Source organism: Dendrobates tinctorius, unplaced genomic scaffold (genome assembly GCF_039654945.1).
Source record: "Dendrobates tinctorius isolate UK_male_01 unplaced genomic scaffold, ASM3965494v1 ptg000017l, whole genome shotgun sequence".
Lineage (NCBI taxonomy): Eukaryota > Metazoa > Chordata > Amphibia > Anura > Dendrobatidae > Dendrobates > Dendrobates tinctorius.
In genome coordinates this window covers 18805278-18877366 of record NW_027361685.1, presented here as the reverse complement: position 1 = coordinate 18877366, position 72089 = coordinate 18805278, and the positions used below count along the sequence as shown (strand labels likewise).

Sequence of the window (72089 nt, the reverse complement as noted above, 5' to 3'; positions counted from 1 at the left end):
AATAATTATCCGGAGTTAACACCCCTGCTCCATAAGGTGCGAAGACTGTGCTCGCACATCCGCCGGTCACCCGTACACTCCAGTCGTATGCAGAAGCTGCAGCGATTGCTCCACCTTCCCAAGCACCGCCTAATTATCGATGTTGCAACAAGGTGGAACTCCACCCTGCACATGGTTCAGAGGCTGTGCGAACAGAGGCAGGCTGTAATTCATTTGTGGGAGCATACACGGGCAGGCAGTTTGCAGGCAGACATGGAGTTGTCTGGTGTGCAGTGGTCAAAGCTGAAAGACCTCTGTAAAGTCCTTCAGTGTTTTGAGGAATGCACACAGCTGGTAAGCGGAAACGACGCCATCATAAGCATGAGCATCCCACTTATGTGTCTGCTCATGCAAACTTTGACGCACATTAAGGTGCAGGCGTCTGCAGCCGAGGAGGAAGAGGAGGAGCGAAGCCTTGATGACAGTCAGACATTTTCTGGTCAGGGAAGTCTCGTGGACGAGGTGGAGGAAGAGGAGGATGATGGGGATGATTATTTTGGGGAGGATGCTTCTCAGAGGGCAAGAAAAACTGTTGGCGTGGCAAGGTCAGGTACAGGGTTTGTGCGTGACTGGAGGGATGTGGATTTGCCAGAAAGTGCTCCTCCACCCAGCACTCGCAGTGCATCATTGACACCTGGAACATTGGCCCACATGTCTGATTATGCCTTGTAGATCCTAAAAAGGGACCCCCGCATTGCCAAAATGATGAACGATGACGACTACTGATTGGCCAGCATCCTGGATCCACGCTATAAAGGCAAATTCCAAAACCTCATGCCACAGGAGAACCTAGAGCTAATATTGGCTAGCAAACAAGCAACTCTGGTAAACCGTTTGTTTGAGGCATTCCCAGCACACAGCGGCAGTGATGTTTTTCCAACAAGCCGTAGGGGGCAACATGGAAGAGGTGTTTGTGGTGCATACATCCGAAGTGGCATTGGACACAGGAGTTTCATGACTATGTTGTGGACTGATTTTTCAAGTACTGCTCACACGATTGGTAATACTGCATCGAGTGAAAGTGACAGGAGACAGCAGTTGTCATCTATGGTTACAAACTACTTCTCCTCCCATATCGATGTTCTCCCTCACCGGTCTTACCCCTTTGACTATTGGGCCAGTAAACTTGACACCTGTCCTGAATTGGCGCAATATGCCTTACAGGCGCTCGCTTGCCCTGCTGCTAGTGTGTTATCTGAATGAGTCTTCAGTGCTGCTGGATCAATCCTGACAGAAAAAAGGACCCATCTGTCAACCCAAAATGTTGATGATCTAACCTTCATTAAAATGAACCATGCATGGGTTTCAAAGGATTTTGTCCCACCCTCCCCTGCTGACACGTAGGTTGACAGAAAAATGGCTTGCTTTTGTCCTCCACTTCCGCAGACTTCTACAATTACTCCATTTGCAGCTGCTGAATGTCCAACATCAACATATGCCAATTTTTCCACCTCCCTAACTGGGCTGCCTCCCCCCACAGGGCCGGGGTCACCACATGGCACACGCACCCGTGCGAGTGCCATTGCCCTGGACAGGTGGGTGGGCACACTCTTTGGCACTAACACAAGGTCCCACATAGTAGAATCAAGTGTCTCTGACGGTGGGGGGATGTCATCGCCAATGAGTGGGCCCCCCCTACTTGCTCAGGATCACAGCAATTGCAAAGTTGAAATACCTCTCCCTGCTCCACCGCCGTGACGTCTTCCACGTTTCCTGACAGTGAAATTCTGGTCAGAGAGCGCGATGACATCACGTCTGTACGCCTTCTGCCTAAACATGAATTGTGGCATGTGTTAAGGGGGTTTCACACATAGCAAGATCGCTAGCGATATCGCTCGAGCGTCACCGATATTGTGACGCAACAGCGATATCGCTAGCGATCTCGTTAAGTGTGAAAGGTAGCGGCGACCGGACCCCCCGCTGCCTATCGCTGATCGAGCTAGAATGAGCAGGTCCATTTTTCCATCGTTGGCGTCCCGCTGGCCAGCACTCATCACTGTGTTTGAAGCTTAAAAACGACGAGCGACGTCGTTAGCGATGCAGAGCTCAGCGATACAGGTCTGAATCGGTTACAATTAAGTTGTGTGAAAGGTACTCAACGACCAACGTGGTCGTTATGCAGATCGCTGATCTGTCTTGCATCGTTGATGAGATTGGACTGTTTGAAAGCTATCTAGCGATCATGTAACGATGCACCAGCGATCTTTGCCAGGTCGGATCGCTATCGTTATCGCTGGTGCGTCGCTATGTGTGAATGGGCCTTTAAAGGAGCCCATTGACACTCTTTGGCCCTGGGCCCACGAAAATCTGGAGCCAGCACTACCCCCCCACAACTTTAGCCAAATAACCCCCAGTTTTCAATGCCTAACTATTATTATAAAGTAAATTAAGGTTGACAAGCTTAAGGAATAAGAATTGATGTTTTTGGCATTAAAATGGGCACTGTAGGTGTGTTTCCTGTCCTCCACTCACTGCCGACTTTTCTTCCCCATTGACTTGCATTGGGTTTCGTGTTTCAGTCGGCCTTCGACTTTTCACGATAATCGGCCGATTTCGTTTGACCCGACTTTTGAGAAAGTCAGGTTTCATGAAACCCGACTCGACCCGATAAAAGGCAAAGTCGCTCATCTATACTCCTGAGCAGAGAGGTCATACGACTCGTTAGACGACATCTGTAGGGCAGCAACCTGGTCCTATCCTTCTACCTTCTATATGCACTTTAGATAGGATATGGGTGATTCCTCCAACCTCACCATTGGGCAGGGGTGCTCCAGGTGGCAGTCCCACCTTAGATTATTATATTTCTCTGTGAATCTTTCATTGTGCTGTCATGGGTGATTGATAAAGTCTTAGTTACTTACCAGTAACGTGATTTTTCGGAACCCATGAAAGCACCCTTATATTCCCTGCCATTACATGTGGGTGAGCACTGCTTTCGCTAGCGTTGTGTTTCCACACCTTTAGTTTATTAGTTGGTAACATAGTTATTAAGGTTGAAGGAATACTTTAAGTCCATCTAGTTCGACCCATATCGTAACCTAATATGCCCTAACATGTTGATCCAGAGGAAGGCAAAGAAAAACCCATGTGGCAAACAGTAAGCTTCATTTTGGGGAAGAAAATTCCTTTTCGACTCCACATATGGCAATCAGACTAGTTCCCTGGACCAGCGCAATATCAAGAAAACTAATGTATATAAACTGTAACATTATACTTTTCGAGAAAGGCATCCAGTCCCCTCTTAAATTTTAGAAGGGAATCACTCATTACAACACCATACGGCAGAGAGTTCCATAGTCTCACTGCTCTTACAGTAAAGAATCCGCGTCTGTGATTATGCTTAAACCTTCTTTCCCTCAGATGTAGAGGATGCCCCTTTCTCCCCGTCTCAGGTCTATGAGTAAAAAGGTCATTAGAAAGGTCTTTGTACTGCCCCCTCATATATTTATACATTGTAATAAGGTCACCCGTTAGCCTTCGTTTTTCCAAACTATATAACCCCAAGTGTAATAACCAGTCTTGGTTTTGTAGACCCCCCAGTGCTCTAATAACCTTGGTCGCTCTTTGCACCCGCTCCAGTTCAGCTATGTCTTTCTTATACACCGGAGACCAGAACTGTACACAGTATTCCAAGTGTGGCCGCACTAGCAACTTATATAGAGGTAAAATTATGTTCTCCTCATTAGCATCTATGCCTCTTTTACTTGATCCCATGGTGTTAGTTGTTTTATGATGTTTTTATTAATAACCATTGGAGGTCTTCTCATGCTGTGTAATCCAACTTATGCGAGGGAGAGGTGCCACCTCTTTAGCCTGTAGGTTTCATATGCTTGGTGGGCAGATCCCCTCTCTCATGGTGCTGTCATGGGTTTAGAAAAATCCTGTTACCCGTAAGTAACTAATTCTTTTGAGTCCCCACTCATGGAACAAGGACCTGAGTGGGGACTTATTTTTTTTTTGCGAGATGAGTACCAGATTTTATTGGTGTTATTTTCACCTACATAAGATTGTTTAGTGGCTGTTTATTCCAATATTTGGGAGGCAGAATGAGCAAACATTTGAACACCAGGCTCCACTGGTTCATCCTATGAGGTTTTCTATTAGACTGTGAACTGTCATTGTCCTGGTGAATAATTGAATCGTTTTACATAACTTGCCATTTTTACTGACAGTTTAAGTAGAAATGTTGGTAAAATGTGAAATTGAAGAATTTTTTATTCCTAAATAATTGGTTTTATTCTTGGCAGATGACTGTAACAGGAGATCAGAGGGACAGCTGACATCTTCAATTTTAAAATCAGACTATCTTGAGATCCCACAGGATACAATTGAAATTAATGCCATTACTCCAGATATATCATCATCTCTTCGCAGCAACGATCTGTCATCTGATCCTTTGAAACAGGTCCTGTCTTCTGCTTCATTACTGACTACTAAGGAACATCAATGTCACAAGCTTAGCATTAAAAAACTAATTGCTCCAAAAGCAAAGAAGCCATTTTCACGTTCAGAATATGGAAATAGTTTTCCCCTCAAAAAGTCTTCTCTTAAACATCAAAAAACTCACACAAAGGAGAATAGATTTTCTTGTTCCAAGTGTGGGAAATGTTTTAATCAGAAAGCGCATCTTGATAGCCACCAGAGAACTCATACAGGGGAGAAGCCTTTTTCATGTTTAGAATGTGGGAAATGTTTTTACCGGAAATCAGATTTGGTCAGGCACTGGGGAACTCACACAGGGGAGAAGCCTTTTTCATGTTCAGAATGTGGGAAATGTTTTAACCTGAAAACGCATCTTGATAGGCACCAGAGAATCCACACAGGGGAGAAGCCTTTTTCATGTTCAGAATGTGGAAAATGTTTTAATCAGAAAGCGCATCTTGATAGGCACCAGAGAACCCACACAGGGGAGAAGCCTTTTTCATGTTCAGAATGTGGAAAATGTTTTAATCAGAAAGAGCTTCTTGGTAGACACCAGAGAACTCACACACCGGAGAAGTCTTTTTCGTGTTCAGAATGTGGGAAATGTTTTAACCGGAAAATGCAACTTGTTAGCCACCAGAGAACCCACACAGGGGAGAAGCCTTTTTCATATTAAGAATGTGGGAAATGTTTTTATCAGAAAGCGCATCTTGATAACCACCAGAGTACTCATATAGGGGAGAAGCTTTATTCATGTTCAGAATGTGGGAAATGTTTTTATCAGAAAGCGCATCTTGATAACCACCAGAAAATTCACACGGGGGGAGAAGCCATTTCCATGTTCAGAATGTGGGAAATGTTTTAACCAGAAAGCAGAACTTGTTAGGCACCAAAGAATCCACACGGGGAGAAGCCTTTTTCCTCTTCAGAATGTGGAAAATGCTTTTTGAAGAAATCCTTTCTTCTTAGTCACCAGAGCAGTCACACAGGGTAGCAGCCTTTTTTTATTGAATGGCTCATCTTCCCGCCCCAGAGCCATTACTGCCTCACCTCAACATAGAAAAAGAAGCAGTCTTATCCCTCATGACACCTGACAGCTCAAGCCTGTAAGTCCTGCACCATCTTCTCCTCTCTTACTGTCGGCCTTAAAAGAAAAAAGCTCAACTAATCTCCCTGTACTCTCACCGAAAACCACACACTGAGCAGTGCTTGCTTCACAGTGAAATGTACCGCCCCCCGCCCTAGCCACAGTAGATTCTGATATTGAGAAGGCCATAATTGACTTGCAACATCATATTGTGTATTTCCCTACTACTCAAGACATTGAACAATATATACAGAGGCTGGAGACCACATACAAAATGAAAATACGTTTCCTCACTTCTAGAATAGTCACAGCTTACTGACAAGATACAGAGATTACAGGATGATGTCATACAAGTTTTGAGCCATCAAAATGCTCATAAACAATCACTGGATCTTCACAAAATAAACAGTCTATTTAATATGGTTGACTACCAAGAACCAGGGCTGTAGAGTCTGAGTCGGTGCTCATTTTGGTGGAGTCGGAGTAGGTATAGAATGGACCGACTCCGACTCCTAAAATATATAATAAATTGGGTACAGTAGTTCAATGCAGAATGTGCTGAATATTTTTTCATAGGAATTTGGAAAAGTTATGAAATGTCCTATAAATGGCTGTTCTATTCCTGATCTAAGGCTACATTCACACACAGCGTTTTGGCTGCGTTTTTTGAGGATTCGTTTGTCAGCTGCAAAAGCAGATCAGCTTTTTAAAAAACCGCATCACCTGAAAGGTTTTTGAGCTCATAGATAATGTTTTCAATAGAGCAGATTTCTAATCTGCTTTTGCTATCTATCCATCCATTTATCCATATCTGTCTATCCATATCTCATCTGTACCAAAATGAATGAAGGCTGGGTAGCACACAGACTAACACTCCTTTTTTTAGCACTAGTCAGGTACACCTCATAGCTGCCCAAAAGGATGCCCAGGACAGGCATTGCTCGCTCGTCTTCAGTAACACATCAACATCAATTGATAGTTGGAATAAATAGACAGCATTCACCACATCTGCAAGCTTTATTTTCAAGTGTAGGGGTGTGCACTATGAGGTTCTGCAGCAGCTGAGGTGTGCAGTATGAGGTTCTGCGGAACAGTATGAGGTTCTGCCCCCCCTAGGTTTGATCCTGGCTACGCCCATGGTGTGAATGTAGCCTGAGGATCTAGCTTTGTCTTAGCTGAGATACGTCAGTGCTGCACTCCAGCACCAGTGAAGCTCCTCCTCTACAGACAAGGGTGCAAAGTAAACACTCAGAAAGAAGGAAGGCCTGCACTCATCTCAGAAGAATTGCTAGAGTACAGAGGATAACAAGATTAAGGTAATTACTTCTTAAAGCATATTTCACCCTAGCATGCGTATTGGGGGTGTGATAAAACACTCCGGGATCGCCTTTGCTGGGGTCAAAGGCCACGTGGGTTTAGCATGAAACTCAGGTGCACAGCCGGGATCCAGACATAACTGACACTGGGTCAGGTTTATTTAAGGTGAAAGCCAAAACATACAGGGAATAAAACATAAAACAAATCCTTGCATGTCCGGCACTAACTATACAGGGTCCGAAATAACTACCAACTGGAGGGCTTCTCCCGTCCAGCCCAACCACAGTTACCGTGAGCACTGCTTTCACTCACAAGTGTCTCTCACACAGACATGCTCTCTGTGTTCCCCAAGCTGAGCGACTAACACACCACCTGGCGTCCTTTTATATCCGCCTCCCATTACTCATTAGTCATTGGGTGAGATACTGACCACACTAGGCCACATAGGAAAGGTATCTGGGCGAGATATACCTGCCCTCATCCATGATTCCCCCATGATTCTCACATATCCCCCCTCTGCTCAGACCACTCCGGTCGAGCAATGACACCTGCCACACAGTGCACTCAGGAAAGGGCATCTGCATTCCCCATCTGTACCCCTGGGCGGTGCTCCACCGTAAAATTGTAGGCCTGCAGGGCAAGGAACCACCGGGTCACTCGGCTATTCCATTTCTTGTGCAAGTGCATCCACTTGAGAGGGGCATGGTCAGTGATCAGCCTGAGCTTTCTGCCCACCAGATAATATTTGAGGGACTCTATAGGCCACTTAATGGCTAGGCACTCTTTTTCCACTACCGCTTACTTTTGCTCATGTTTATTCAGCTTCCTGCTGAGATAGAGGACCGGTTGTTCCACTCCGTCCCTCCCTTGTGACAGTACGGCCCGAATACCGGTCTCAGAGGCATCAGTTTGTACCACAAACTCGCTGCGGAAATCCGGAGTCACCAGTACGGGTTGAGAGCAGAGTGCCCGTTTTAGGCTATGGAAGGCTTCTTCAGCCGCTAATTTCCATTTAACCATGATGGAATCTTTCCCTTTCGTAAGATCCGTCAGGGTAGTAGCGATGGCTGCAAAATTGGGGATGAACCGGCGATAATAGCCGGCGATCCCCAGAAAGGCTTGCACCTGCTTTTTGTTAACTGGTTGCGGCCAATCCTGAACCGCTTCAATTTTATCGACCTGGGGTTTAACAATACCCCTACCAATTACATAACCCAAATACCGGGCTTCTTCTAGCCTGATGTGACATTTCTTGGAGTTCGCGGTTAGACTTGCCTCCCACAGGTCCTCAATCACAGCTTGCACTTTCCGGAGGTAAGTCTCCCAGTCAAGCTGTAAATGACAATGTCATCCAAATAGGCAGAAGCGTACTGCCTATGTGGCCTCAGGACTCGATCCATCAGTCTCTGGAATGTTGCCGGCGCTCCGTGCAGTCCAAACGGCATATACACATACTGAAATAAACCTTCCGGTGTAGCAAATGCCGTCTTCTCTCTGGCAGCTTCCGCCAGAGGGATCTGCCAATATCCCTTTGTTAGATCTAGGGTCGTAATATACCGGGCTTTCCCTAACCGATCTATTAACTCGTCAACCCGGGGCATAGGGTAGGCATCAAATTTTGAGACCGCATTCAGTTTCCTGAAGTCATTGCAGAACCGGATGGTGCTGTCCGGTTTAGGAATTAACACAATCGGGCTGGACCAAGCACTGTGCGACTCCTCAATGACCCCTAACTCTAACATTACCTTGACTTCTCGGGAGACGGCTTCACGGCACGCTTCCAGGATTCTGTAGGGTTTCACATGGACGGTGACCCCAGGTTCCGTTATGATGTCATGTTTCAATAGTGTAGTCTGCCCGGGTTTTTCAGAGAAAAACCTTTGGTTGTGAAGTAGAAACTGCCTGACCTCAGTCTTTTGCCACTCCAAGAGAGTCTCTGCAATCAGTACCTCCGGTACGGTATGCGAGCAGACGGGCCGTGCCAGATCCGTTGATAAGGCAGCCCGATCTTTCCAGGGTTTTATCAGATTCACATGATAGATCTGTTCAGGTTTCCTTTTACCTGCCTGATGCACTTTGTAGTTTACCTCACCAACTCTTTCCTTAATCTCAAAGGGGCCCTGCCACTTTGCCAGGAATTTACTGTCGGCCGTAGGGACCAGGATCAACACCCTATCTCCGGGTGCAAACGTACGGATCTTGGCGCCCCTATCATAGATTCTTTTCTGGGCTCCCTGAGCCTGCATCATGTGCTCTTTGACGATGGGCATAACAGCCGCAATACGGTCCTGCATTTGTGTTACATGATCTATCATTGTTTTAAATGGAGTGACCTGACCCTCCCAGGTTTCTTTTGCGACGTTTAACAGTTCACGGGGATGTCAGGCGTACAATAACTCGAAAGGTGAGAATCCGGTGGAAGACTGGGGCACTTCCCTGATGGCAAAAAGCAAATACAGAAGTACATAGTCCCAGTTTTTCCCATCTTTGTCTATCGCCTTTCTCAGCATCTGCTTCAGAGTTTTATTGAACCGTTCGACCAGCCCGTCTGTTTGAGGGTGATACACGGATGTGCGTAATGGTTCGATTTGTAGCAACATGCAGAGCTCCCTCATTACCCTTGACATAAAGGGAGTCCCCTGGTCGGTGAGTATCTGTTTTGGAATATCGACCCGACTAAACACATGCACCAGCTTCTTGGCAATCGTCTTGGTGGCCGTGTTATGCAAAGGGATGGCCTCTGGGTAACGAGAGGCATTATCCAAGATGACCAGGATATGTTGGTGTCCACGTGCAGACCGTGGAAGGGGCCCAACTAAATCCATCCCAATCCTCTCAAACAGGACTTCAATAATAGGTAGGGATACCAAAGGGCTACAGAACTGGGGTTTAGGCGCAGAGGCTTGGCAGTCAGGACAAGACTCACAATATACACGAACATCATGATGAATGCCTGGCCAAATAAAATAGTGTAATATCCTTTCGGTGGTTTTCTGGACTCCCAGGTGACCTCCCATCACATGTCCGTGGGCCAGGTCCAGCACTTTCCGCCGGTAGGGTTTTGGCACGACTAATCGTTGCACCGTGTCTTCCCCTTTTTTCTCTATCTGACATAATAAATCATTCTCCAGGACCATGTAAGGATATGCCAGCTTAGTGCCAGGTTCTACGGGTACCCCATTTATCACTTTTACATTTGTCCTAGCCTGAGAAAGGGTAGGATCCTTTATTTGCTCACTTTGGAAGTCATCTTTCTGGACTTCCACATCCGGCAAACGGGGAGGTGGATGGCTGCCTGCGCCCTCCTCTTCCCTGGTCTCTGTATCCCCCGCCATGACTGAAAACGGGAACTGAAGGTCATTTCCAGTAGACTTGTCACTAGAGTCTTCCTGGCGAACCTCCTCCAGGGGTTCAGGACCCACATGGGAGAGGAATCCCGTACACTGTTAACCTGGGGCATCAATTGATTGTCCCACAATTGCCAGAAGTGGGGGAAATCCTGGCCCAAGATAAGATCATGCAACAATGTGGGGACTAGTCCCACTTTATGCTGCACAGACCCATAGGAAGTAGAAATGCATATGACAGCGGTGAGGTACGAACAGGTGTCTCCATGCACACACGTTACAGAAAATTTGTCTGATGGTCCAGTCGATGCTGACACCAGACTGGCCTTCACCAGGGTCACCACACTTCCCGAGTCTACCAATGCCACCACCCTTTTTCCATCCACCGTTACATCACACAGGTGTTTTTCCACCTTACTTTGACCGGCATTCACACTCACTATCCGGGCAACCATAGACAAGCATTTTTTAGAGTCTGTGACGTCGCACTGCATGGGTTCAGTAGTGACTGGACAGTTCGCAGCGATGTGGCCCATCTCTTGGCAGCGAAAACACCTAACGGGCCCCTTGCCTAGACCAAAGTTCGTTACTCTTGGCCTCACCGTGCGGGCAGTCCCATTTTCCTCCCCCACTGTCTTAGGGATTTTTCCTTCTCCCCTACTCCCGGGAACAGTCTTACTGGTTCCACGTGGAGATGATAAAGACTGAGGTGGGGTAGCGTCGTCTCGGAGTCCTTCCGCCACGGAGTAACGCTCAACCATATCCACCAGTTGATCTGCCGTCGTAGGATTTCCATGGCTTACCCACTTCCTCAGGGCTGGCGGTAGAGCTCTCAGGTACTTGTCCAGGACGACTCTGGATCATCTCTGGCGCCGTCAGCACCATGGGTTGTAGCCACTTCTTCGTCAGGTGGATCAGGTCGAACACCTGTGACCGCAGTGGTTTATCCGGCTGATAAGTTCATTGATGCACTCTTTGTGCACGGACAGCGGTAGTCACTCCCAGCCGGGCCAAGATCTCGGCTTTCAGTTTGTCAAAGTCCTGCGCGGCTTCAGGTTCTAAGTCATAATAAGCCTTTTGGGCCTCACCGTAAATAAACGGGGCAATCAGGTGGGCCTTCGGCCATTTTTCTCGCACCGCCGTCCGTTCAAACGTGGTCAGGTATGCCTCGACGTCATCTTCGGTCGTCATCTGCCAGTACCGACTCACGTGAATCACTCTCGAATCGGCGTCCGGGTTAACCTCAGGTAAGGTCGCCAGGCGCTGCGCCACCTGCTGGAGAAGCGAACGATCTGTAACTGCCATGTCCACCAACTCCTTCAGCTGGGCCATCATCACCCGATTAGCTTCTTGCTGGACGGCGGTGGACTGTACCAGCGCTTTCAGCACGTCCTCCATGTTCACGCTTTCAACGTGGTGCCCGCATTCTCCACTATACTGTGATAAAACACTCCGGGATCGCCTTTGCTTGGGTCAAAGGCCACGTGGGTTTAGCATGAAACTCAGGTGCACAGCTGGGATCCGGACATAACTGACACTGGGTCAGGTTTATTTAAGGTGAAAGCCAAAACATACAGGGAGTAAAACATAAAACAAATCCTTGCCTGTCCGGCACTAACTAAACAGGGTCCGAACTATCTACCAACTGGAGGGTTTCTCCCGTGCAGGCCAACCACAGTTACCATGAGCACTGCTTTCACTCACAAGTGTCTCTCACACAGACATGCTCACTGTGTTCCCCAAAACTGAGCGACTAACACCACCTGGCGTCCTTTTATATCCGCCTCCCATTACTCATTAGTCATCAGGTGAGATACAGACCAGACTAGCCCACATAGGAAAGGTATCTGGGCGAGATATACCTGCCCTCATCCACGATTCCCCCATGATTCTCACAGGGGCCTTTTAGGTCCCCATGCTTACTTTTTTGCTATTATCTGCAAAATTACTTAAGTTAGAATTTTGAAACTCCAGGTTATCCTCAAGTATGTCATTGTTGGTAATATCCAGTTGTTCATATAATTTAATTCATAGGCATTTTGGTGTAACAATGCTTTTTTGATGAAAACCACATCTGTACGGATTGGGGGCCTTTTAGGCCCCCATGTATTTTGTTATCATGTTCTCAGTAGTGTTTGTGTCTCAAGTTACTTTATTTGTACTCAGTAATGCTGGTGGAGGGGCCAGGGTGTGGATAATGCCATATGAGGATGTCATGTGATTTTTGGAGGGAGAGATAAGGCCATGACATCATCTCAGGTCCTTCTGAACACAGTAATGAGCTGTGTAGAGAGTAATGAGGACAGTATACACTGTGAGCTAATTGTGAAGGACTTAAGATAAGATGTTGAGAGGAAGTCTGATTCAGTTTCAGTTTCTCTGATTCTAAGAAGCCTGCAAAGGGTAACGCTATTGAGCTACAGACATCCAGAGAATTGTACAACACCTATAAGAAAGTATAAAAGGTAAGAGAGGGTGAGAGGAGGGAGCACTTAACACTTACAGTGTGTCACATACAAGCAAAGAGTGGACAACCCTGATTGTGTTCATTGTTTTTTCTTTTAGTTTGCTAACATCTAGTCAGCAATGGCACAGTCTTCCTCCAAGCATCTGAGTGACAAAGAGATTGAAGCAATTGTGTTTCAAAGTGAAGATGAAAGTGAACTATCTTTGTCTGATGACGAGTACCTGCCACCAGAGAATCAAACATCCTCAAGTGATTCTTCTTCTGATGATGAAGTGAATACAGTGGATCCTCAAGAAGTGATGAATAGAACATCCAAAACGAATGTTTTTTGGGACAGTAATCCTACATTAGTCGGACGTACTGCAATCCATAATATTGTGAGACAGGTTCAAGGAGCTGTGGGAAGTCCCAGTTACTTTTCCCCTAAAGACGTATTCTGTACTTTTTTTCTGACAGTATTGCAGAAGAGGTCCTTCTATGTTCAAACCTAGAAGGAAGACATATCGCTTCTGCAAAAAATAAGTCCTGGAAAAATATCTCAAATGAGGAACTTTATGCATACATTGGACTTTTACTACTGTCAGGGAGTCAAAAATCGTATGTTCCAATACAAGAATTATTTCTGGACCCACTTTCAGATCCACACTATAAGGCGTCAATGTCAGTGGACAGATATGAGGAAATTAGAAGACACATTCGATTTGATGATAAGCGAACACATGCATTGAGGTTTGAAACAGACAAATTAGCCCCTATTAGTTATATCTGGAACACATTTATCAAAAATTGCACCAAACTTTACAATCCTAGTGCTAATGTTACAGTAGAGGAGCAACTTATACCGTTCAGAGGACGCTGCAAGTTCATACAATTCATGCCCAGCAAGCCAGCCAAATATGGAATCAAAATCTTCTGGATGTGTGATTCTGCAAATTATTATGGCATAGATGGCGTAATCTACTGTGGCAAAGAGGTTGGTGCACCAGTACAGAAGGATCTGGTGTCTGAAATTGTCAAAACTCTTGCTGTTCCAATATTCAATTCAGGTAGAAACATTACCATGGACAATTATTTCAACAATGTTGAAGTAGGCAATTTTCTGCTTCAAAAAGCAATTACACTTGTTGGTACTATCAAGCCAAACCGACGAGAAATTCCAGAAGCACTGAAACCCAATCGTCAGCGAGCACTTTATGAGAGTGTCTTTGGATTCAATAACAAAGCGACTTTGGTATCTTACAAAGCGAAGGAGAAATCAGTGATTTTACTCAGTACCATGCATCACAATTGCAGTATTGACAACAATGACAGAAAATTAAAACCAGAAATCATCCTGCATTACAATAAAACAAAAGGAGGTGTAGACAAAAAGGATGAGATGGTGGGAGAATATTCATGCAAGAGGCAAACAAAACGATGGCCTGTAGTAGTTTTTTCAAATATGCTTGATGTAGCATCCCTAAATTCATTCATCTATACAGAAACTCATCCAGAATTCCATGCAGGGAGGAAGGACAGGAGACGCCTATTTTTGAAGGACCTTTGTCATGAACTTGTAATGCCTCACATGATACAGCGAAGCGACGTGAAAGGCTTGCTAAAGCAAACTAAAGAAGCAATGAAACAGTGCGGCGTACAGTTTCAGATGATTCCAGGGTCAGGAGAAAGAAAAAGAAAGCGCTGTTTCATGTGTCCAAGAAACTTAGAAAGGAAAACTGAGAGATTTTGTTCAATTTGTAAGGAAAATGTCTGCAAAGAACATTCTTCTGAAAAAATAACTTGTCAAAATAGTTTGGAAGACTAATATATTAGAAAAGAAACATAATAGAAATGTAGCTGCAGCTACCAGGACTGGCTGAATACAAACACTAAGGAAACCAGACAAAATCTCATGGAATAATAGCAGGGCAAAAACTTAGCTTTCAGGAACTAAACTGGATGCAAGAGCTCAGAGCAGAAAGGATCACCAGCAGCCCTGCAGGGCGTCGGCTGCCTTATATCCACTCAGAAATTCCAGATGTCCAATCACACTCGCCTGTTCAGATGACAGGTTCTTCCAATCCCAATCAATTTCACTACCTCTCTTCACCAGCAGAGGGAGTTCATCAGACATCAAAGGTGAAGGGGAGAATGAACTCACAACAGTACCTCCCCCTTGAGGAGGGGTCACCGAACCCTCATCCACGCCACCAGGGCGATCAGGATGGGCCCAATGAAAAGCACGCACCAATCTTTCGGCATGAATATCGGAAGCAGGGACCCAAGAATTATCCTCCTGGCCATAACCCTTCCATTTAACCAAATACTGGAGTCTCTGTCTAGCCAGACGAGAATCCAGTGTCTTCTCAAGCTCATATTCCACATTACCTTCAACCAATACAGGGTCAGGAGGTGCCACCACAGGAACTACTGGCTCAACAAACCTCTTTAACAGAGACTTATGAAACACGTTATGGATCTTGAATGTAACAGGAAGAGCCAATCGAAAAGCGACCGGATTAAGAATCTCCAAAATCTTGTAAGGTCCAATAAATCTAGGTTTAAACTTTGGAGAAGCCACCTTCATAGAGATATTCTTTGATGATAACCAAACCATATCACCCACCTTAAACCGGGGACCAATTGTCCTATGCCGGTTGGAAAACCGCTGGGCCTTTTCCTGGGAGAGAGACAACTTATCCACCACTTGGTCCCAGATCTGGTGCATTCTCTCCATCACAGTGTCAACACCTGGGCAGGCAGAAGACTCCACCTGCCCTGAAGAGAATCGAGGATGAAACCCAAAGTTACAAAAAAAAGGTGACATCAAAGTGGCAGAACTAGCTCTATTATTTAAAGCAAATTCGGCCAAGGGCAAAAATGAAACCCAATCATCCTGATCAGCAGAAATAAAACATCTCAAATACGACTCCAAAGTCTGGTTTGTTCTCTCCGTCTGCCCATTGGTCTGAGGGTGAAACGCAGAGGAGAAGGACAACTGAATTCCCAGCTTGGAACAGAAAGTCCTCCAAAATCTAGAAACAAACTGAACTCCTCTGTCAGATACAATATTCTCAGGAATCCCGTGCAAGCGAACCACCTGTTGCAAAAACAAGGGCACCAACTCTGAGGAAGATGGCAACTTAGGGAGTGGTACAAGATGGACCATCTTAGAGAATCTATCACAAATCACCCAAATAACAGTCATTCTCTGAGAGACAGGCATATCAGAGATAAAATCCATTGAAATATGGGTCCATGGCCTCCTGGGCACCGGCAAAGGCATCAACAACCCACTAGAGCGAGAACAAGGTTTAGAGCGGGAGCAAGACCCACAGGACTGCACAAAATTCCTGACATCACGAGACAAGGCGGGCCACCAAAAAGACCGACTCACCAAATCTCTAGTACCAAAAATACCTGGATGACCAGCCAATGCGGAGCAATGAACCTCAGACATCACTCTCTTCCTCCACTGGTCAGGAACATACAATTTTCCAATGGGACAACGCTCAGGTTTGTCCTCCTGAAACTCTTCCAGAATACGTCTCAAATCGGGCGAGATGGCAGAAAGAACTACCCCCTCACCTAAGATGGTAGCAGGCTTGGTCACAATAGGAGAATCAGCAAAGAAAATCCTAGAGAGGGCGTCTGCCTTGACATTCTTAGTGCCCAGAAGAAAAGAGACCACAAAATCAAAACGTGTGAAAAACAAGGCCCACCTAGCCTGTCTAGGATTCAAGCGTTTGGCCAACTCCAGGTAAATCAAATTCTTGTGGTCAGTAAGGACCACGTCTTGATGTTTAGCTCCCTCCAACCAATGTCTCCACTCCTCAAATGCCCATTTCATGGCTAACAGTTCCCGATTCCTCACATCATAGTTACGTTCGGATGTGGAGAACTTTCGGGAAAAGAAAGCACGGATTCAGTTTAGGTGTTACAGGATCTTTTTGGGACAAAACAGCTCCTGCACCAATCTCAGAAGCGTCCACCTCTACCTGAAACGGGAGTGAGACATCAGGTTGCCGCAAAACCGGAGCAGAAGTGAACCTTCGCTTCAGCTCCTGAATGGAAGAAACAGCCTCCGGAGACCAATTCAGCACATCAGCCCCCTTCTTAGTCAAATTAGTCAATGGCTTGGCAATACCAGGAAAGTTAGCTATAAATCTACGATAAAAATTAGCAAAACCCAAAAACTTCTGGAGGGTCTTCAAAGAAGTGGGCTGAACCCAATCATAAATGGCCTGAACCTTGGCCGGGTCCATTTCAATAGTTGACGGAGACAAAATAAATCCCAAAAATGAAATCCTCTGTACACCAAAAGGGCATTTCGATCCCTTGACATACAGGGAATTTTCACTCAAAATCCGGAACACAGTCCGAACATGTTCCACATGAGAGTCCCAATCCTTGGAAAAGATCAAAATATCATCCAGATAGATGATCAAAAATGTATCCACAAAGTCTCGGAAAATATCATTCATGAAGCACTGGAAGACAGAAGGGGCATTAGTGAGCCCAAAAGGCATCACCAGGTACTCAAAATGTCCCTCCGGAGTATTAAATGCCATCTTCCATTCATCCCCCTGCTTAATGCGAATAAGATTATACGCCCCCTGAGGTCAAGCTTGGTAAACCAGCAAGCACCTTTAACTCTGGAGAATAGATCAGAAATCAGGGGTAACGGATACTGATATTTAACAGTAATTTTGTTGAGGGAACGATAGTCAATACAAGGCCTTAATGAACCATCTTTCTTGGCCACAAAAAAAACCTAGCACCTAAGGGTGAAGAGGATGGTCTAATACGACCCTTCTCCAATGACTCATTAATATAGGATCGCATAGCCTCGTGGTCAGGTACAGATAAATTGAAAAGTCGACCCTTGGGAAATTTACACCCAGGGCTCAGCTCAATTAAACAGTCATAACTCCTATGAGGAGGCAAAGACGCAGACTCATTCTCACTAAATACATCATAAAAATCATCCAAATAGTCAGGAACATCATGCGACTGGGGAGAGGTGGAGAAAATAGGAGCGTCACTAAGGGCACACTGAAAACCCCAACTCACCACAGACACAGATTTCCAATCCAAAACTGGATTATGGATTTGCAACCAGGGAAACTCCAGAACGATGGTATCATGCAAATTATGCAACACCAAAAAACTGCAATTTTCTTGATGGTCTGGGGGCGACCCGCATTACCACCTGGGTCCAAAACTGAGGTTTATTCTTCGCCAAAGGAGTAGCATCAATACCCCTCAAAGGGATAGGCGTCCGCAGAGGTGTCATAGGAAACCCACAACGTTTAGCAAAATCCAAGTCCATCAGGTTCAGAGCTGCTCCCGAATCCACAAAAGCCTTAGCGGAAAATGTGGACAGGGAGCAGATCAGAGTAATTGCCAGAAGAAACTTAGGTTGAACACCACCCACAGCAAATGTGTGTGCAAAACGTTTCTCTCATTTAGGGCAGACAGAAATAATATGAGAGGCATCTCCACAGAAAAAACACAGCTTATTACGACTTCTGAACTCCTGACGTTGCGCCCTAGACGAAACTCTATCACATTGCATAGGTTCAGACATTTGTTCAACAGGTGGCATCACCTCTCATGCAGTTTTGCGTTCACGCAAACGCCGATCAATCTGAATGGCTAATGACATAGAATCGTCAAGACCAGAGGGAACAGGAAATCCCACCATAGTATCTTTTACGGTTTCTGACAAACCCTTCCGAAAGAGAGCTGCCAAGGCACCATCATTCCAGGTATTAAGGACCGCCCACTTTAGGAATTTTTGACAGTACAACTCTGCAGAATCCTGACTCTGGCTCAATGCCAACAGGGCCTTTTTAGCCTGATCAATAGCATTAGGTTCATCATACAACAACCCCAAGGCCTGAAAAAATGCGTTCACATCAGTCAGAGTAGGATCATCAGGTTTCAAAGAAAACGCCCAATCCTGGGGATCGCCGCGCAGCAAAGAGATGACAATTTTAACCTGCTGCGCGGAGCTCCCCGATGAGTTAGGCTTCAAGGCAAAAAATAATTTACAATTATTCTTAAAATTCAGAAATTTAGACCGATCCCCAAAAAACACATCAGGAGTAGGGATCTTTGGTTCAGCAGCATGTGAATGAGCAAGATAGGTGGAAATTCCCTGCACTTCAGCAGTAAGCTGCTCCACACGATCAGACAATTGCTTAATCTCCATTGAGAAAAAAATCCCCCTACGACCTCAGAGAAAGAGTAAAAATATACACAAAAAAAAATTCTGACACTTATTTTCTTTGTTTTTTTTTTACAATTTTATCCTGCCATTGAGTACCCTAGAACCAGCGGTATGGCTGGTGATTCTGTTATCAATGAGTCACCGGAGGAGGAGAAAACAAAAATACAAGCTAAGTCCAGAAAACCAGAGAGGTTGGTAGCTATCGGATTGCAGACCCCTGATCCTATACACCACAACTAACAGTAGCCGTGGGGGGTTCCTACGGTGCCCTAGACCCCTCGTCACAGCCAGAGAACTACATAAGCCTAAAGAAGGAAAGGGGAAATCTAAACTGCCCCAGAGCAGACCCCAATGCAATAGACAGCCCCCAACATGTATTGTCTGTGAAAAACAGATGAAAACACAAACACAGACAGAAAGACAGGCTGAGCAAACGATGGGGCCCAACTAACTAGATAGGACAGGACAGAAAAGATGCTGGCTGCAATCCGCAAAAAACCCTACCAAAAAAGGCCTATCCGTCTGATAGGGAAAAAGGCCCTGAAGTCGCTAGACTTCAAAATCACTATATCAGCACTCAGGTATAATCTGGAAACAGAACAAAGAGATCAACTGATCAGAGACAAAAATGGAATTCAGCCAGTCCCAACCAGGATTGGCTGAATACAAACACTAAGGGAACCAGACAAAATCTCATGGAATAATAGCAGGGCAAAAACTTAGCTTTTAGTAGACAGGAACTAAACTGGATGCAAGAGCTCAGAGCAGAAAGGATCACCAGCAGCCCTGCAGGGCGTCGGCTGCCTTATATCCACTCAGAAATTCCAGATGTCCAATCACACTCGCCTGTTCAGATGACAGGTTCTTCCAATCCCAATCAATTTCACTACCTCTCTTCACCAGCAGAGGGAGTTCATCAGACATCAAAGGTGAAGGGGAAAATGAACTCACAACAGAAAACTGTGTGAGTAACAAATCTACTCACCCAGGATCTGGTTTTCTGTTCAGGGTAGAGGCGGTCAATTGTTCAGCCTGAGATGGAAGTCTAAGTGGTATATTATAACCCGCTGAAGGCCTCCAAGTTGTCGGAGAAGGGATTTCTATGTCTCCTCAGGTATTTTCTATATTATGGGTACCCATGCAATCAAGCATAATCAGAGAGACAGACTGCTCGTTGTATTTCCAAATACCGAATATACTCGTGTATAAGCCGACCCCCCCTAATTTTGCCACAAAAAACTGGGAAAACTTATTGACTCATGTATAAGCCGAGGGTGATGCTGCACAAGGGTTAATGGTGGTCCAAAAAGATGCTCCATAGATAAATACCCCCCATAAAATGCTGCACAAGGGTTAATGGTGGTCCAAGAAGATGCTCCATAGATAAAAAAAAAACATATATTGCTGCACAAGGGTTAATGGTGGCCCAAGAAGATGCTCCATAGAATAAAAAAAAAACATATATTGGTGCACAAGTGGCCCAACAAGATGCTCCATAGATAAAAAAAAAACATGCTACTACACAAGGGTTAATGCTGGCCCAAGAAGATGCTCCATAAATACCCCCCATATGCTGCTGCACAAGGATTAATGTTGGCTCAAGAAGATGCTCCATAAATACTCCCCATATGCTGCTGCACAAGGGTTGATGCTGGCCCAAGAAGATGCTCTTTAAATACCCCCATATGCTGCTGCACAAGGGTTAATGCTGGCCCAAGAAGATGCTCCATAAATACCCCCATATGCTGCTGTACAAGGGTTAATGCTGGCCCAAGAAGATGCTCCATAAATACCCCCATATGCTGCTGTACAAGGGTTAATGCTGGCCCAAGAAGATGCTCCATAAATACCCCCATATGCTGCTGTACAAGGGTTAATGCTGGCCCAAGAAGATGCTCCATAAATACCCCCCCATATGCTGCTGCTGCCGCTGTTGCAATTAAAAAAAATGATAATGACATACTCACCTCTCGTTGCTGGGGGCCAGGTGCCAGTGTCGCCGCTGGCTTAGGCCCCCAGCACTGGCGATACTTACCAGTCCCCGTTCCGTCGCTGAGCTTGGCTGTCTCCCGGGTCTCTGCAGTGACGTTCAGCAGAGGGTGTGCAATGACGTCACAGCCAGAGGACCCGGAGACAGGTGAATATTGCTCTGCCCCCTGTCATACTCACCCCCTCCTGGCGCACGGTCTTCTCTGCAGCCCCTGCTTCTCCCTCGATCGTCTTCTTTCTGCGTTCACTTCTGTCTCTGTAAAAACAATCCCCTTTAACCCCTTTCCGACATCAGGTGTAAATGTATGCTGATGTCGGACTCTCTCCCCTTTGATTTGGGCTCCGGTGCTGAGACATCTTTTCAGGCACGTCAGCTGTTTTGAACAGCTGACATGTGCCCCTAACAGCCTCTGACAGCGGCATTTATCTCACACTTCTGGACAGCACCAGAAATCCCACCCATCAGTGACCCTGTCACATGATCGCGGGTCATCGATGGGTAGGTATGACAACTAAAGGTCTCTAGCAGACCTCTATGGATGTCATTGCCAGCTTGCTATCAGCGCTGCGCGCTAGCTGAAACCTTGTGACCCAAGGATCATCCTGCCGAACTCCCACTCGCCTTTTAACATGGGCAAAACACTACTCGGACAACACAGGGTGAGGGTAAAACAGTGGGGAAATGTTTTATTGAACCACAAAACAGGCTGGTAGCACATAAAACAGTCCCAGCAAAATACCCAAGATGGTGCACATTACAGTCTCACCCTTCCGCTGGCTCGCCGGGCTAATAGCAGCTGTGACTTCAGATCTTCCAGGGTCACTACCCCACCTGTGGCACACAGACAGAGAGGAGGTAATGACAAGCGTAGGAAGATGACAATCCATTGAGTCCATACATGGTACAAGGCCAGTTGATCCAAGGATCACAACCTGGCTTCATCTTCCAGGGTTGACTACATCACCTGTGACACGCACACAGAGAGGAGGTGATAGCAAATGTAGGAAGACTACTGTTCATTGAGCCCATATAAGGTACAAGGCCAGTTGATCTGAGGATTACAACCTGGCATCTCCAAATGTATCCATGGTTCAGCAATAGTCAATGGAACAGATCTGTATTTTTCCAACTGAGGCTGAAAACCTCAAGGTTGTTTCCTGTAGAATGATAGATCCGTGTCCCTCGTGATGGAGCCATGATGTAAAATGTCTGCTGTCCTGTCTCTGGTCCTTTTGGGACGTATGGATGAATCTCTCTGGCTGTTTCTCCCTCAGTCTCATTATAGAGGCAGTATTTCAGCTGATGTTATTTGTGGATTTTTCTTGGCATCCCAATTTTCCTGGCATTTGTTAAAAATCACAGGTGAGGATCCTACCTTTAGTAGCCATTCAAACCCAATTGTGTCAACTTCTGTGCATGTTATCAGGCCAAAATCACTAGGGTATGTAAACTTTTGCTCAGGGTCATTTGAAAGTTTTTGGTTGTCTTTATGATTTAAAAAGAGAAAACACAGTAGTTTGACAATAAATGGTGTCATCCAACCACTAAACATGAGTGGAGAAAAAGTTTTGGTGTTATCATTCATATTCTCTGAAAAAAAATAAGAAAGCAAAAATTCTGCCAGGGTATGTAAACTTTTGAGCTTAACTGTTTATTCAAGCGAGACTAGACAAAGAAAACCCTAAAATCATGTATCATGTTATCCGAAACAGTCAGAAAACTAGCCCCATATTGGCAGACCCCAGACCTCAGACTATATACTGTGTAAGTTTATAAGCCCCTCCAGTGTCAGGAATAGATAGTATGTGACAATACTGTATATACCACTCAGGGAACACTTACCTCTCAGAGATAATTTCCATATTCATACTAAATAATGGCACAGATCTCCCAGACATTATGACTGCACATATCCCTAGTCTTTATACCGATATTGCACTCATTCCCTGACAGACCGCAGCATGGCCATTAGTTAGAAGCTGCTAATGATCTTTGGAGCAGGTGAGTTTTCCCTGAGTGGTACATATTGGGCCGTCTGAAGACTGAGTTTAGTCTAGGACAATTTGTCTGCACTACTAATTATCAGCAGTTACATTACCAAACTAGGGCAGTCCCTATAGGAGGAAAACACAAGAATGATACTGTATTATCACATACTATCAATTCCTGACACTGGAGGGGCTTATAAACTTACACAGTATATAGTCTGAGGTCTGGGATCTGCCAGTATGTGGCTAGTTTTCTGACTGTTTCGGATAACATGATACAGGATTTTAGTTTTTTTGTCTAGTCTCACTTGAATATAGGTCAATATTAAATAAAGTCTCCTTATGAGTCGTCTTTGGAGAGGACGATGAAACGCATAGAAATGAGAGGCTTGGAGAGTGAGTGTGTATACATCACCTCACCCTATATACTGAGATGTGGGATATATGTTTTTTCTATTAGTCACCTATTGACTAACCTTCAGGGGGTGAATTATTGGTATAGTTTTACATTTGGAAGTAATAAAGTTTAATTTTATCTTTTTGTCAGCAAACAAGAGGAATGACAAGAGAAAACCCCTTTAAGATGATGTAATTTTGGTTAAAATGATTCCAACATTCTGAACAAAAAAAGGCTTCTCCCCTATGTGACGTCTCTGATGTTTATTAACAGTTGATTTCCGAGTAAAATATTTCCCACATTAAGAAAATGTAAAAGGTTTCTCCTCTGTGTGACTGCTCTGATGTCTTACAAAATGCTCTTTCCAGTTAAAATATTTCCCACATTCTGAACAGGAAAAAGGCTTCTCCCCTGTGTTTGCTCTCTGGTGACCATCAATATGCGTTTTCCAGATAAAACATTTCCCACATTCTAAACATGAAAAAGGCTTCTCCCCTGTGTGAGTTCTCTGGTGCTTAACTAAATCTGATTTCTGGATAAAACATTTCAAACATTCTGAACAGGAAAAAGGCTTCTCCCCTGTGTGGGTTCTCTGGTGCTTAACTAAATCTGATTTCTGGATAAAACATTTCAAACATTCTGAACAGGAAAAAGGCTTCTCCCCTGTGTGAGTCCTCTGGTGCCTAACCAATTTTGAGTTATGATTAAAACATTTCTCACATTCTGAACATGAAAAAGGCTTCTCCCCTGTGTGAATTCTCTGGTGAGCATCAAGGTCTGATTTCTGAATAAAATATTTCTCACATTCTGAACAGGAAAAAGGCTTCTCCCCTGTGTGAGTCCTCTGGTGCCTAACCAATTTTGAGTTAAGATTAAAACATTTCCCACATTCTGAACATGAAAAAGGCTTCTCTCCTGTGTGAGTTCTCTGGTGAACAACAAGGTCTGATTTCTGATTAAAACATTTCTCACATTCTGAACAGAAAAAAGGCTTCTCCCCTGTGTGAATTCTCTGGTGAGTAACAAGTTCTGATTTCTGTTTAAAACATTTCCTACATTCTGAACATGAAAAAGGCTTCTCCCCTGTGTGAATTCTCTGGTGAGCATCAAGGTCTGATTTCTGAATAAAATATTTCTCACATTCTGAACAGGAAAAAGGCTTCTCCCCTGTGTGAGTCCTCTGGTGCCTAACCAATTTTGAGTTAAGATTAAAACATTTCCCACATTCTGAACATGAAAAAGGCTTCTCTCCTGTGTGAGTTCTCTGGTGAACAACAAGGTCTGATTTCTGATTAAAACATTTCTCACATTCTGAACAGAAAAAAGGCTTCTCCCCTGTGTGAATTCTCTGGTGAGTAACAAGTTCTGATTTCTGTTTAAAACATTTCCTACATTCTGAACATGAAAAAGGCTTCTCTCCTGTGTGAATTCTCTGGTGAACAACAAAGTCTGATTTCTGATTAAAACATTTCTCACATTCTGAACAAGAAAAAGGCTTCTCCCCTGTGTGAGCTCTCTGGTGCCTAACCAATTTTGAGTTAAGATTAAAACACTTCCCACATTCTGAACATGAAAAAGGCTTCTCCCCTGTGTGAGTTATTTGGTGTCTAACAAGATTCCATTTCTGGTTAAAACATTTTCCACATTCTGAACAGGAAAAGGGCTTCTCCCCTGTGTGAGTTCTATGGTGAGTAACAAAACATGATTTCCGTGTAAAATATTTCCCACATTCTGAACATGAAAATGACTTCTTTACTTTAGAAGCAGTTTGTTTTTTAATGCCTCTTTTGTGACTTTGATTTTCCTTTATAATCGGTAATGAATCAGAAGATGGGACCTGTTTCATAGAATCAAATGACAGATCTTTGCTGTGAATAGATGATGGTATATCTGGAGTAATAGCAATTACTTCAGTTGTATCTTGTAGGATCTCAAGATCATCTGATTTAAAAGTTGAAGATGTCAGCTGTCCCTCTGATCTCCTGGTACACTCATCTGCTAAGATAAAAAAAATATTACTTTTTAATAAAATATCCTTGAGTTTTATATTTTTGAACATTTCTGCTTAGCTTGCCATTTTTGTGGACAGTTTATGTAAAAAAACTTTAATTATTTACCAAGACAATGACAGTTCACAGTCTAATAGAAAACCTTGTTGGATGAACCAGTAGTGTGTGGTGTTCAACTGTTTGTTCATTCTGCCTCCCAAATATCAAATATAAAGAAACCAATCAATGTTATGTAGACGAAAATAATACCAATTCTCATCTCACAAAAAACAAGTCCCCACTCAGGTCCATCATCTGTCAATGGAAAAAGAGGTTCCCACACTATTAGTGGCTCAAAGGCTGTTGAAAAGCAACAAGGTTTCTATAAACCAATCCAGCAAAATCCGCTCTCACTTCGGAGTCTTGCAGTGTGCGCAAACAACATTTAGGATCCCTGTATTTAGCAATATTATAGTGAGAAGAACCCACTTAATTTGCGGTGTCTCCTGGAGCACAATCTGGGCACTATGTGCTGGGTAAGAAAATGGCAAATGTGTAATTTTCACTCTCCAACATCCACTGCGTGTTAATTTCCAGAAAGTGGCTGTGGCGTCAAAATATTCACTCCTCCTAAGGATTATAACCCTCAGTGAATTAATTTATAAAATGGAATCACTTTATGGGGATTTCTACTATTCTGGTTTTCTGGCATTTAGTTATATTAGGGCTTCTGCATATGGTGTGTCCAACCTCATCTGGGATCTGTTCCTGCTGTCCAGCTGGAGTAATCTGCTCCCTACTTCAGCCAATTGGAAAGTACCACACCCTACTAAAGCGCAAAGCACATGGCCGGAATCTGCCAGATACAGCGCTGTTCTCCTCTGGTTCAGTCCTCTGTGCTCAGCTTGCGGCTTGTGCATTTGTTTCCTGCTGTGACCGTGGCCCGTTTACTGACTACTCTTGTGTCTTCTGATTCTGTATTCTGTCCTTCTGGTTCTGACCCAGCTACCTGACTATTCTTCTTGCCATCTAACACCACAGAATAGCAGGTAACACCATGGTCCAAGTCAAGGGGTCCCTGTGTAAGTCTAGATTCCATGTGAGGATGTTAAAGGGCGTTAAGCAAGGCAATCCTTGGGATATGGAAAGCAGAGAAGATAGAATCATAGAATCATAGAGTTGGAAGGGACCTCCTGGGCCATCTGGTCCAACCCCCTGCTCAAAGCAGGATTCGCTAAATCATCCCAGTCAGATGTCTGTCCAGCCTCTGTTTGAAGACTTCCATTGAAGGAGAACTCACCACTTCTCGTGGCAGCCTGTTCCACTCATTGATCACTCTAACTATCAAAAAGTTTTTTCTAATATCTAATCTGTGTCTCCTCCCATTCAGTTTCATCCCATTGCTTCTAGTCTTTCCTTGTGCAAATGAGAATAAAGTTGATCCTTCTACAATGTGACAGCCCTTTAGATATTTGTAGACAGCTATTAGAGCCAAGAATGTTCATGGTGGACATCTTTTGAGCTGCCAGGTGACCACGAACAGTGCTCCGAATACATTGTGTCTGCAAACTATTCCAGCTCGATCTGCATTCAAATAGCTAAATGGCGCTCCTTCCCTTCTGAACACTGCCATGTGCCCAGACAGTAGTGTACAAACGTATGTAGGGTATAGTGCGAAGCTGGAAAATAATTTTTAAGATCCATTTTTTTCCTATTTGGCTACCAGCCTCGCTAAAGCTGAAAACTGGGGGCTGGTATTCCCAGGCTAAAAATAGCAGCCTGCAGCTGCCCAGAAAAGACGCATCTATTAGATGCGCCAATTCTGGTGCTTTGCCCGGGTCTTCCCACTTGCCTTACAGTGATGGCAAGTGGGGTTCATATTTGTGGGGTTGATATCACCCTTGTATTGACAGGTGACATCAAGCCCACAGCTTAGTAATGAAGAGGTGTCTAGAAGACACCTCTCCATTACTAATCCTATAGTTATATGGTAAATAAAGACACAGAATAAAGTCTTTTATTAGAAATAAAACAAAACGCAGTTTTTGTTTTTTACTAAAAAATAACAAACAGAATTCTCACGGTGATCTGCTGTGACATCACTTAGCTTGAACTGTGGTGACCTCATCACTGGCTATTTCCCACAGTCCTGAGGTCACTGCAGTTCAGCCTGGCTGGAAACCTCGATGATGTCACTGCTGGTCAATGATGCTGCGCTTGCAGCAGCTCATTCACCAGTGGTTCTCTGCCTGCATGGTTGCATCTTGGCACCGTCCAGGTTGAAAACTAATTATCCCCCAGACATGGATTACGGCGTGGGACAGAGCGACAGACAGATATGGTATAGTGTTGTATTTTATTTTTATTGCAGAACGAGGTCTCCGGTGGAAATAGCCGTTAGGTGAGTATAACGGTGTTTGATATTTTTAAATAAAAAAGGAAAACTGTGTTTTGTTTTATTTCTAATAAAAGGCTTTATTCTGGCTGTGTCTTTATTTTCCATGTAACCAGGGCCGGACTGGGAGTGAAATTCAGCCCTGGCATTTGTAAGACCACAGGCCCACGTCTTGTACCCTCTGTAATCTTGCTCTCTAGATAGTCTAATACAGGTCCGCGGCCTACAATCACAACGTTTAGTGTTGTGATCTGCAGAGCTGACAGCCACTGAATTATGGCCACTTTAGATGAGCCAATAATCATGAAATGTGGGATTGTAAGAGCGCGGCTTCCTGATTATCGGCTCATTTCAATAGGTCAGTAATCACCTGATGGAAGGAAAAATGATTATTAGTCACGGCTTAAAAATCCAGGTTCTTGGTGGCACATTGCTCGGGGTAAACAGGACATGCGCTCCTGAGAACAGGACAGTCTACGTGCACAGAACAAATTACCAGTCGCTGTGTGCACAGAGAAGTGCGTCCTCCTGTGTGAACAGGCCGTAGAGGACACTGACTGACGTGTATATGGCTGGTCGGTGGTCGTGGACATGCTGGAGCACAGTAATGACAGGAAAGTCTCAGTCAGACGGCCGTTTCTCACGTCCATGTTCTCTCTGTGGTTTTCATTAGTTCTCTTCCATTATAGTCTATGGTGCTGCTCACAGGCTCATGTTCTTTGACACTGTGTCTCCCCAAATAAAAATCAGAGACATTTTCATTTTTTATCATTGTCACAGACACAGTCCCCTCCACAAGTCTCTGAACCTGCGCCGATCACAGATCCCACATAGATCGCCCCAGTGCACACTCTGCGCGGATTAACACTGTGATGTACAGGAGAAGATTTTCATTCATTTAGTTTTTTCAAACGTGAAAATCACTAAAGTTCCCGTCTGGGGGCCGCTCCCATCACCGGCCCATGTGTAGTGACTCATTAACCAGGTTATCGCTGCCTTGCCTTCCTTATAGAAGCAGCAGAGATTGGACAGATGGCTTTCATGCTGGGATGCCTGTATTTTGTGGCTGCAGAACCAAGGTAAGGGGATGTACACACATCTTTGTCAGGCGGATTGAAGAAGCGCCACAAACCTGCCGCTAAACATGAACTTAGTGCACGGCAATGGAAAACCACATTGCTGTACCCGCTCCGTCTGTTACGTCTTTTATCTGCTTCAGTGCTTGGAAACTGAGGCCATTAATACAAGTAGCACATTCTGTCACCTGCAACTATAATAGAAACTATCGAGAAAAGACGCCGGTGGCACAAAAGACATGGCGCCTTCAGGTAAAAGACTGGAGACACTTTCCTGAAGCAGCTCTGCCCCTGAAATAAAACTGTGTGCACATACCCTAGATACAAACACTAGGCTACAGCACCCTGCAAACGCTGAGTACAAGAATCATTCTAAGGCCGGGGTCACACTAGGGTGTGTGATGCGAGAAACAACACCCGGCACTGCAACCGGCACTTGGACCGGAGCGTGCGGCTACATGGATTTCTAAGGATTTATGAAAAATGTTGTCCCAAGCTTGCAACCTTTTATTTAATTCCAAAGGTGCATAAGGACCCCCTTAACCCACCTGGGAGGCCGATTATTGCAGCTAATGATGGCCTTTGTGAAATAGCGTGTGATATTGTGGATCACTTTTTGAAACCTCTTGTGACACAACTGCCCTCTTTTATTAAAGACACTAACGCAGCTTAGGGTCATTTGGAGAGCATTCAACTTACTGAGGAAACGGTACTTGTCACCGCAGATATGGAGGCATTATATTCTTCTATCGGTCATTCAGACGGATTGAAGGCAGTAGAGAAATATTTGAGTCATAGTAACTTGAATGGAGATATGTCCTCCTTTATCTTGAAACTGTTGAGGTTTATCCTTACTCATAATGCCTTCACTTTCGATGGGAAGATATTTTTGCAGCAAAGAGGAACAGCAATGGGGGCCTCGTGCGCCCCCTCTTATGCAAATTTGTTTATGGGGGCCTGGGAATGATCCATCTTCCAAGGTGAGGAGATCCCTAATGTTGATCGGGTCCACAACTGGATTCGTTATATCAATGATATTTTGTTCATCTGGGAGGGTCCAGTTGTGGACCTTGAGACATTTATGAATGCACTTAATGATAACGATCAAAATATCAGACTCTCTTATAAATTTGGACGAAAGATCGATTTCTTGGATTTATCCATTTCAGTGCTCCCTGATGGAAGTTTGTCTACCACGGTTTTTCGTAAACCAACATCAACTAATTCCTTACTGCATGCGTCCTCCGCTCATCCTAAATCAACAATTCAAGGCATACCAATTGGCTAGTTTCTGTGTATCAGGAGGATTTGTTCGGAAGATCCTCAGTTTGAGGAACAATCCAGTATTCTTAAAAAACGGTTCCAAGATCGAAGATATAATAGAGCCAAAAATACGCCAAGAGAATCACTTCTTCACAAAAATCAGCCCCTGGTGTCGTGTGATGAGGGGGGCAAGCAGGTAAGGTTTATTACCAATTATAACAATTATAACCAATTATAAGGTGGCCGGAATTGAGAGGGATTATTGACAAACACTGGAAAATCCTTCTCACTGATCCCATTCTTAAACAATGCTTGCCAGATGCACCATCTTTTGTGGCAAGAAGGGCCCCCAACCTGCGGGATATATTGGTCCACAGTGCATATGACCCCAAAAGAAAAGAAAAAAATAAGAAAAACTCAGAACGTAAGGTGTTTTTCCCTTGCGGGTTTTGCAAGGGTTGTGCTAATATGAAAAAGGGCTTTAGTTTCTCTAACTTTGACCAGTCTAGAAAATTTGACAGTATGGTCAATATCACCTGTTCATATAAGGGGGTTGTGTATTATGCAGAGTGTCCCTGTGGAAAAATTTGCATAGGTATGCAGTCATGAGCTCAAAGTTCGTGACCGTGAGCACTGTTTAGACATTCAGAAAGCTAAAACAGCCACTGTCATCAGCTCTCTAAAGACCCTTCCTAGGCATTTCAGGAAGTACCATCAATGTAATTCTAGACTGTTTAAGGTGAAGGGGATTGATATGGTGTTATGTGTTATGATGAGTCACCAAAGGAGGAAAAAACAAAATACTAGCTAAGTCCAGAAAAACCAGAGAGGTTGGCAGCTATCGGATTGCAGACCCCTGAACCTATCCACAACAACTAGCAGTAGCCGTGGGGGGTTCCTACGGTGCCCTAGACCCCTCGATCACAGCCGGAGAACTACATAGCCTAAAGACAGAAAGGGAAATCTAAACTGCCCCAGAGCAGACCCCAAAGCAATAGGCAGCCCCCAACATATAATGACGGTGAAGCAAGATGAAAACACTAACACAGATAGAAAGATAGGTTGAGCAAATGATGGGGCCCAAGCTAACTAAATAGGACAGGATAGGAAAGCCGCTGTCTGCCATCCGCAAAAACCCTATCCAAAATGTGCCAACCGACTGATAGGAAAACAGGCCCTGAAGTCGCTAGGCTTCAAAAGACTATATCAGCACTCAGGTATATTCTGAAGACAGAGCAAAAGATCAACAGATCAGAGACAAAAATGGAATTCAGCTCACCCCCGGCCGGGGATGGCAGAACTCCCAAAAAACAAGGCAAAACAAAAACAAAACTGAAGTGTACAAAGCAGAGCAGAAAAACTTAGCTTTGAGACGCAGGAATCAGACTGGTCTCCAAGAATCCAGCAGGATCACCAGCAAGGCAGAAGGGCGTCGGCTGCCTTATATCCAGTTGTCAATTCCAGCCATCCAGTCATCATCTAGCTGCCCAGGTGTTTGGTAATCAGTCTCACTACCTTCCTTCACCAGAGGAGGGAGTTCATCAGACCTCACCAGTGAAGGGAAAAATGAACTCACAACAGGTGACCCTTGGCCCTAGAGGGGGGGGATGTGTCTAAAATACTGGCCAAAAAAGAATGTCAATGGATTTATAGGCTGGGGACCCTCACACCCCAGGGTCTAGATGAAAGCTTTGGCTTTAGCGCTTATCTCTGATAACTTTAGGCTACTTTGAGGGTAGGGGGTTTTAATGTGTCAATTAGTTTGTGTGTCTCTCTTTAATTGTATTTATTTTTATGTTTAGTACTCCTGCCTCCACTCCTGTTCATATCGCAGAATGATGTACATCTTTCCTCAGATGGGATCATGAAGAGGATTTTTTACGATGGGGTTTCGTTGTCCTGCACTAATAGATGGATGGATGCCATTATGGATATGAAATGACCATGAGATCTTGTGTTATGCTGTTTTTGGTTGACACCGCAGCAGTGACGCCTTGTGTGACATTATCATCTCTTGTGCTTTGCACTTGAGTGGTGATGTTGCTGAGTGATACCGCTATGCGATATTAATAATACCATTCTAGTACGGCATTCAAATATTATGTATAGTTTTTGATATTGTCAGGTCAGTTAAATACTATAATCAAAAGTCTGATATTGCTGAGGAATATTATCATGTGATATTAATAACAAATGTATTGGTTAATCCTAGTACAGCGTATAAACGTTATATATACTTTTTTGATATTGACAGGGCATTGGAATATCATAATCAAGTTCATGTTTGCACTAGATATGAATATTTGGACATAGCTCTTTTATCGATTTACTGATTGATACTTTAATTGCACCGTCACTTTATTATAGCTATGTATTCACTAATATGATATGATGGAATTGTGGTCGTGTTATTTCATGCCCACCCATTTGTGGTAGCACGCATGCATGGTATACGGGGACGGTGGAAAATGCAAAGCGGTCTGTTCATGAATTAGGTGCGCACATCTCCACATAGGACCTGGCGATGCCTTATCATGTGACCGCAAAGTATTATTCCCATTGGACTCTATGTCCCACGTGATGCAGCGCATGCGTCATAAACACCTCAGTATTGGGATTTGAGCAGGACCTTTGGTGTTCATCGCACGCAGGCGCAGCTGATCATTTGGTATAGTGACTATAGACCTATGCTGCGCAGGCGCCACCACTGATCCCCCACAACGGTACAATTGTTTTCTGCGCAGGCGCCAGTAGAGATCTATTATGGTGGACATAGTGAACGCAGGTTTGCGCAACTTTTAATGATTATGCACACGTGGTACTGGTATATAAATCGGATCTCCCCCTGCCCTGACACGCCTCCCGAAGAAGCAGTGCGAAACGCGCGTTGGGGTCGAGGGACGTCCAGGCATCTCCACCCGCATTTACAGGTATAGAATTGTCTAGCCTTTATTATATTCACCGGCATTAATTTTACCTCAATTGAGGTTCATTTTTGGGATAATTGGATATAGCTGCTTTTATGCAGCAATGAAATGTCATAATACAAATGATGTGGCCAGCAAATGTTTTACCATTGCAAGGTGATGATCTGTAGGATATCAGGTGCATTGTTCTTTTACCCCCTTACTTTTTCTTTGGTGAATTTTGGTGTTTGGTGTTTGGTGTTATGTTCCATCACTTTTCATGTGTATATATTTTTGTGTCTTTTTGTGCAATAAAATATAAATTTTTAACAAGTATACACTATTGTGTGGGGTCAACATTTGTTGTTACCACAAAAGTAATAATATGATTCTGTGGTGAATTATTTATGCATGGATTCATGCTTTTTGCGCCAATTTTGTGATTGTATGGACTTCTAAGGGCCAATGCAGACGGCCATATATATTCCCTGATCTGAGAGAATCGGCCAATTCTACTGTACAGCTGACACTTGGATCAGGATCTGACCCGAGTGTCAGCACAGTGTGGTCCGATTGTCTAGGATGAGAAAATCAGAGAACACTGAGGCAATGATGGAGAACAAACGCTTCTCCATTGTGTCATCGGAGTGCAGTCCAGTGTTTTCCACGCACTCATTGTATTGCATTACTGAGCGTGATCGGAATATCATACGTTAACAATATATAACATATGTTCCAACCCCATGGATAGAGACAAACACCTTGGTCGCCTCAGAAAGACCTTTTTGAGTCAGGGCTACCATCCAAGAACAATTGAAAACCAAATTAAAAGAGCCACCAGAATATCAAGGAATCACCTGCCACATTACAAAGCTAAAGAAGAGAATAACCGGGAGCCTCTAGTGGTCACCTACAACCCAAATCTGGAGGTGCTAAGGGGAGCGGCACGGAAATTACAACCTTTACTACAAAAAGATGCCCGATTACAATCCATGTTTCCAGACCCCCCACTGCTGTGTTTTAGGCAGCCCCCTAATCTAAGAAGCGTCATTGTCAGAAGCTCCCTGTCCTCAACAGCTGCAGGAACCTTTCCTTGCAACCAGAAAAAATGTAAAGCCTGTCCATTTATAATAACCACAGGCAAGATAAAGATCCCCACCTCACATCAGGACTACAAGATCCCAGGTACTTTCACCTGCATCACATCTAATGGGGTGTACTTAATTATTTGTACTAAATGTCCAACTGGGGGTCTGTATGTGGGGGAGAGCGGGCAAAAACTGAGAATAAGGATGAATTCTCATCGCCACACAATAAGAGAAAAAAGAAGGGATCTACCTGTGGCAAACATTTTTGTATCCCCGGTCATAGCATGATGGACATTAAATTACTTGTATTAAATGGTAACTTCAACTCTCAGAGAGACAGGAGGGTCTGGGAGTATAAATTTGTGACATCTTTTGACACACTCAGTGCAGGAATGAATGTGTCACATGGATTTATGTCTTTTTACATCAATTAAGGAATTTGCTCTTCAGACCTTCTGGGGTCATCACACAACACAGAACTAGACCCCAATCAGAGGGCAATAAAACTTTCACACTCCTTATCTATGAACTCTTCCAATATTTATGTTTATACCTCTCCCATAATGACAATTCTGCTAAATGTCACTTGTCTTATCTATTGCATTATTTCTGTTTTGTTTTGTGTATAAATATGTGATTTTTCAGATGTTGTATTAGTATATCCTGATGAGGAGACCTGAGGAGTCTCAAAAGCTTGCAATGTGTTACCATCTTTTCAGTTAGCCATTAAAAGGTATCAACCACTGAGGACTCTCAATTCTGAATATTCTTCTATCTACTGGCTAACACGGTACAAAGATATATATCTTTCCTGTATCAAAGTCATTTGAACAGTTTTGGGTGGAGGAGAATGTTGTGGTCTAGAGGCAAAATGGTGATCATGGTAATACGGCCGGACTACACCACCGATAAAGCAGCCACAGCCGGTGACTGAGAGGAATCTGTGACTTCTCTGCATTCAGTGGTTACTACTCACCTGGGTAGTCATATGTGGGAATCTCCTCTTTACACCACTCATCACCCCTCACATATGTCTCTGTAGTATTAATATGGGTCAGATCTTCACCCTGAAACAAATATTGTAAAAGTCACCGACAGATGGAGAAGTCCCATCTATGATCAGCTCTAATCCTGCCATCTCCACCGTTCTCATTACACAAGTATAAAACACAGAATACTGGTGGATAAAACAAGACTGAGCACAAGACCTTCACAGCCGTCTACACATCATAGGGGAGATCTCCTGACACCTTCTCTCCATCTACCTGATGATCCTGAGGAGCACTGGGATCTTCTTGTTTACAGTCCTGTGGAAGAAGAGGACGGGGACATCTCTCTGGTGTTGTCCTCTTACTGGATAGATCTGGAGGAAACACATACAGGGACTGAATTCATTCTCTACATACAGATAATTATAGGCCGTGTGTATTTAGTCCTATCTATTACCTGGTGATGTGAGGGGCTGGGGAACCTCCATGACATCCTTGTACAGATCTCTGTGTCCTTCTAAATACTCCCACTCCTCCATGGAGAAATAGACAGCGACATCCTGACACCTTATAGGAACCTGACACATACAATGATACCGTCATCCCCGATCCCTTCATAGTGTTACTGTATAATGTCCCAGCATTCCCAGCAGTGTCACCTCTCCAGTCAGCAGCTCAATCATCTTGTAGATGAGTTCTAGGATCTTCTGGTCATTGATGTCCTCATGGATCAGGGGGTGAGGTGGAGGCCCCGTGATTGGGCTCAGGGGTCTTCCCCATCCCTCAGACACAGGGTCCTGACAGCGATCACTAGAGGTCTTCTTCACCACTGTGTATTCCTGGTTATGGAGAGACACATTAATAAATTTCACTACAGACATTCCCAGAGTCCTCACCTCTCCAGTTCTGTCCATCTGTTATTCCCGTAGATAAGAATGATGTAATGTGACGTCATCAGAATCTCTCACCTCTCCAGTGAGACGGAAGAGGATCTCTAGGGTGAGGTGTAATATCCTCTCCGCCATCTTGTCTCTGTCCATATCCATCCTTGATGGGTAAATCAGGAAAATTCTCTTCTGTAGAAGATCTTCACTGAGAGGATCCGATATTGTAGAGACCTGAATGAGAAGAAGATGATCCGATGTAACATCATAAGAATCCTCTGTAATAATACAATTACTGGAGATAATAGGGGAAACATATGAGGAGATTTATTATCTTACAGGGTTTAGTTTTCTTCCCTGACATCTACTAATAAAACCTATATATTTAGGCCACAGACAACAAGCAGTTTCCTCCTCGGAGTCGGCAGCTGAACACGTTCCTCATAGACTCATCTTCCATAACGCTAATTCTCGTCTCATTACCGACACTGGAATCGGCATTAGGAATACTGCAGGAGATATTCATTACACGCGACATGAGAAATAACTCCTTCATGATGAGGACGACATCTTCATCTTCTACTGCGGCTCTAGAGACAGATGTGGCCAGAGTCGGTCACTGCCTCCATCCCCACCGGCCGTCTATATGAAGGTTTCCCGTCTTCCCCGCACTGGAATCTTCTCTCACGTTAGATCTCAGCTCTGAGTCACACACAGAAGTTTGAGGCTTTTCTGGAAGAACAGGACAGGAGAGATCTGAGGCCGATGTCTCCATGTACAGGGTTTCCCCTCGGGATAAGAGGCTTTTCGATCCCTTTCCCCCAATTAGAGGGGACACCTGTGGATATCGGGGTCTTTACCGGCTGCAGTCCTGGGGGGATTTACTCGGTAACGTGGACGTTGGACAAACGTCACCATCAATTCCCATCAGAGTGAAGGAACATCGCTCCTCTATTCAGCTCTATGGATCCAGGATGAAATCCACTGCGGCCCCTGCAAGAAAAGAGCGAAGTCTGGTGAGACCCCCGAGGCCGGAGATTTCTACAGTTGCTCTGTGCGCACAGGACCTGTGATGAGGTCACAGGAGGGGAGGAGTCAGGGGTCACATGATCAGGGCCTCAGTGTGTGCAGGACTCTGCTGTGCTGGTTGCCATGGTGCTGGATGAGGGGAAGTTTCTGTGTGGGGTCAGGAGGGGTTTACAGGGTGGATGTAGCAGAGCCGTGTGTGTACGAGGTGTACGGAGCAGAGCCGTGTGTGTACAAGGTGTATGGAGCGAAGCCGTGTGTGTACAAGGTGTACGGAGCGGAGCCGCGTGTGTAGAATCATAGAATCATAGAATCGTAGAGTTGGAAGGGACCTCCTGGGCCATCTGGTCCAACCCCCTGCTCAAAGCAGGATTCGCTAAATCATCCCAGTCAGATGTCTGTCCAGCCTCTGTTTGAAGACTTCCATTGAAGGAGAACTCACCACTTCTCGTGGCAGCCTGTTCCACTCATTGATCACTCTAACTGTCAAAAAGTTTTTTCTAATATCTAATCTGTGTCTCTTCCCATTCAGTTTCATCCCATTGCTTCTAGTCTTTCCTTGTGCAAATGAGAATAAAGTTGATCCTTCTACAATGTGACAGCCCTTTAGATATTTGTAGACAGCTATTAAGTCTCCTCTCAGTCTTCTCTTTTGCAAACTAAACATTCCCAAATCCTGCAACCTTTCCTCATAAGACAGGGTTTGCAGACCGGTCACCATTCTGGTCGCTCTTTTCTGAACTTGCTCCAGTTTGTTGATGTCTTTTTTAAAATGTGGTGCCCAAAACTGGACACAATATTCCAGATGAGGTCTGACCAAAGAGGAGTAGAGGGAAATAATGACTTCACGTGATCTAGACTGTATGCTTCTGTTAATACATCCTAGAATTGCATTTGCCTTTTTTGCTGCTGCATCACACTGTTGACTCATATTCAGTCTGTGATCTATTAGTATACCCAAGTCTTTTTCACATGTGCTGTCACTTAGCCCTATTCCTCCCATTCTATATATGCTTTTTTCATTTTTATTGCCCAGATGTAGTACTTTGCATTTCTCCCTGTTAAAAACCATTCTGTTAGTTGCTGCCCACTTCTCCAGTTTATTTAAATCTTTTTGAATCCTCTCTCTCTCTTCTCTAGTATTAGCTATCCCTCCTAGCTTTGTGTCATCAGCAAATTTAATCAGTTTACCCTCAATTCCTTCATCTAAATCGTTGATAAAGATGTTGAACAATACAGGGCCCAGGACAGAGCCCTGTGGTACCCCACTTGAGACATTCTTCCAACCGGATGTGCAGCCATTTACGACCACTCTTTGGGTCCGATCACTAAGCCAGTTATGAATCCACCTAACAGTTGCCTTGTCCATTCCATACTTAGTCATTTTTTCAATAAGGATTGTATGAGAGACTTTGTCAAATGCTTTGCTGAAGTCAAGATATACTATATCTACAGCATTTCCTTGATCCACCCAATCAGTGATACCGTCATAGAAGGAAATTAAGTTAGTCTGACATGACTTATTAGTTAGAAACCCATGCTGACTCTGTTTAATCACTTCATTCTTATCCAGGTACTGACATACATGTTGTTTAATAATTTGTTCAAAGATCTTTCCTGGTATAGAAGTCAGACTCACCGGCCTATAGTTGCCTGGGTCCACCTTCTTCCCCTTTTTGAAGATAGGAACAACATTTGCTCTTCTCCAGTCTTCTGGCACTTCTCCTGTTCTCCAAGAATTTTCAAAGATTATGGAGAGGGGTTCAAAAATTTCTTCTGCTATCTCCTTCAGTACTCTGGGGTGTAATTCATCTGGACCTGGAGACTTGAATTCATTTAGGTTAGCTAAGTGTTTCCTCACTATCTTTCTGTTTATAGATATCCTGGATTCTTCTATTCCCTTAATAGGACAGTGAATAACAGTTGATGTTGCATTTCCTTTCTGAGAGAAAACAGATGCAAAATAGGAATTTAAAAGTTCAGCCTTCTCAACATCCTGTCTTACCATTTCATCATTTTCATCCTGTAAAAATCCTATAGCATCTTTGACTTTTCTTTTACTTTTGACATATCCCCAAAATCCTTTATTATTGCTTTTGACATCTCTTGCAAGCCTCAGTTCATTTTCAGCTTTAGCTAATCTGATTTGTGCCCTGCAGGTTCTGCAGACAGCATTATATTCTTCTTTAGATATGCCTCCCTCTTTCCATTTTATAAACATTTTTTTCTTCCTTTTTAGCATGTGCTTAAGTTCTGTGTTCATCCATCCTGGTTTCCTTAAATGCTTCCTATTCTTCCCTCTTTTCGGAATTGTTAACAACTGTGCTTTAAGAATTTCATTTTTCAAGATTTCCCATCCTTCCTGGACATTTTTGTCTTTAAGGATATCCAGCCATTGGATCCCTCCAATTCTCTTTCTGAATCCCTTAAAATCTGCCTTTCTGAAATCTAACCTTGACGTCTGAGTCTTCACAGGTCTTCCACCTCTAGTAATCCAAAATTCTAAAATAGCATGGTCGCTACCTCCTAGGGTCCCAGCCACTTTTACCTCCTCAACCATTTCCTCCCTGTTTATAAGGATTAGATCCAAGGTAGCAGTTCCCCTTGTTTTCTCCCTTACCTTTTGGAAGATAAAGTTGTCAGCAAGAGAGGATAAGAATTTCCTTGACCTGTTAGTTTTGCCTGAGAGAGATTCCCAACAAATGTCTGGATAGTTGAAATCTCCCATGACAACTATGTCATATTTTTTGGAGAACTTGGCCATCTGATGCATAAAGAGTTCATCTATATATTCGGCTTGCACAGGCGGCCTGTAGTAAATGCCTACAGTGGTGTCCTTTCCATTGTTCTGTCCTTGTATTCTTACCCAAACAGTTTCCACAGAACTCCCAGTCTCTGAAGCTTCAATCTCTGTGCAGATATACGCGTTTCGAACATACAATGCGACACCCCCTCCTCGTTTATCAAGTCTGTTTCTTGCAAATAAGTTGTATCCTTCTAGTCTTGTATTCCAATCATGTGTATTGTCCCACCAAGTTTCAGTGATTCCAATTACATCATATTTCTGTTCCTGTGTTAGTAGTTCCAATTCTCCTTGTTTGTTGCCCATGCTTTGTGCATTAGTATAGAAACATTTTAGTTTGTGATTGGTTTCTCTTTCTCCAATATTTTTATTAATTAGATTCTTTCGTCTTTGTTCTTCCTTTCCACTTCTAATAGCAGAATTCTCAATAGCATTTGTCAGGTGTATGGCTTTTTCTGGTCTTTTGCTTCCCTTCCCATGTTGTTCTAGTTTAAAGCTCTCCTTACAAGTGTAGCAAGGCGACTTCCAAATACATGCTTTCCAGTCTTCGTAAGGTGCACCCCATCTCTAGCAAGTAGTCCATCGTATAAGTAGTTCACTCCGTGATCCAGAAATCCAAATCGTTGCTGACGGCACCATCGACGTAGCCAGTTATTCACCTGCAGAATCTTATTCCACCTCCTTGTTCCATGGCCATCCACTGGGAGGATGGAAGAGAAGACCACCTGCGCTCCCAGTTCTTTCACTTTCTTGCCTAAGTCTTCAAAGTCTCTGCAGATGATTTCCAGGTCGTTTCTTGCGGTGTCATTTGTCCCCACATGTAGTAGCAGGAATGGGTAGTCATCTGTAGGTCTGAAGAGTCCTGATATCCTGTCAGACACATCTTTAATTTTTGCACCTGGAAGACAGCACATTTCTCTTGTAGTTATATCCGGTCTGCAGATAGCGGCCTCTGTTCCTCGAGGTGGCTACGAGGTGTACGGAGTGGAGCCCTGTGTGTACGAGGTGTACGGAGCGGAGCCGTGTGTGTACGAGGTGTACGGAGCGGAGCCCTGTGTGTACGAGGTGTACGGAGCGGAGCCCTGTGTGTACGAGGTGTATGGAGCGGAGCCATGTGTGTACGAGGTGTACGGAGCGGAGCCGTGTGTGTATGAGGTGTACGGAGCGGAGCCGTGTGTGTACGAGGTGTACGGAGCGGAGCTGTGTGTGTACGAGGTGTACGGAGCGGAGCCGCATGTGTACGAAGTGTACGGAGCGGAGCCGTGTGTGTACGAGGTGTTCGGAGCAGAGCCGTGTGTGTACGAGGTGTACGGAGCGGAGCCGTGTGTGTACGAGGTGTACGGAGCGGAGCCGCGTGTGTACGAGGTGTAAGGAGCGGAGCCGTGTGTGTACGATGTGTACGGAGCGGAGCCGCGTCTGTACGATGTGTACGGAGTGGAGCCGTGTGTGTATGAGGTGTACGGAGCGGAGCCATGTGTGTATGAGGTGTACGGAGCGGAGCCGTGTGTGTACGAGGTGTACGGAGTGGAGCCGTGTGTTTATGAGGTGTACGGAGCGGAGCCGTGTGTGTATGAGGTGTACGGAGCGGAGCCGTGTGTGTACGAGGTGTACGGAGCGGAGCCGTGTGTGTACAAGGTGTATGGAGGGGAGCCGTGTGTGTACGAGGTGTACGGAGCGGAGCCATGTGTGTACGAGGTGTACGGAGCGGAACCGCGTGTATGCGAGGTGTACGGAGCGGAGATGTGTGTGTGCGAGGTGTATGGAGTGAAGCCGTGTGTGTAAGAGGTGTACGGAGCGGAGCCATGTGTGTATGAGGTGTTCGGAGCGGAACCGCGTGTGTGCGAGGTGTACGGAGCGGAGATGTGTGTGTGCGAGGTTTACGGAGAGGAGCCGTGTGTGTACGAGGTGTACGGAGCGGAGCTGTGTGTACGAGGTGTACGTAGCAGAGCCCTGTGTGTACAAGGTGTACGGAGCGGAGCCGTGTGTGTACAAGGTGTACGGAGCGGAGCTGTGTGTGTACGAGGTGTACGGAGCGGAGCCGCATGTGTATGAAGTGTACGGAGCGGAGCCGTGTGTGTACGAGGTGTTCGGAGCGGAGCCGTGTGTGTACGAGGTGTACGGAGCGGAGCCGTGTGTGTACGAGGTGTACGGAGCGGAGCCGCGTGTGTACGAGGTGTAAGGAGCGGAGCCGTGTGTGTACGATGTGTACGGAGCGGAGCCGCGTCTGTACGATGTGTACGGAGTGGAGCCATGTGTGTATGAGGTGTACGGAGCGGAGCCGTGTGTGTATGAGGTGTACGGAGCGGAGCCGTGTGTGTACGAGGTGTACGGAGTGGAGCCGTGTGTGTATGAGGTGTACGGAGCGGAGCCGTGTGTGTATGAGGTGTACGGAGCGGAGCCGTGTGTGTACGAGGTGTACGGAGTGGAGCCGTGTGTGTATGAGGTGTACGGAGCGGAGCCGTGTGTGTATGAGGTGTACGGAGCGGAGCCGTGTGTGTACGAGGTGTACGGAGCGGAGCCGTGTGTGTACAAGGTGTATGGAGGGGAGCCGTGTGTGTACGAGGTGTACGGAGCGGAGCCATGTGTGTACGAGGTGTACGGAGCGGAACCGCGTGTATGCGAGGTGTACGGAGCGGAGATGTGTGTGTGCGAGGTGTATGGAGTGAAGCCGTGTGTGTACGAGGTGTACGGAGCGGAGCCATGTGTGTATGAGGTGTTCGGAGCGGAACCGCGTGTGTGCGAGGTGTACGGAGCGGAGATGTGTGTGTGCGAGGTTTACGGAGAGGAGCCGTGTGTGTACGAGGTGTACGGAGCGGAGCTGTGTGTACGAGGTGTACGTAGCAGAGCCGTGTGTGTACAAGGTGTATGGAGTGGAGCCGTGTGTGTACGAGGTGTAAGGAGCGGAGCTGTGTGTGTACTCTGTATACCACCATCTTCAGTCACACACCCCTGTGTACGCTGTATACACCCGTATACCCCCAGCTTCGGTCACAGACCCTGCATCTCTCACACTGTAGAACTGACGCCGGACACGCACGGTAAAACTGCGGTCGTCGGTCTCTCATCTCTCGCACTTATACTGATAACATAAGATGGAGTCAGACGAACCCTCCTACAAAACGTGAGAACAAAGTCATTACTACAGGACTGTGTGAGAAAGGGATTTATTCTACAAGAAACGCTGGGGCCACAAATGAGGGAATCCGGGCCCCGTGGCTGGATACTCCGGGTCCCCTGCGTGTTAGGACCAGGCGGGGTCTTTGGCCCTGGAGCTTCTCTACTCGGGATAATGAGACTCTGATCTTGGTCATCCGTGTGGATAATGGAATTACAAAGCTTGTCATAGACTTTCCATGTTAAGCACGGACGGCACATGTACAGCACACGGACGGCTCATGTACAGCACACGGACGACACATGTACAGCACACGGACAGCACATGTACAGCACACGGACGGCACATGTACAGCACACGGACGGCACATGTACAGCACACGGACGGCACATGTACAGCACACGGACGGCTCATGTACAGCACACAGGCGGCACATGTACAGCACACGGACAGCACATGTACAGCACACGGACGGCACATGTACAGCACACGGACGGCACATGTACAGCACACGGACAGCACACGGACTGCACATCTACAGCACACGGACAGCACACGGACGGCACACGTACAGCACACGGACTGCACACGTACAGCACACGGACTGCACATCTACTGCACACGGACAGCACACGGACTGCACACGTACAGCACACAGACAGCACACGGACGGCACACGGATGGCACATGTACAGCACACGGACGGCACATGTACAGCACACGGACGGCACGTTTACATGGACCCATAGACTTGTATTGGTCCTTTGTCATCTGTGCTGCTGGGAAAACACGGACATGAGAGCAGCACCGTAGGTCAAATAGGGGACACGTGGCATCTGTGAAAAACATGACAGGTCGTGTGAAGGGGCCGTACAGTCACATAATAGAAAACATTAGCAGAATTGCCGTCTTTTTCTACATCCTACCTCACAAACAGCAGAATAAAAAGTGATTATTAACAAGTCCTACATGTCCCCCAACTACTCTGCTAAATCCCCTCTGGCTCCGTGGCCGATGGTTCGGGGGCCCTGATGGTTATTATTCACTTTGCAGCTATAATATAAGGTGAAGCCACAAGACCCCTGCAGACCAGTGCTGAGGCTGACGGAGACCCCCGGAGCCACAAGACCACTGCAGCCCAGTGCTGAGACTGACGGAGACCCCCAGACCTACAAGACCACTGCAGACCAGTGCTGAGACTGACGGAGACCCCCAGACCTACAAGACCACTGCAGCCCAGCGCTGAGGCTGACGGAGAACCCCAGAGCCACAAGACCACTTCAGTACACTGCTGAGACTGGCAGAAACCCCCCAGAGCCACAAGACCACTGCAGCCCAGTGCTAAGACTGGTGGAGACCCCCGGAGCCACAAGACCACTGCAGCCCAGTGCTGAGACTGACGGAGACCCCCGAAGCCACAAGACCACTTCAGTACACTGCTGAGACTGGCAGAAACCCCCCAGAGCCACAAGACCACTGCAGCCCAGTGCTAAGACTGGTGGAGACCCCCGGAGCCACAAGACCACTGCAGCCCAGTGCTGAGACTGACGGAGACCCCCGAAGCCACAAGACCACTTCAGTACACTGCTGAGACTGGCAGAAACCCCCCAGAGCCACAAGACCACTGCAGCCCAGTGCTAAGACTGGTGGAGACCCCCGGAGCCACAAGACCACTGCATCCCAGTGCTGAGACTGACGGAGACCCCCGAAGCCACAAGACCACTTCAGTACACTGCTGAGACTGGCAGAAACCCCCCAGAGCCACAAGACCACTGCAGCCCAGTGCTAAGACTGGTGGAGACCCCCGGAGCCACAAGAACACTGCAGCCCAGTGCTAAGACTGGCAGACACCCCCAGAGCCACAAGAACACTGCAGCCCAATGCTAAGACTGGCAGAGACCCCCGGAGCATTGCTGTTTGAGCCACGGGGGATTTATCATTTCATGCTAATTATTTTTACATTCTCAGAAATCCCCTGTAGTGTCTGTTCACATTCACCATTTTTGCTGTGGATTGATCTACAGTGTTGGCAGGAAATATTCTGCTTTTTTGCAGCCTTTTCACTCACATTTTTGTGTCCCATTCATTTGAACAGGGAAAAAAACACTGCAGAATCTCTGAAAGATGACAGCAACAGATTTATAAAAAAAAAGTGTCTTCAGGCCGGTGTCCGTGTCTGGCCGGTGTCCGTGTCTGGTCAGTGTCCATGTCTGGCCGGTGTCCGTGTTTGGCTGCTGTCCGTGTCTGGCTGCTGTCCGTGTCTGGCCACTGTCCGTGTCTACCCGGTGTCCGTGTCTGGCCACTGTCCGTGTCTACCCGGTGTCCGTGTCTGCCCAGTGTCCATGCCTGCCCGGTGCCCGTGTCTGCCCAGTGTCCGTGTCTGTCCGGTGTCCGTGTCTGGCCGGTGTCCGTGTTTGACTGCTGTCTGTGTCTGGCCGCTGTCCGTGTCTGGCTGCTGTCCGTGTCTGGCCAATGTCCGTGTCTGCCCGGTGTCAGTGTCTGGCCGCTGTCCGTGTCTGGCCGCTGTCCGTGTCTACCTGGTGTCCGTGTCTGCCTGGTGTCCGTGTCTGGCCGCTGTCCGTGTCTGGCCGGTGTTCATGTCTGCCCGGTGTTCGTGTCTGGCCGGCATTCATGTTTGCCCGGTGTCCGTGTCTGGCCAGCGTCCGTGTCTGCCCAGTGTCCATGTCTGCCCGGTCTGTGTCTGGTTGGTGTCCGTGTCTGGATGTTGTCCATGTCTGGATGCTGTCCGTGTCTGGCCGGTGTCCGTGTCTGGCCGCTGCACTGGGATAGGCTGGAATAGTATAGTAGACGTCACTATTCCACACAATAGGATATTAAGCCCTGTTCACACTGTGCTTCTGCAGTGCGTCCGGGGGCTCTGCCTGAATCCCTCTAAAATAGGAATCACATAAATCCCCGTTGGGGCCACAGACGGCACTGACACCAGCAGAGGACAAAGGAATTTGTTTTTTTTCTGAAATTGACTGATTTATGTCCTTAGGCCGGTGCACACGATCAGGAATTGGCAGCGCTTTGGACGCAGCACATGTCCGCTGCCGGCTATTGAACACAGGTGACTCCACATGTGATCACTGAACCGTGCGGATTCACTGCGTACAATACATTGTACGGGTGAGATTTATCGCATCTCCACAAGATAAATAGACATGTGATCTGGAAAGACGAACCGCATGTCCGTCTCTAAGGATAGGGAATGTAGATTGTGAGCCTCATTGGGGACAACGCCACTAATGTCTGTAAAGTGCTGTGGAATTAATAGCGTTATATAAATGAGTAACTATAAATATATAAACTGCGGGGGTTCTGGCCTTTCACAAAATGTCAGCAGAGCCCCCGCAGCACCGTACACCCGCAGCGTAGCGCCACACATCCGAACGACCCCTCATCCCAGCCTGCAGCAACACTCCACTCCTGCCTCCTCCAGCAGCGACCCTGGGACCCCGCTTCACCGCAGTCACCAACCCCGGTAAGTAATTTATTAAAAAAAGTTATTTTCCTTTTCTTCTTCTCAAAATTTGGGGTGCGTCTTATAATCCGGAGCGTTTTATAACCTGTAAAATACGGTAAACTACTGATTCCTATTATGGCGACACTACAATTATAGGACAATATATGCAGCACATATACACAGATACACACTATACATGTACACACATCATATATACTTTATAAATATAGAAACATACACTATATGCTGTATATACAGTACACACATACTGTGTATATAAAGTATATACACACAGAAACATTCAGTTTATATACAGTATATACAGTATGCTCACATACATATACAGCTTATATATTTACACAATATAGTGCACACATGCAGTATACAAGTATAATATACATACACATACTATATACTGTATGTACATGTATATGTATATATACAGTGGGGCAAAAAAGTATTTAGTCAGTCAGCAATAGTGCAAGTTCCACCACTTAAAAAGATGAGAGGCGTCTGTAATTTACATCATAGGTAGACCTCAACTATGGGAGACAAACTGAGAAAAAAAAATCCAGAAAATCACATTGTCTGTTTTTTTTTCCTTTTATTTGCATATTATGGTGGAAAATAAGTATTTGGTCAGAAACAAAATTTCATCTCAATACTTTGTGATATATCCTTTGTTGGCAATGACAGAGGTCAAACGTTTTCTGTAAGTCTTCACAAGGTTGCCACACACTGTTGTTGGTATGTTGGCCCATTCCTCCATGCAGATCTCCTCTAGAGCAGTGATGTTTTTGGCTTTTCGCTTGGCAACACGGACTTTCAACTCCCTCCAAAGGTTTTCTATAGGGTTGAGATCTGGAGACTGGCTAGGCCACTCCAGGACCTTGAAATGCTTCTTACGAAGCCACTCCTTCGTTGCCCTGGCGGTGTGATTTGGATCATTGTCATGTTGAAAGACCCAGCCATGTTTCATCATCAATGCCCTTGCTGATGGAAGGAGGTTTGCACTCAAAATCTCACGATACATGGCCCCATTCATTCTTTCATGTACCCGGATCAGTCGTCCTGGCCCCTTTGCAGAGAAACAGCCCCAAAGCATGATGTTTCCACCACCATGCTTTACAGTAGGTATGGTGTTTGATGGATGCAACTCAGTATTCTTTTTCCTCCAAACACGACAAGTTGTGTTTCTACCAAACAGTTCCAGTTTAGTTTCATCAGACCATAGGACATTCTCCCAAAACTCCTCTGGATCATCCAAATGCTCTCTAGCAAACTTCAGACGGGCCCGGACATGTACAGGCTTAAGCAGTGGGACACGTCTGGCACTGCAGGATCTGAGTCCATGGTGGCGTAGTGTGTTACTTATGGTAGGCCTTGTTACATTGGTCCCAGCTCTCTGCAGTTCATTCACTAGGTCCCCCCGCGTGGTTCTGGGATTTTTGCTCACCATTCTTGTGATCATTCTGACCCCACGGGGTGGGATTTTGCGTGGAGCACCAGATCGAGGGAGATTATCAGTGGTCTTGTATGTCTTCCATTTTCTAATTATTGCTCCCACAGTTGATTTCTTCACTCCAAGCTGGTTGGCTATTGCAGATTCAGTCTTCCCAGCCTGGTGCAGGGCTACAATTTTGTTTCTGGTGTCCTTTGACAGCTCTTTGGTCTTCACCATAGTGGAGTTTGGAATCAGACTGTTTGAGGGTGTGCACAGGTGTCTTTTTATACTGATAACAAGTTTAAACAGGTGCCATTACTACAGGTAATGAGTGGAGGAAAGAGGAGACTCTTAAAGAAGAAGTTACAGGTCTGTGAGAGCCAGAAATCTTGATTGCTTGTTTCTGACCAAATACTTATTTTACACCATAATATGCAAATAAAAGGAAAAAAAAACAGACAATGTGATTTTCTGGATTTTTTTTTCTCAGTTTGTCTCCCATAGTTGAGGTCTACCTATGATGTAAATTACAGACGCCTCTCATCTTTTTAAGTGGTGGAACTTGCACTATTGCTGACTGACTAAATACTTTTTTGCCCCACTGTATATATATATATATATATATATATATATACTAGCTGAAGAGCCCGGCGCTGCCCGGGCATAGTAACTAACTGTGGTTAGTTATAGCAAATTATAATTATCCTCCATCCCATAGGCCCGTGCCCATATACCCATCATACATATCCTCCATCACATAGTCGAGTGCTCATATACCCATCACACATCCTCCATCCCATAGTCCCATGCCCATATACCCATCATACATATCCTCCATCCCATAGTCCCATGCCCATATACCCATCATACATATCCTCCATCCCATAGTCCCATGCCTATATACCCATAATACATATTCGCCATTCCATAGTCGAGTGCCCATATACCCATCACACATCCTTCATCTCATAGCCCCATGCCCACATACCCATCATACACATACTCCATCCCATAGTCCCGTGCCCATATACCCCATATACCCATCATACATATCCACCATCTCATAGCCCCGTGCCCATATACCCGTCATACATATCCTCCATCCCATAGTCCAGTGCCCATATACCCATTGTGACATCGGCGGCTATGCCCGCCGATGCCCCTTCTAGAGCAGCGCGCACCGCAGCGTTTCCCTACCTGCGCGCTCCCGTCCGGCCTCTCGCCCGTCGTCCACGCTCCCTCACGGCGGCTCCTGGCTTCCGCTCTCTGTCACGCGCTCGCCCCCTCCCGTCCTCTCTCTCCAGCTGTGAGCGGCACTGAGGGGCTGGCCTGGCGCACGCACTTCCGGGGGCTGGTATATTTCAGGCGTCCTCGCTGTTAGGAGGACGCCTGATGATTGTGTAGCAATCTGGCCCCTACAGTGCGTCTGTAGTTAGTCCTATCTCTGCCTATCCTTCCTGCCTTCCTCTGTGTCGTCCTCCCCGCTCTCCCCAGTCTGTCCACGCTCTCCTTTCTTCCATTCCATGTGCCGTTCCCTGTCTCCAGTTCGCCTTGATTCCTCCTCTTGCCTTTCCGTATTGAGTCCTTCCCTGAGCCACCTGTCCCTGCTAGTATTTCTGTCCGCTGCTTCCCCAGGCCTTTTGTTCGTGGAGCCGTCCCTCTTGGTTCCGGCTGTCGCGCCTCCGTCCTCTGTGGTCCTGCCCCAAACGGTCCCTGTATAGGGGTCGGTCTTCACCTGGCGTGCTCGACCCGGGGGCTCCGGATCCGCGATCCAGAGGGTCCACTCTCTGACATAGTTTTCGTCAGCACTACACCCATCATACATATCCTCCATCCCATAGTCCAGTGCCCATATACCCATCATACATATCCTCCATCCCATAGTCCAGTGCCCATATACCCATCACACATCCTCCATCCCATAGTCCCGTGCCCATATACATATCCGCCATCCCATAGTCCCGTGCCCATATACCCGTCAAACATATCCTCCATCCCATAGTCCCATGCCCAAATACCCATCATACATATTCGCCATCCCATAGTCGAGTGCCCATATACCCATCACAGATCCTTCATCTCATAGTCCCATGCCCATATACCCATCATACATATCCGCCATCTCATAGTCCCGTGCCCATATACCCATCATACATATCCTCCATCCCATAGTTCAGTGCCCATATATCCATCACACATCCTCCATCCCATAGTCCCGTGCCCATATACCCATCAAACATATCCTCCATCCCATAGTCCAGTGCCCATATACCCATCACACATCCTCCATCCCATAGTCCTGTGCCCATATACCTATCATACATATCCTCCATCCCATAGTCCAGTGCCCATATACCCATCACACATCCTCCATCCCATAGTCGCGTGCCCATATACATATCCGCCATCCCATAGTCCCGTGCCCATATACCCGTCAAACATATCCTCCATCCCATAGTCCCATGCCCATATACCCATCATACATATTCGCCATCCCATAGTCGAGTGCCCATATACCCATCACAGATCCTTCATCTCATAGTCCCATGCCCATATACCCATCATACATATCCGCCATCTCATAGTCCCGTGCCCATATACCCATCATACATATCTGCCATCCCATAGTCCAGTGCCCATATACCCGTCACACATCCTCCATCTCATAGTCAACCATTATGACATCATAATGAGCGGCGGAAGGGCTTGCAACCTATGATGACAACATGATAAACCGGAGAGACTAGAGTCTAGGCTAGTTAACAAAAAATTATCAAATTTTTATTAATCATAAAAAGTGACATAAAATGTCAGTATATGCAAAAAGACACTGAACACAATACACGAGTGAGCAGACAGTATGAAAAGGGGTACTTATATAATTAAAAGTGACCTCAAAACCCTAGAACGTGGCATGAATTTCCTACGATCACGCTTAGTACATACGGGATAAAGCAGATATATATGTGCTGCCACTAGTCACAGCAGTCTTAGTGGACAAAATAGTCCCAAGTATAACAAGCATAATGCTAAACCCCAGGTACCGAGGTTCCCCCAATTATAATCAATGTCGTAAATAGACAAATCCAATAGCACTAAATAATATGGAGGGGCACCGGACACTGCGGCATGTGAAGAGACTAAAGATCCATAGTTAGTGAAAGGTGTATTAGGCAGAACAATTGAGATAAATGAATCAACCAAAATACATCGCTAATATGTAATTACCCATCATACTTCCAAGCGTGAAGGCAGGACGACAAACCCCGACGCACGTTTCGATGTGTAAATCTTCCTCAGGGGGCGTGGCTTTAATATGCCTAGGTTCCCATTTAAATACCCTACTTGTTTGCGAAGTTACCAATAGGAATGTAATGAAGCGAATGGGTGTCAATGTATCCGCCCATGAACGTCACACTTAATCACAGTTCAATTGTTCCAGCCAGTCCCCAGAGGCGGAAAGGGCACCTCCACCAATGATATGCTCAGACATCAACGCTGACAAGCAGGAAGTGAGGGCGGTGACCCTCACTCCTGCCAGTTAAGTACACACACGTCACTTCCGCCCTCAGTACGGAGCGGTGAGTGGCAGTATGGGGGGCGGGCATTAACCCCGTGCCGCTGGTGAACCCGCACGTCACTACCACTCTGCTGCTGCGTCACGTGGGACGGCCGGCGCCTAGCCGTCACCAGGCGACGCAGTCATGCAGGAGATGGAAAGGACGCACTAAGAACATCCGGCAGTGAGATGGAAAGGACGCGTTAGGAGCATCAGGTAGTGAGGGAGACGTATAGGCATAGTAACCATGAACAGATTGCTTACAGGGAAAGTGATGATATAGGGGATATATCATGGAATTTGACCTATATCATCACTTTCCCTGTAACATTTTTGGAGCAGTTCCTCCATTTCCCGAGCCCCGTAACATTGTTATTTTCCTCCGGTGGAGCTGTATGATGGATTATTTTCTGCAGGACGAGATAACGTTTTTATTAGTACAATTGTGATCGCTCGTTACAGCATTTTTTGTGGAATTGTGCCAACCATAAATACGTAATTTTGGCAATTCTCACATTTTTCCTATTTCTGGTGTTTACTGATCGGGTTAATTGTTTTTATGTTTTTTACAGAGGGGTAAAAGACACACAGGCAGTGCTGTACAAAAACAACAGATAATGTAACAAAAAAGAACAGCGAGCACTGAAGGAGATAAAAACTGCCAAGATCCTGTTATTAGAGAAGCCGATAAAGGCAATAATGTAGTGTTAGTAGCAATGGACAATATAGTTAGGCTGAGTTCACACGTGGCGTTTTTTTCGCGTTTCCGCGGCGGTTTTAACCGCGTGATTTTGCCGCGAAAACGCGAAAAATAAGCATCCCATGTATTCCTATCGGATTCCGCAATGCTGTGCTAATGCTGCGGTTTTTCATAGAATCATAGAATCATAGAATCGTAGAGTTGGAAGGGACCTCCTGGGCCATCTGGTCCAACCCCCTGCTCAAAGCAGGATTCGCTAAATCATCCCAGTCAGATGTCTGTCCAGCCTCTGTTTGAAGACTTCCATTGAAGGAGAACTCACCACTTCTCGTGGCAGCCTGTTCCACTCATTGATCACTCTAACTGTCAAAAAGTTTTTTCTAATATCTAATCTGTGTCTCTTCCCATTCAGTTTCATCCCATTGCTTCTAGTCTTTCCTTGTGCAAATGAGAATAAAGTTGATCCTTCTACAATGTGACAGCCCTTTAGATATTTGTAGACAGCTATTAAGTCTCCTCTCAGTCTTCTCTTTTGCAAACTAAACATTCCCAAATCCTGCAACCTTTCCTCATAAGACAGGGTTTGCAGACAGGGTTTTTTACCGCGGCGGAATCGCTTCGCGGTAAAAACCGCAGCATGCTCATTAATTTGCGGAATCGCGGCGATCCCGCACCCATAGGAATGCATTGTTCCGCTTATTTCCCGCATGTGGCTGTGCACAACATGCGAAAAGTAAGCAGAACAATTGCGGATGGTACCCACGGTCCGGAGGAGAGGAGACTGTCCTCCGGGCTTTGGGTACCTTATCCCTGTAAAAAATAGAATTTAAAAATAAAAAATATTGTTATTCTCACCCTTCGACGTCCCGCGCAGCCTTCCCGCTTCTCTTCACGCTTTCGTTCCCAGTAATCCTTTGCGAAAATGCCCGCGATGGCGTCCGTTCTCACGGGATCGCGAAGTCTCGCGGTCATTCACGCGACGTCATCGCGAATCACCGCGAGACGTCGCGATCCCGCGAGACGTCGCGATCCCGCGAGAACGGGCATTTTCGCAAAGGATTACTGGGAACGGCTGCGCGGGATGTCGGAAGGTAAGAATAACACCGTTTTTTATTTTTTTTTACATACTATCTTTTACTACTGATGCTGCATAGGCGGCCTCAGTAGTAAAAAGTTGGTCACACTTGTCAAACACTGTGTTTGATGAGTGTGACCAACCTGTCAATCAGTTCTCCAAGCGATGCTATAGATTGCTTGGAAAACGCTAGCATTCTGCAAGCTAATTACGCTTGCAAAGTGCTAGTTTTTCCGCGGGAAAATCGTGGGAATTTAAAATGCGATTTTCCCGCGGACTGGAATTCCGGAATTCTCGCGGAAATTTCCGTGAGAATTCCGGTACGTGTGCACATAGCCTAAGGAGCAGAAAGACAGCGATCAGATAGCAGCACAGAGAAAAACAAGCGCTGATCCCACAAATAACGAGAAGGAACAACTAAGATCTTCTCTGAGATTTCACATAGAGAAGGGACGATTGTCTAAGAAATATCAGAGAAATTCTTCCCTGAATTTCCACACAAGCCGCATTGGTGTTATATTCCTAAAGTCCACAAAGACGCAGCGCCCCCACCAGGCCGCCCGATAGTGTGCGGGGTCGGATCAGTAACAGAATCTTTCTCTACATTTATAGACCGGTGTCTGAGACCATTACTGAGAATAGCACCTGCTCACATCAAGGACACCGGAGATTTATAGAGAATTGTGTCCGGTATAGATTGGCAGGAGGGTCATAAATTGGCTTTGATCGACGTCGGGAGCTTGTACGCACGAATTCCACAAATCACAGGACTGGAAGCAATAAAAAATCTATGGAAAAAACTGCTGAAACAGATGACTACAGTCATATGTTAAAGTTTGGGCACCCCTATTAATGTTAACCTTTTTTCTTTATAACAATTTTGTTTTTTGCAACAGCTATTTCAGTTTCATATATCTAATAACTGATGGCCTCAGTTATATTTCTGGATTCAAATGAGGTTTATTGTACCAACAGAAAATGTGCAATCTGCATTTTAACAAAATTTGACCGGTGCAAAAGTATGGGCACCTCAACATAAAAGTGACATTAATATTTCGTAGATCCTCCTTTTGCAAAAATAACAGCCTCTAGTCCCTTCCTGTAGCTATTAATGAGTTCCTGGATCCTGGATGAAGGTATTTGTGACCATTCCGGTTTACAAAACAATTCCAGTTCAGTTAAGTTTGATGGTCGTCGAGCATGGACAGCCCGCTTCAAATCATCCCACAGATGTTCAATGATATTCAGGTCTGGGGACTGGGATGGCCATTCCAGAACATTGTAATTGTTCCTCTGCATGAATGCCTGAGTAGATTTGGAGCGGTGTTTTGGATCATTATCTTGCTGAAATATCCATCCCCTGCGTAACTTCAACTTCGTCACTGATTCTTGCACATTATTGTCAAGAATCTGCTGATACTGAGTTGAATCCATGCGACCCTCAACTTTAACAAGATTCCCGGTGCCGGCATTGGCCACACAGCCCCATAGTATGATGGAACCTCCACCAAATTTTACTGTGGGTAGCAAGTGTTTTTCTTGGAATGCTGTGTTTTTTAGCCTCCATGCATAACGCCTTTTTGTATGACCAAACAACTCAATCTTTGTTTCATCAGTCCACAGGACCTTCTTCCAAAATGTAACTGGCTTGTTCAAATGGGCTTTTGCATACCTCAGGCGACTCTGTTTGTGGCGTGCTTGCAGAAACGGCTTCTTTCGCATCACTCTCCCATACAGCTTCTCCTTGTGCAAAGTGCGCTGTATTGTTGACCGATGCACAGTGACACCATCTGCAGCAAGATGAGGCTGCAGGTCTTTGGAGGTGGTCTGTGGATTGTCCTTGACTGTTCTCACCATTCCTCTTCTCTGCCTTTCTGATATTTTTCTTGGCCTGCCACTTCTGGGCTTAACAAGAACTGTACCTGTGTTCTTCCATTTCCTTACTATGTTCCTCACAGTGGAAACTGACTGGTTAAATCTTGTTAAATATTAATAATCCGTTAATTTCTTATTACACCCAGTTCTGTACATTGCTTTAGCTTACACGACATAGGCTATTTTTAAGCTTGGCTCATAGTAGAAAGACAGCTCCATATATGTAGAGACCACGTGCTTTAGGAGACGTATATAATTCATGGCTAACTGTAGAGGTCGCTCTCTTCTTCCCTCACCATCATGAGAGACAGACGCAAGATGACATGACATAACAGCTGGACGGCGATGTGAGAAGCCGAACTGAGACACAGCAGCCATTTGCTATTCAGGATCTCGGAGAGAAGAAGGATACATGTTGCTTTTGCCATTTGGGATCTCAGAGCATGATCTAATGGACAATTTCTCTTTCACCTATTTTTATTCACCTGTTTTTCTGTAATAACCTTTCTTTGATGGAAGAAACCAAATAAACCACTATATTTTTATCTGGTAACTAGTCCTGAGTATTTTACAGGATATGCATTATTTTACATTGGAGAGCCAGCCAGATCTGAATTTTTGTACTTTTTTTGCGGATTTCCCTCAACTTGCACACACGGGGGATTGGACTTTGCTAACGTCAAATCATATGTGCAAGTTATCGGGAATTCCACTACTTACAAGAATTTAACAGAACCTAGAAGTAAGAAGTACCAGATAGATTGAGAAGTACTACAAGTGCCAAAAGTACCAGACGTAAGCCAGACGTGTAAAGACAGGAACCCAGCGTTGTCCATCAAAGGAGCTGAGACATTTCAAGGTAAGATAAAATGGATGTCATTAATTGTCTTGCTAAGCAGAGTAAATTGAAATTTAAGTCTGTAGACAATTCTAATTCAGAAGTTTTATGGTTAAGTTTATATGCCGAGTGTGAACTCGAGAATCAGAGGTTAGATTCTAAGTTTTTCAATAGAGAAAGAGAGAGATTAAAAAATATTCTACAGATGGTAGATATATTTCATAGATCTGTGTCAGAGAAATCTAAAAATGATTGTGTAGAGGATAGTGATATTCCCGAGATTCACTGTAATGTGGAGAAACAGTTACAAGTAGCAGTCATTGAAGGTGACCTTGCAGACGTGGAACAAGATGGAGAAGTAGGAGGAGACTTCAGAACTGACGTAGAGGACGTACAAGGGAAAGACGTACCACTAAAAATAGAAGACTCACAGGCCCAAATCCGAAGTAGCGTGAGGAAGAATTTGATAAAAATATGCCAAATAATTCCTGCTTATGACAACAAAATAGATGTTTATAGAAACTCTGAGATCTTTGAAAGTTGTACTGATAACTTTGATTTATCTAACGAGGAGAAGAATCAGTTGTTCAAAATGTGGATCCCTGTAAATTTTGCTAGGAGATTGTCTTTAAAGTTATCTGGTGAGACACATGAGAATTTAACTGATAAGGACAGATTAAAAATTCTCATTTTTTGTTCATCAAATGAAAATCATCCAGATATTGATATTCTTCAAAAATTAAGGATTGGTCGGAAGGAATGTATTTTTACGTTCATGTCCATATATGAACGTTTGTATAGAATGCTGAGTGAGAATGTCAAAACACCGTCCCTCATAAGGAGTTTTGTAAGCAAATTTTGGTTTCTAAATCCTGCATCTCGTGTTATTGCGTCACAAAAAGATTCTTTGTTTGAATGTGCGCAATTCCTTGAGTTTGCCAGAAAACACGAGAATCGTGAGAGGAAAGTAAATTGTGCTAATTTTGTAAAGACAGGCAGAGTAAAATCTTATCAGAAGCCGGTATTAGCAAAGCCTTCTAAAATGAGATTTCCCCAAAATCAAATCTACGAAGAAAGAAAAAGAAAATCACATGTTTGTTACAAACCATATGGAATGATGCAAAAGAACACCGAAAAGACACAAATTGAATTAAGAAAAATGATGAGTTCTGATTTTCTTTCTGTAACAAAGATGGCTGAATTTGACAGACAGAAACAGGTGGTGAGTGACATCATGGCCTGTAAACTGAATACTCTGCTCCAAGAATCTATCAGCTTTAAAATGGCAAGAACCTTTCAGGATATTTTTTGCAGAGAAATAAGTATGGGTGTAGGAATTGGCTAGAAAAAGTAATTATATATATATATATTGTGTAACAGTGTTATACAATTAGTGAGTTATATGTAATTATTTTATAGAGTATAATCCTGTAGTTTTATGGTTTGTGGATATATACATAGTCATACAGTATATATAGAGTGTTTGTAGAAGTAGAAATAGTAGAACTGTATTTTTTAATGAAAATTAAAATCTACATCAGTAATAATATTTAGAATTATATGATATTAACCTTATTTTTTATGTTTCCTTAGAATTTTCATTTCAAAGCAGGACTTAATCGAGAAAAATTCTCTTCCAAGGATTTATGCCTTTATTTACACAGGATGTTGCAATAATTGCATGATTTTATATATCTAACCCTTAAAAGGAAATAACCAATTGCTTTTTAAAATGTTCTGGGTGTGTGTTTTTTTACTGCATGGTTTGAATGACAACCACAGCAGGGGAATTTGAACCTTGTTCTAATAATACAAGTATACCAGTATACTATGTCCCTGTTCCTTAGGAAAAGAATTTTCAAGGGGGTCTCAACTTTTGCAAACCAATGGAATTTTTTTTCCAGGCCTAAATGTCAAGTATAGCTATACATATATATTTATGTCATGTGTATTTGGAGGAATATTCAAAGAAATATTAAGAGACTAAATTGAAATAGTTTACAATGCATTGATAATTAGGATAATTTGGGTTAAAATACGTGTATTCATCACACTTTCTGAGTGACAGTGACTGAGTGTATGAGCAGCTGCTGAGCGAGTAATGTGATACGTTTGTGAGACCTCAGGATCCTGAATGCATGAGAGAAAGAAAAAAAAAAAAAAACCCCAAAGCTTTTATCTTTAGGAAATTATTAGAATATTAAGATACATAATGAAATATTATCTACACAACATATATTTCTGTATTTCTATAGTAATTATTATTTCTTGATTTAGTTAATTGTGGATAAGTGCAATCGCACAACAAAATAGAAAATAGTTTAGGAAGAAAATCTATTCTTTCCTTATCAGCTTTAGCTCTTTTAAACAGGCACCAGCACAGAGCCTGGTATTCACCAGCTGCATCTGGGAATAGTGGACCTTCCTTCTCTGTCCAAGTGTGTTAATCTTAAACTACATTTAAAATAATTTTTCCAAAGGATAATTTTATGATATTCAAATTAATTTTGATGGTTACACATCTTCAGACAAATAATGGTATAAGCAAGTATAAATTCACATAATTTATACATTAATTATTTTTAATTTTGGTTTTGATAAATGAATTATTTCATGAAACAATATTTTTTGGTATTAAGGGGGAAATATGTTTTTTATCCTGACTACATAATCACATTTGATTAATACCTCTTCTTCACACATTTTAATAGGAAAATAAAATATTAATAAGGTACAATGGTATAAGTATTGGGTATAATAATAAGTATTATAAAGAGTCATTTCTTTACACTAAGAGGAATTACATGCAAAGTTGCATGATTTGAATATTTTGATAACACAAGTTTATGACAATTATGAAATAATCCAGATCATGGAAATATTAAGGGTATATGTTACTGAAGACATAACTACTCTGCATCAACATAAAGGCCTTATTCTTATTCTTATTTTTCATTCTTATTTTTCATTATTTTTAATTCTTTCACCAATATTTAGTAAAGTAATATCTACTGAGAATATTGCTTCATTAAATATAGCAATTATATGGTTCTATTACTAAGGAAAATGTTTCACTTCTGAGTTATATGCAACAATTCTTTTATTCATTCATTCGCTCACTCATATATTCTTATTTTGGTTCATGGCTTTACATTCCTACATATTATTAGTATAATAAATATATTCCTTATTAATAAAGATGATAACACTGGTTACATAAAACACAGTGACACCTATGGGTTGAAAAAGGTAATTACACCTATGACATAAAAAAAATGTTCTATCACATGAAAAATGCGGATAATAATGTATTATGGTTTATTATTTCAAATATTGAAATCCATATATGGTACAAATTCTGATAATAATTATATGGATATTACTGATTGCTATGGTACGCTGTGATATTATAGGATAGGAAATTACCAGATTTGGTATAGAATAGGGAATGAAGACTTCAAGCAAGATACTGAAATTACGTTAATAAAGACTTTTCACATTTCTAAACTTCATTGATTTTTATCAGTTGCAAGAAGAAGAATGCCGCGATCCAGAAATCCCAGAAGGTAACAAAGCTATGATTACTGAGTAATGAACTGTGTTAATTACAAATGCAGTATCCACCACTGACAGTCACAAGTGCAGTATCCACCCCTGACAGTCACAAGTGCAGTATCCACCACCGACAGTCACAATTAAAGTGTCTAACCTGACAACCAGAGGACGATGATCCTATGATGCTGAGATGAACGGTGTTATCACGTTCTTATCAAGTTCCAGAGGTTTTCAATCACCTGAAAAGCTTCGATGAAAGCTGGTGAACAATGAAGGTAATTATCAGGAAGATACAACCCTGACATATGTCCTGTGCATTAGGACAAGGACTGGTTATGGTGCTATGTTTAGCAAGGAAGAGTCATTTTAACCCTTGCTTTGCTGACCAAAGACGTCACACCTGTTCAAAGACCAGTACCGATGGAGGATTCCAGAATATCCAAGGCGAGCCAATGTAAGCCCAGGTTTTTAAAGATAACACTGCACAGATATTAAAGCTGCATAGACTTTGTTTTCGTATTAACATTTGAAATTATGGACTTTGATTTGATACACAACACATCTATATGCTATAAGAAAACTGTATTTTTAAAAGAACCAAGAAGAAGACAGAAGACATCAAAATGAAGACCAGATGACATCAGATGATGATGACTGGACCTGAGATGCTTCAATTTAGACTTAGGGAAGTATAATTATACATATTTTATATGAATATTGTTCACGGCTTACCATAACATGAATTCACATCAATTATGTCATTGAGTACTTATAACGGTAATCTGATATTATTATTATTATTATTATTATTATTGATATTAAATTATTTTGTCAAAGAAGAAGAAAAGAAGAAAAAAGATCGTTATATTTGAGGGTTCCAATTAATGTCTGTCTCCCTCAAAAGGGGGAATTGTTAAATATTAATAATCCGTTAATTTCTTATTACACCCAGTTCTGTACATTGCTTTAGCTTACACGACATAGGCTATTTTTAAGCTTGGCTCATGGTAGAAAGACAGCTCCATATATGTAGAGACCACGTGCTTTAGGAGACGTATATAATTCATGGCTAACTGTAGAGGTCGCTCTCTTCTTCCCTCACCATCATGAGAGACAGACGCAAGATGACATGACATAACAGCTGGTATATTACTTGACGGCGATGTGAGAAGCCGAACTGAGACACAGCAGCCATTTGCTATTCAGGATCTCGGAGAGAAGAAGGATACATGTTGCTTTTGCCATTTGGGATCTCAGAGCATGATCTAATGGACAATTTCTCTTTCACCTATTTTTATTCACCTGTTTTTCTGTAATAACCTTTCTTTGATGGAAGAAACCAAATAAACCACTATATTTTTATCTGGTAACTAGTCCTGAGTATTTTACAGGATATGCATTATTTTACAAATCTCTGAGACAACTTTTTGTATCCTTCCCCTGAAAAGCTATGTTGAATAATCTTTGTTTTCAGATCATTTGAGAGTTGTTTTGAGGAGCCCATGATGCCACTCTTCATAGGAGGATCAAATAGGAGAACTACTTGCAAGTGGCCACCTTAAATACCTTTTCTCATGATTTGATACACCTGGCTATGAAGTTCAAAGCTCAATGAGGTTACAAAACCAATTTAGTGCTTCAGGAAGTCAGTAAAAAGTAGTTAGGAGTGTTCAAATCAAGAAAATTATAAGGGTGCCCATACTTTTGCACCGGTCAAATTTTGTTTAAATGCAGATTGCACATTTTCTGTTAGTACAATAAACCTCATTTGAATCCAGAAATATAACTGAGTCCATCAGTTATTAGATATATGAAACTGAAATAGCTGATGCAAAAAACAAAATTGTTATAAAGAAAAAAGGTTAACATTAATAGGGGTGCCCAAACTTTAACATATGACTGTATATTGGATTCATCCTGGAAAGCCTGAATGTTATATTGTCCCATAAGGCCTTCTCTTTTGGGAGCAGCTGGTCCACCCAGATGACTGGGACAACGATGGGGGCGCCAGATGCTGCAGTTTCACTAATTTGTTCTTGCCAGACTTTGAAAATAAATATATTTATAGTGTAAACCCCACCTGACACCTCCGTGCGGACCACCGGTACGTGGATGATGTGTTTCTGGTGTGGGCTGGGACAGAAAGGGGTTAATGATTTCATTACATATATGATCGAGGAGAATAAGGTTAATATGAGATTTATTCACAATTTGGACAGAATAACTTAGATTTCTCAGATGTGAATAATAAAATAGTGGATGGTAGAATAATAACCAGCATCTATAAAAACCTGCAGCCACCAATATGTCCCTCCATTCTAATAATGCGCACCTGGAACATACTAACAGAGGCCGACCATACAGCCGGTATCTGAGGCTGAGAACAATGAATAGTAGAGAAGAAGGTTTCCTACAACAAGCGAATGACCTGACAGACGACTTATTACACAGAGGTTATCCGCCAACATTATTACACTGTGCTAGAGCGATGGAGGAACCCATGTGGGTCTAGTTACAAGACCCAGGAGGAAGAGCAGAAAAAAGGACGAGATAATAAAAGGTTTATTGTTACTTTTACACCTAATCCCAATATGAATGTAATAAAATCAGCGATAAACAGGAATTGGCATTTGTGAGGAGATAAAGATTTAGCCGTAGCAAAGAACAACCCTCGATTGCTTCTAGAAGAAGCGGTGACTTAGATGACTTATCGCTACAGGAAAGATTCCAGGAGAAGAACAATAAAGTCACCTGGTTACATGGAAGACGTCCAAGAGGCCATTTCCATTGTGGGGATTGCTCCTTCTGTCATCTCCATCTTACAGGAGAAATCTGAGGATCGGGGCGATGACGGTAGATAAACCAATCACGGGCCGCACAGAGCAAGTGCTTTATGTCATATACTGCCCAGGACGATTATTATATTGCCCAGACTATTAGACCGCGGCACATCAGGCTCAGAGAACATTTCCATTCAGTCACACAGGAGAAGGATCTGTGACATTAATGATATAAGAGAGGTCCATAATGCGGACCCCAATGTGCTGAGATCTGCAGGAATTGAGCCCGCTGATTATCCTGTACAAGGCGGTGACCAGAATAGATTACTACTAACAAGAGAAGCAGCATGGATTGTGGATTGCGATGCACAAGTTCCCCTTGGCCTCAGTGATACATTGAATATGTCTGTGTGGCTATGATCTATGATATATTTCTTTTAATTTTTTGTATTAATCATCTCACTGTACTCACTGTAAATGTTTTGCCCTTCTCAGTTAACCATTTCCTAACCCTTGTTAAAAGGAAGTGGTGTAACCCCCTGACAAGCATGGACCGGTAGAAGTGCTAAGCAAGTGCGAAACGGCCGTAGTCCGTCAGGCTCTCTCCTCTGTATAGCTCCCTGCTACCTGCACGCCGCACTCTAATATGGTTTGATGTCTCGTTTCACCATGGAATAAAATTGCAAGAAGGATCTGGGTGACAATTCTTTCAATTCCTTATGATTACTCTTATACGTATACACAATGGTGATGAATGGAAGGCCGCATTCAATACACCGGAGGGGCATACTGAAAATTTGGTGATGCCATTCAGATTAAACAATACTCCGGCAGTCTTTGAAAATGTCATTTTTTTTCTCCCCGATGGGTAGATTTGCGGTAGTTTACCTGGATGATATATTGAGTTACTCACGTCCTCTGCAGGAGCATCATGAGCATGTCAGACAGCTGGAGTGGGAAAATCATTACCCAGCAATCCCTTTTTGACATTTTGAAGACCTCCATCATTGAAAAATGTCCTAGCACCAAGAAACATAAAAGAGAAGATGGAAGATTTGCTAAAAATCGCCTGTCTCCCGAATAAACTCATTACATGCAATCTGAAAACTTGCCTCTGTTGTGACTCGATCTGCCATGGTCTCTCTGAATTCACCCTTATTTCTACTGGTGAAATTTTCTCGTCCAAAACTCCCATGTCATGTTCCACCAGTTATGTTACATACGTGATTATATGCTCATACCAGAAATTATATGTGGGAAGGACGACCCGACCCCTCCACAAAAGGCTGAACTCACACCGCTCCAATACTCCATAGGGTTTTCTCCAACATGGGCTTTCACGTCACTGCACCATCAAACACAAGAAAGATTCTACACAACTGAGAATATTCCCCACAGAGGAGATTCCCCCACAGGATCAGAATCGCATTGGACAACTACATCGGGAAGAAATCTTCTGGATTTATAAACTAAACCCCCTTACTCCAAATGGCCTCAGTGAGATTACAGATGTTACAGAGGCTCCTGCTGCACCAGCCTGGGATAGGTCAGATCATCGCCGGATCCCCGAACACCTCCTGTGACCCGGCTCCACCAGCGCTGCCGATCCCCCCGGGTTTACTGAATTCAGACTGTGGGACAGACCCCCATTTGACACATTAACTTTTTCCCTATTTTCCTTCTGAATATTTGGGGTGCGTCTTATGGTCCGGTGCGGCTTATAGTCAGAAAGATACAGTATATCTTTATTCATTCTTTTAGGTGACCGCACTTCATTCATAGGCACTTTATAATATAATTATTGTATGTAAGTGTGTTCTGTTTTCTCATGAACTATAATTTATCTGTGTGTGACGGACTTTCTCATGAACTTTGACATTTTGTGCTTTGTTGGCGTTTTTTCATTCCAGAGACATACTGATAGGGAATTTAGATTGTGAGCCCCATCGGGGACAGCGATGATAATGTGTGCAACCTGTAAAGCGCGGCGGAATATGTTGGCGCTATATAAATAAAAAGATTATTATTATTAATATTATAAAGACTGCATATAAAACGTTCCAAGCTTCACATGTTTATCCGCTCCCAGGTTTTGTCCTGAGGAAGACGTCCTGCGTGACTGTGAAATGCGTTGACTTTGAAAACCTATTGGAATAAACGTTTTTAAGGAAAATCTCCATCTCCGATCGTCTCCATCAGCAGCGCAGGTACAGACACATTATACCCGGATCAGCTCTTCTGCTCGGTCTTTGGCCCCGGGTCCGGCAGCAGCTGATTTATGCATTGAGCATAGTGTAAAGGCGCCACTCCATCAGGTGAGTGTAATACTCCCCTACTCTCATTACATCTGGTTATCAGGTAAGACCCTATTTTTCGCTTGTTTGTTCCCCAGTTTCTCGACTACAAGAAACCTCTGTAACACTTTCAGGTTACTTGGTTAAAACCAATGAAGGGACTGCTGGGACCGTAACGGGGTCCATCTGAGACCCCAATGCAGAAGACAAATGTCCTGAGAACTGGACCTGCTGGACCACAAATTGTCATTTCTCCAGGTTACCAAATAAATAGTTGTCACGTAGACCCTGGAGAACCTGTCTGACGTGCTCAGCATGCTCCTCCAAAGGACGGGAGTAACTCACTATATCATCCAGGAAAATTACCACAAATCTACCAATCAGTGAGGAAAAGTATAATTACTGACATTGTCACAGACTGCCGGAGCATTGGTTACCCCGAATGGCGGCATCAGGTTGGGTTTTCTTACAGCGAATATGGGATTTATGTTGGGGCCCCCTGTCCCTGACAGCCGGTGTCGTTTCCCCTACAGAGGCTAATCCACAAGGGCACTGAGGTGCGAGACTCGGGCGAGTTTCTCCCAAGTGTGACCCCGGCCTCAGCCGGACTCTGGAAGGGGGGAAATAACCGAGATTTGGGCATTTTAGCTCCTGGTGTGGAGTCGATAGCACAATCATATGCCGCCATATAGTAGACGGCCGGTAACTGGTGAGAATTCCCTCCTGTGTGGGGTCTATTTCCCTCCAGAGAAATCACACGTTACATTCCACACATAACACTGTGTAGAAAAAGCGGCGCGGGGTAATTGTGCCAGTAGTGAGGGGCAAATAATGGCGGGAATGTCACTGACTGAGGAGAAGCCTCCATGGAGCCTCTTCACTCCGGAGATCATGTGACCCCTGACTCCTCCCCTACTGTGACCTCATCACAGGTCCTGTGCACAGAGCAGCCATATATGTGGAGTGCGGCTCTGCAGGTTAGTGATGGGCAGTCCGGCTCTTCTGGCTCCTTTCCCCACTTTTCTCCTTCCTGTCCCTTCACTATAAAGTCTGGGACTCATTATACAGCTGTACAGGGGTCTAGTGAAGGCTTTTTAGCCCTTTCCTCATACTGTAGCTCCTGGGAACAGGCCCTCACTCCTGTCCCTTCACTATAAAGCCTGGGCCTCATCATACAGCTGTACAGGGGTCTAGTGAAGGCTTTTTAGCCCTTTCCTCATACTGTAGCTCCTGGTAACAGGCCCTCACTCCTGTCCCTTCACTATAAAGCCCGGGCCTCATTATATAGCTGTACAGGGGTCTAGTGAAGGCTTCTTAGCCCTTTCCTCAGACTGTAGCTCCTGGGCACAGGCCCTCACTCCTGTCCCTTCACTATACAGCCTGGGCCTCATTATACAGCTGTACAGGGGTCTAGTGAAGGCTTTTTAGCCCTTTCCTCAGTCTGTAGCTCCTGGGAACAGGCCCTCACTCCTGTCCCTTCACTATAAAGCCTGGGCCTCACTATACAGCTGTACAGGGGTCTAGTGAAGGCTTTTTAGCCCTTTCCTCAGACTGTAGCTCCTGGCAACAGGCCCTCACTCCTGTCCCTTCACTATAAAGCCTGGGCCTCACTATACAGCTGTACAGGGGTCTAGTGAAGGCTTTTTAGCCCTTTCCTCAGACTGTAGCTCCTGGGCACAGGCCCTCACTCCTGTCCCTTCACTATAAAGCCTGGGCCTCATTATACAGCTGCACAGGGCTCTAGTGAAGGCTTTTTAGCCCTTTCCTCAGACTGTAGCTCCTGGGAACAGGCCCTCACTCCTGTCCCTTCACTATAAAACCTGGGCCTCATTATACAGCTGTACAGGGGTCTAGTGAAGGCTTTTTAGCCCTTTCCTCAGACTGTAGCTCCTGGGCACAGGCCCTCACTCCTGTCCATTCACTATAAAGCCTGGGCCTCATTATCCAGCTGTACAGGGGTCTAGTGAAGGCTTTTTAGCCCTTTCCTCAGACTGTAGCTCCTGGGAACAGGCCCTCACTCCTGTCCCTTCACTATAAAGCCTGGGCCTCACTATACAGCTGTACAGGGGTCTAGTGAAGGCTTTTTAGCCCTTTCCTCAGACTGTAGCTCCTAGGCACAGGCCCTCACTCCTGTCCCTTCACTATAAAGCCTGGGCCTCATTATACAGCTGTACAGGGGTCTAGTGAAGGCTTTTTAGCCCTTTCCTCAGACTGTAGCTCCTGGGCACAGGCCCTCACTCCTGTCCCTTCACTATAAAGCCTGGGCCTCATTATACAGCTGCACAGGGGTCTAGTGAAGGCTTTTTAGCCCTTTCCTCAGACTGTAGCTCCTGGGAACAGGCCCTCACTCCTGTCCCTTCACTATAAAGCCTGGGCCTCATTATACAGCTGTACAGGGGTCTAGTGAAGGCTTTTTAGCCCTTTCCTCAGACTGTAGCTCCTGGGAACACGCCCTCACTCCTGTCCCTTCACTATAAAGCCTGGGCCTCACTATACAGCTGTACAGGGGTCTAGTGAAGGCTTTTTAGCCCTTTCCTCAGACTGTAGCTCCTGGGAACAGACCCTCACTCCTGTCCCTTCACTATAAAGCCTGGGCCTCATTGTACAGCTGTACAGGGGTCTAGTGAAGGCTTTTTAGCCCTTTCCTCAGACTGTAGCTCCTGGGCACAGGCCCTCACTCCTGTCCCTTCACTATAAAGCCTGGGCCTCATTATACAGCTGTACAGGGGTCTAGTGAAGGCTTTTTAGCCCTTTCCTCAGACTGTAGCTCCTGGGAACAGGCCCTCACTCCTGTCCCTTCACTATAAAGCCTGGGCCTCATTATACAGCTGTACAGGGGTCTAGTGAAGGCTTTTTAGCCCTTTCCTCAGACTGTAGCTCCTGGGAACAGGCCCTCACTCCTGTCCCTTCACTATAAAGCCTGGGCCTCATTATACAGCTGTACAGGGGTCTATTGAAGGCTTTTTAGCCCTTTCCTCAGACTGTAGCTCCTGGGCACAGGCCCTCACTCCTGTCCCTTCACTATAAAGCCTGGCCTCATTATACAGCTGTATAGGGGTCTAGTGAAGGCTTTTTAGCCCTTTCATCAGACTGTACAGGGAGCTGGTAATGGTAGTGGTGTTCCAGGTGCGCCGAACGTCTGTGGAGAAAATCCAACCTACCCGAAGATTTCATCCATTATAAGTTTATGCTTCGAACATACAACACTGCCCTTCACCTCTCAAAACAAACCTATTTCAACACCCTCATCACCTCACTGTCCAATAACCCTAAACGTCTCTTTGACACTTTTCATTCTCTACTCAACCCAAGAGTACAGGCCCCAACCACGGAGCTTCGAGCTGACGATCTGGCCAATTACTTCAAAGAAAAAATTAACCAGATCCGACAGGAAATTATCTCCCAATCACCTCATACCATGCACTGTCCCCCCTCCCCAACTGCATCTAGTGCACTCTCTGATTTTGAACTAGTCACAGAAGAAGAAGTAAGCAGGCTCCTTGCATCTTCTCGCCCAATCACTTGCACCAGTGACCCATTTCCGTCACATCTCCTCCAGTCCCTTTCCCCTGCTGTCACCCCTCACCTAACTAAAATATTTAACCTCTCTCTCTCTTCTGGTATCTTTCCCTCCTCATTTAAGCATGCCGTCATACATCCACTACTTAAAAAACCATCCCTCGAACAAAACTGTGCCGCTAACTATAGACCTGTCTCTAATCTTCCCTTCATCTCTAAACTCCTGGAACGCCTGGTCCACTCCCGTATTATCTGCTATCTCTTTGATAACTCTCTTCTCGACCCTCTCCAATCCGGTTTCCGCTCTTTACACTCTACTGAAACTGCCCTCACTAAAGTCTCTAATGATCTACTGTCAGCTAAATCAAATGGTCATTACTCCATGCTAATTCTCTTGGATCTCTCTGCAGCATTCGACACTGTGGATCATCAGCTCCTCCTCACTATGCTCCATTCCATTGGCCTCAAGGACACCGTTCTCTTCTGGTTCTCCTCCTATCCCTCTGACCGCTCCTTTACGGTATCTTTTGCTGGCTCCTCCTCCTCTCATGTTCCCCTTACTGTTGGAGTTCCTCAAGGATCAGTCCTAGGCCCCCTCCTCTTCTCTTTGTACACTGCCCCTATTGGTCAAACAATCAGTAGATTTGGTTTCCAGTACCATCTCTATGCTGATGACACCCAGTTATATGCTTCCTCTCCTGACATCACGCCAGCCTTTCTAGAAAACACCGGCGATTGTGTAAACACTGTGTCTAACATCATGTCCTCACTATATCTGAAACTGAACCTGTCAAAGACTGAACTCCTTGTGTTTCCTCCCTCTACTAATGTACCTATACCCGACATTGCCATTTCCGTGTGCGGTTCCACTATTCCTCCCCAGCAACATGCCCGCTGTCTTGGGGTCATACTTGACACCGAGCTTTCCTTTGCCCCCCACATTCGATCACTGTCTCGCTCTTGTTATCTGCACCTCAAAAACATTTTTAGAATTCGACCTTTTCTTACTTTTGACTCTGCAAAAATTCTTACTGTTTCTCTTATTCATTCTCGTCTCAACTATTGTAACTCTCTTCTAATCGGTCTCCCTCTTACCAAACTCTCCCCCCTCCAATCTGTCTTGAATGCTGCTGCCAGGATCATATTCCTCGCCAATCGTTACACCGATGCCTCTACCTTGTGCCAGTCATTACACTGGCTACCCATCCACTCCAGAATCCAGTACAAACTTATTAACCTCACCCACAAATCTCTTCATTGCTCAGCTCCACCCTACATCTCCTCCCTTGTTTCAGTATACCATCCTACCGGCACCATCCGTTCTGCTGATGACCTGAGGTTAGCATCCTCAATAATCAGAACCTCCCACGCCCGTCTCCAAGACTATACATGTGCTGCACCAATTCTTTGGAATGCACTTCCCAGGTCAATACGATTAGTCCCCAATCCCCACAATTTTAAGAGTGCCCTGAAAACGCATTTATTTGTACTAGCCTATCGCCTCAACACATTAACCTAATCTATCCCTGTGTGGCACAGCCAAAAGTTTTACCTTAACCAGGTTCCCTGCATCATGTTCCCACATGCTTTATGCATCCATTAGCCCTCTGTGTCTGTACTGTTACACACTTAACACTATGGCTGGTTCATTCAATCAGGGCAACTGTTACCACCCACCTTTCGTGTCTACCTCTTTCCTCATAGATTGCCGGCTCTCATCATTCCCGAACGACACATCACTAGTGGCGGACACTCCTGGATCTTCTGCTTTCTTGGCTGGTTCCTCCTGTGAGTCCTATTAACCCTTTTGCTCCCTGTATTCTCCTTTCTGACCAGGACAATATCTAAATTCGAATAGTGTGACAGGAATTTAAGCAATGTGGAAGGAAAAAATGACAATTTTACTTTTTTTCCTCACAAAAATGTGACTTTAGCCCCAAAATTGGCAGCGTAACAAATCCTTATTCCCCCACTGTGGTTTGTAGACTCCATATACAGATCCCTTAAGTGCGAAAAGAGCTGAATTCCCCACTTAAGTTATTGCATTTTGGAAATTGCCCCCCACTGGGAATTTATCTCCAGGTAAAGGCACAATTGTGTCTCCATGGGGGTTGTGCTCACAGCCCAACATCGTGTGGCCCTCCAAAGAAATGCCACCCCGCACCATTACTGACCACTGCCAAACCGGTCATGCTGAAGGATGCTGCAGGCAGTAGATCGCTCTCCATGGCGTCTCCAGACTCTGTCACATGTCTCTCCCGACTCCCCCATACACACAAATATTCCAGCTTTCCTGTGGTCTGTATGAGAGAGTCGCCTCCAGACTCCTCTAGAGGAGGATTATCTACAGGAAGAACAAACGGATTATCCTCTGAAATTCAGGATGCCAGATCCTCCTCTGCCCTGACATCATCTGTCGGGAGGCCCCCAAATACATTATATGGTCGGCCAAACCCCCCGAAATCAGAGCTTTCATGGAACTTTATTCTAATGTGTATGGGGGGTTATAAGGTAACTTATTGGACGCTGCCTCTGGCCCGGCCTAATAGACCTTCATACATTGCAGCCCAGACCCCATTATTAGGCATGTAAGTATCGGAGTAACTAGGCCGCCCCATAATATCGAGTACTTGGAAGCGGGGGGCATTCAGCCAAACTCTGTCACACCTTCCTAGATGTCATGTTTGCTTTTCACAGCAGCAAGGGGTTAAACTGTCAGGGTTTTTGTTGCAGCCTCCTCTGTGCCGTCCCTGCAGTGTACATCTATGTTCTGGGGCACAAAAAGATTAATTTATCTAATATATAAAGCTGAATGTGGGTGTGTATGTCCGGGATTGGCATCCGCACCGTCGCAGCTACAGTCACAAAATTTGGCACAGTCACACGTCTGGACCCCAAGAGCGTCCTAAGCTATGTTGTGAGGTAAAATTTTAACCCCGCGTGTTCCAATTCACCAAACAATTTGGCCCTATCTACATAATGGGGAAGAAGTGTGTGTGTGTCAAGCCCCGCCCCTCATTATGATGTCATAATGGTTGCCATGGCGACGCTGATGTCATCATAGGTTGCTAGCCCTGCCGCTCACTATGATGACATAATGGTTGACTATGAGATGAAGGATGTGTGATGGGTATATGGGCACGGGACTATGGGTTGGAGGATAATTATAATTTGCTATAACTAACCACAGTTAGTTACTATGCCCTGGCAGCGCCGGGGTCTTCAGCTAGTTTTTCATAAATATTTAACATGTTAAAAATAAATAAATGTGTCTTCTGCTTTTTGCATATATTTTTTTCTTCTTACAAGAATTGTTGGAGCCAATTTTCTTTAGAAACATTTTAATATCGTCTTTTTCTGGAGTTTTTCTTGTAATATAGGAAAGTCTAAGGCCAGAAATAATCCCCATAAATCACTGTACATGGAGACTTTGGGATCAGATCATTTCTGTCCGTTGTGTTTGTGGAAACTAAAAATCTTTTCTAAAAGCCTCAAACTTCTGTGTGTGACTCAGAGCTGAGATCTAACGGGAGAGAAGATTCCAGTGCGGGGAAGACGGGAAACATTCATATAGACGGCCGGTGGGGATGGAGGCAGTGACTGACTCTGGCCAAATCTGTCTCTAGAGCCGTAGTAGAAGATGAAGATGTCGTCCTCATCATTATTATTATTATTATTATTTATTTATATAGCGCCATTAAATACCCGACATTGCAATTTCTGTGTGTGGTTCCACTATTACTCCCCAGCAACAGGCCCGCTGTCTTGGGGTCATACTTGACACCGAGCTTTCCTTTGCCCCCCACATTCGATCACTGGCTCGCTCTTGTCATCTGCACCTCAAAAACATTTCTAGAATTCGACCTTTTCTTACCTTTGACTCTGCAAAAACTCTTACTGTTTCTCTTATTCATTCTCGTCTCGACTATTGTAACTCTCTTCTAATCGGTCTCCCTCTTACCAAACTCTCCCCCCTCCAATCTGTCTTGAATGCTGCAGCCAGTATCATATTCCTCACCAATCGTTACACCGATGCCTCTACCTTGTGCCAGTCATTACACTGGCTACCCATCCACTCCAGAATTCAGTATAAACTTATTACCCTCACTCACAAAGCCCTCCATGGCTCAGCACCACCCTACATCTCCTCCCTTGTTTCAGTATACCACCGTACCCGCGC

The 72089-nt window shown here is 44.7% G+C and overlaps 1 protein-coding gene across 1 annotated transcript; it reads right to left on the bottom strand.

Moving 5' to 3' along the window:
* Positions 1-23516: 23516 nt before the first annotated feature.
* Positions 23517-42997, bottom strand: LOC141082472 (uncharacterized). The gene is made up of 3 exons (XM_073566412.1): positions 42911-42997; positions 34961-35051; positions 23517-25263 (listed from the first exon to the last, which is right to left on the bottom strand). Exons 1-3 carry the CDS (start codon positions 42995-42997, stop codon positions 23570-23572), a joined length of 1872 nt encoding a protein of 623 aa, XP_073422513.1. The 3' UTR covers positions 23517-23569.
* Positions 42998-72089: the final 29092 nt, after the last annotated feature.

What these genes read in the sequence shown, in the direction of transcription:
- LOC141082472 (XM_073566412.1), bottom strand. Translation starts at nt 42,997, where the DNA reads ATGACCAAGATCAGAGTCTCATTATCCCGAGTAGAGAAGCTCCAGGGC. An exon ending in TAACACGCAGGGGACCCGGA is followed by an intron (nt 35,052 to 42,910) that starts GTATCCAGCCAC and finishes TATTTGTTTCAG; the next exon opens with GGTGAAGATCTGACCCATAT. An exon ending in TCCCACATATGACTACCCAG is followed by an intron (nt 25,264 to 34,960) that starts GTGAGTAGTAAC and finishes TTATCTTAGCAG; the next exon opens with ATGAGTGTACCAGGAGATCA.